General features: G+C 40.6%; 2 protein-coding genes across 3 annotated transcripts; both read right to left on the minus strand.

Moving 5' to 3' along the window:
- Positions 1–978: 978 nt before the first annotated feature.
- Positions 979–43056, minus strand: LOC142106716 (uncharacterized). Of its 2 annotated transcripts, none has more exons than XM_075189710.1 (9): positions 42814–43056; positions 37833–37926; positions 30567–30720; positions 22835–22980; positions 20820–20936; positions 16994–17113; positions 14444–14530; positions 6291–6438; positions 979–4518 (listed from the first exon to the last, which is right to left on the minus strand). In XM_075189710.1, the coding sequence occupies exons 1-9, from the start codon at positions 42825–42827 to the stop codon at positions 4487–4489; spliced, it is 912 nt and encodes a 303-aa protein (XP_075045811.1). In that variant the 5' UTR covers positions 42828–43056; the 3' UTR covers positions 979–4486. The 2 variants fall into 2 exon arrangements, with proteins under 2 accessions (XP_075045811.1, XP_075045810.1); XM_075189709.1 differs by having other exon boundaries at positions 20760–20936.
- Positions 43057–56338: 13282 nt separating this feature from the next.
- Positions 56339–59279, minus strand: B3GALT6 (beta-1,3-galactosyltransferase 6). Its single transcript, XM_075189727.1, has one exon. The coding sequence runs from the start codon at positions 58939–58941 to the stop codon at positions 57898–57900; it is 1044 nt and encodes a 347-aa protein (XP_075045828.1). The 5' UTR covers positions 58942–59279; the 3' UTR covers positions 56339–57897.
- Positions 59280–72089: the final 12810 nt, after the last annotated feature.

The raw sequence follows: 72089 nt of genomic DNA on the forward strand, positions 1-72089 counted from the left end.
CCAGGACTATAGGATGGGGAAGGTGACAAGTGATATGTGGAGTGATGATGATGATTTGGGTGTGGTCACCTCTCCAGCAGACAAATCACAGCTGGGGGTAGATTGTGGTAGTGGTTAAATAGAGACCTTTGGGGCCTCCTCACACTTGGGGCAGTTAGTGAGAGAGACACATATATAAGTTAGGTGCAATGAACTTATGACTTGGTTAGATACACACCTAAAAAAAATACCTTAATGTGTGTGATGACTTTCAGATATCGCTCTATAAGATAGACAAAATGGGCCCGATTCCTTAAGGACTGTAAATAGCAATGGGTGCCGTATTTTGCGTAAAATTGTTGCTTTTTTGTGCCTAGTACACAAGAAAATATTTTTATACTATCTGTACAGATTTTAAACACATTTTGGGAATTGTGTAACATTTTTAAACCTTCATAGACAGTCATCCTCCCACTGATCTCATACCACAACCCGATGACATCATAGCAGCTCTCGACACACCCCAAATGTATTATATTGTGAGATTGTTACATATTATTGTTCATATAGCACCACATCAGTCCCTGCTCCACTGTAGTCTAGATTCTCTATAACACACATGGGTCCATGCATATAAATAAGAGTGACAGGAGGGCTTTGGGAGGAGATCATAGGATAATGGGACAAATAATAATCAGTGGGTTTGATCACCTCTTTATAAATATTAGATTCACATAAATGATATCTTAATATTACAGCAACAAACTCCACAAAGTAGTGGGTAAGAATTAACCATTATTCTGCGGGAACTCTCACAGGCGCCTCGCTGATGTGCGGCTGCCCACACTCCTGGGTATTGTGGTACCCGAAATATCTCAGATGTTTCAAGGTGCGTCCACCCCATGGAGTTTCATTACTCAATGCTCAGACGAGACAGCAAAGAGAATGGAATCGGCCCCATAGACCACTTACAATGACACCAAAACATGACTCAACACCTACAATGTAATAGCAATTTTATTATAAACAAACACGGTATAAAAGATCTCTGCATATATATCCCAATACATCATCTATTTGTCACAGTTCAGGCATCAAGATTTTGTTAAAGCTTTTAAAAGTGTCTTGGCATCCAACCAATAAAGTACTGTATTTACAAAGGTCTGTAATGAGAATGTATCAATGCTGTTTATTAAACCAGCTTGGTAGTGAAGCATAGCACATACTCTGCTACAGGGAGTACAAAGTTAGAATAGATTTAAGGCAGAAAATAACAGGCAAGAGCACAAAATCATCAACATGACAACCCCATTAATATGAAAATTTAGTTTGTAAGCAAAGAATGAATAATAAGCACCTATCTCACACACAGTGGAGGCAGCCATTTTGTTTATTGAACCAATATTCATGAAAATGGACCGGTGGAGGCCCCTCCCTCAAAATGGCTGACTCCACCGTGAGCAGGCTCTGGTGCTCTTTAAGGTGCCCAAACTGTCATTTAAAACTAAAATATAAATATTTTAAAGGAAAAACTGCCTTTATCTCTTAGTGCAGAAGAGCAACAACTAATTTTTATTCTTATATGATTATTAATCAGGATGTGGGAAAGTACATTCTACCTCGTACAGCCTATTCTGTAGCAGACAACCTACTGTCTGCTTCATTGGGCACAAACCTCAATATTAATGGTGCCTTACCCTCATACATTTTACAATGTGGGAAGTCTGCAGTATAGTGGCATAAGCTACAAATGCTTGGAGTTCTTGATATGTTCACACTACACTACATGTAAGCAGCTGCAAAAATATCAAATGAGACCGTACATATTTGCATTCTTATGTGCATTTTAAAATGTGTTGTGAGCCCTATTTCCTCTTTCATTCCATTTTGTTAAACAAGTGTCCGTGCCATTTAAAACGCAGCCGTTTGTAATACATTTTTGTAACGCAAGTAAAAATGCATAAAAACTGCATTGCGCTTATGTATGTTTAAGGTGCATTTACAAATCAATTTGCATTTCAAAACATGCTTGTGACAGAACCAATTTAAGTCGAACACATCTTAACTGAATGTTATAATGTTTGCAGTGCGGTTTCCCACCGTCTGATGACTAATCTGCGCATGTCTTCTGACAACTTTTACTAAATACATTGCTTTATCGGTCCTGCTTGCTGCTTTTTCTGTAATCTCGTTATAGTTTTTCAGCTTTGTTGCTCTTGGTTACAACTGAAAACTGCTCTGTGGATTCAACTGCATTAATGGGCAGAGCTGACCTATATCATATCCAATGGCAATAAAAATAAACACTAATTTCATGATGGGATTAAGACACATAACTAGGCCAGGAAGTTCAAGCACTGTATTCCGTAAAAGTTGCAAGAAACAACAAACAATGACCGCCCCAGTCCTCATCAGAACACCTGAATGAATTATTTGATGTGGAATGAATGAATTAAGTCCACCTGCGCTGACAATTCCTGACTTCACCATCAAATTGTTCAATTCTTTTCCTCCGTGGGCGACTAATCACTTAAAATTAGGAGTAAAAAAATGTGTCTACCAAAATCAATAGTTACGCTTGTGACCGAGGACAATAACATGTATAGTGAACACTCCGTTATATCAGAAAGGTCCCAGGGAATGAGGAACTGGTATCCACATAGTTACCAGTAAGATGAGCTATGTAATTATGTCATTATGGCACTAAAATGAAGACAATGGATAGCTAAAATACAGGGTTATGGTTTAGGAATGCTCAGTGGCCAGTGTTAGAGACAATGCTACCTGTGTGTCACAGTGACAATAATGAACTAATGAGAGGGAGTGGTAAAAGTAACATTTAAAACAGTTACAGAGGTAACAAGCAAGAAACTAAATGTGCAACATGTTATCCTAACAAAATAGCTACCAACTATATGCTTGGAAGAATTGCCGTAACAGATTGAAGGTAGTAGCCTTACTCTCCAGGTAGAAACAAAATATTATATTAGTAGACAAACGCACAATGAAACATTCTAAGTAGTATCATATTAGAGATGTAATCAACTCTAACAGCGCTCAACAAGTCATATATATTTGGGGACTGTGCTTTTACTTATAAGCAGCTCTGGCAACATAAACACTTAGCATTGATTGGTTATTTTTATAAAACAGATCATATCTTCAGCAGCATGAACACACACTCGTCCTGCCAGCCAATGAACAGACGAGACGTTTAGCCAAAGTCTTAGGGCTATATTTACTAAACTGCAGGTTTGAAAAAGTGGTTGCTATAGGCAACATCTCCAATCAGATTCTAGCTGTCATTTTGCAGAATGTACTAAATAAATGATAACTAGAATCTGATTGGTTGCTATAGGCAACCTCTCCACTTTTTCAATTCCGCAGTTTAGCAAATATACTCCTAAGACTTCTGACATGGAAGAAACACTAAGATATGGCAGCATGGATATGGCAATGAGATGAATAAATACTTTCCTGAGTGACAGACCTGGTGTGAATCCAGGCGGTTGTCCTGGGAGCTAATTTCATTCTAGAAGAGTGTTCATAACAAGTATATTTAGAAACGCAATTGAAAATCAAAAGCAGTTTCATAAAATATTCAGGTTCTTCATAGAGGAAAAAAAAGGAATGTTTATTCTTATACTCTGCTTTATGTTATGCTGGATGCTACGGTATAGTTGCCAATTGTCCATGCTTTCTCAGTTTGTACAAATGTGCTCGAGTTATTTGTTTTCATGGAAATGTCCCTACTTTTCAGCATCAATCCAGCTGCACAATACAAATGTTTTTCTCCATGTTACATGTCATTATTCCCAGCTGTTCCTATAAGGAATGCCTGTAAACATGGCATAACATGGGATTGTAGAGCTGTTGTGTCTTGGCTGATGTGTGTAAGGTGTTTGTGTCTTTACTACTAGGACAAGTTCTCAGGACTGGAGTCAGACATATGGGGAGTAAGAGACCCCTAATGTATGACGATCCCCCGGACAAGGTCTGCCGTGGCCTTATGTCAGAAAAAGGAATAACTCAAACAAAGGGGACAAAAATACAGAAGAGCTTTACCTATGACAGCAGTGTCCCATGGGACAGCTGGAGAGTCATAGGGCGCCCAAGCCGATAAAATGGATGGTAAGATAATCTGCCTTTCATACGGTCCAAATAATTGATTCTCCTAACATACTAGTTAAAAAATGTGTCTGTGCAATGGATGGAGTTTTCACATAACAATTTATGTCAAGGAACATGTAAAATCCTAGACTTCATTAGTATATCACAAAGTGCGGGTAGTGGCTGGTATATACTGCAGAAAGATGGGAAAGAAAAATATACAATTTGGCTATTAAAAGCTGAAGTATTCCCTTTTGTTTGCAGATGGCTGTGGAGTACACTGTGCAGTTGTGTTACTGTCCACTGAATACTGGCAATATTATCATCGTCCGTCCTTGTAAATCTTCAAGAAACTATTTAAAGGCTTTAAAAAAAAAAAAAAAAAAAAAAAAGGGTTCTAGGAATCAATCCTTCCGTAGGAAGAAAACACTGTAATAGAATAAGACACATATTACTTAGTATACAGACTTTTAAAGAAACATAAATCTGATAAGTATGTTGATAAGTGAAACATTTACACATTCAATACTTTCAAGGAATAACAGGCAAATGTCAGAAGTTAAAAACCCCCATTCAGAGATGCATTATAACACAGTTCCCTGAGCTTACAATAACATACATCCTTAACACTACACCTGCCCTGAATACACTAAAACACAAGCCATAGGGGGAGATTCAATTGCTGGTGCTGTACCGCGATTTCCAGCTGCGCAGATTACCAGCCTTTACGGTAGGAATCTCCGTTCATGTTTCTAGGACCTCTCTCCATGGGTTGCAATGAAAAATAAGCGGAGATTCCTGCCATAACATCGTCACAACGAGTCTCCGTGGACGTTCCGAAGACACATTCCGCTGAACTGAATCTCCACCATAGAATTCCTCAACCCACAAACACATTAGAAAACATGTCCTCCGACTGCACCAAATCACTACAAACGCTATTATACAACCCTTACAAACACTTTAAGTCAATACCCACACACCAAACCATACTCTTTCCATACAAAAGTTCACTCACACTTCCTATATCAATTGCAAATGCTACATATTCAAGCAAGTAACGAACAGCTTTACCCACTCTATGGAATTCTCTCCCTCACACAATAAGACCCTCCTCTGGTCTACAAACTTCCAAGCGTTCTCTGAAAAACCCACCTCTTCAGACAAGCTTATAATATTCCTCAACCACCCTCTTAACCTCACTACATTACCCTATTACCACCCGTTACACAATTTCACACAAGACAACTACCCCCCTGACCAACATTGTTGTGTGACAGGATCATTTAGCTTATGAGTCACTTTTACCTTTACAGTCTGGCTGGGCCGAAATGCAAAATGTAGACTTAACCTCATGTGTCACACTCCCATTGTCCCATAGAGTGTAAGCTTGCGAGCGGGGCCTTCTCACTTATTTGTCTGATTTACCCAGTTTGTTTATTAGTTTACTATGTTTGTCCCCAATTGTAAAGCGCTACGGAATATGTTGGCGGTATATAAATAAATGATGATGATGAACAGTATTCACAATGGAGCCCAGAGTCCTTCATCTCACAATAATTAGCGATGAGTAGTTATATAATATAGGAGTAGTTTGAGTACTTGTATAAACAGATGTGTGAGGTAACTTATCTTTGTCATGTTCCGACATCACCAGTCATCATAGAGAATATATTTCATTACAGTTATGTAGGACGTCTCTCATCCATGTCAGAGTTACAGCTAAGATAACATACTTTATATTCTTTTCCTATGTAATGTATTTGAACAATACTTACAGCTTCTCTTCTTCATTCCCATTTTCCTATATCTATTTTAGTTCATGCAAACAGGTCATTGTCAGCACAGTTTTCCCTTCTCATTTAAAAAAAGAAAATACATAAACAAACAGTGAAGCTGTAATAAAAGGACTGACAAGTTACTAGCACCCCCCCCGAAAACTAACTCCCTCTGCCTGCTCTTGCAGGATTTAGTTCCTTTGGGTTGTGGGGCTGTATAAGTCTTCTCTATCTCTTGTTACCCACTGCATCAGCCAGAACCTGTTTCATGTACGCATGCATCCACATTCAGTACCACCACCATAACTCATGTGTCGGCCATAATTACACTACAGCAAACACTTCCACGCTTTACAAGTTCCTAAAGTTACTCTTCGCACCAAGAAATTATAATTTATTGCCCCTGAAACCAATGACACTTACTTCTCTCTCTCAGTCCCTGGCCGAAGCTGCGATACACATTGTACAGAGACCAAAACAGCACAGACTTAATGACCACCGAGATGAAGGAGCCGGTCACAGCAGCTGCTTCCAGCGTGTAGGAGTCTCCTATGCCCCATTCCACAGCCACCTAGAGGCAAAACACAACGATGTAAGGTCTGTACTCTGTGGTGAGTTTTGATTGTCCATATTCATCATGTCCAGTCTGTTATTTGATCCTTAAAGTGAATGTAATCTGTGTATTTTTTTTTCTTCCAAAATTATGATGCAATTTGTTTTATCAGCATTTTAACTTGGAGAGAACCTGTTTTTTTGATAGGTCTCCCCTAATGGAGTCTGTGTAAACTGGATCTAACGGAGTCCTTGTGACGTTGCTGCGGTAACATCATAGGATGGAGATGAGAAAGCAGCATACAGTCGGAAACTGGTTAATCAGAGAGCTAGACTACGTGATGTATCCTTCTAGAGGCTTACAGATGTAGTCACAGCTTTATCCCAGAGAGCTAGACTACATGATGTATCCTTCTAGAGGCTTACAGATGTAGTCACAGCTTTATCCCAGAGAGCTAGACTACGTGATGTATCCTTCTAGAGGCTTACAGATGTAGTCACAGCTTTATCCCAGAGAGCTAGACTACGTGATGTATCCTTCTAGAGGCTTACAGATGTAGTCACAGCTTTATCCCAGAGAGCTAGACTATGTGATGTATCCTTCTAGAGGCTTACAGATGTAGTCACAGCTTTATCCCAGAGAGCTAGACTACGTGATGTATCCTTCTAGAGGCTTACAGATGTAGTCACAGCTTTATCCCAGAGAGCTAGACTACGTGATGTATCCTTCTAGAGGCTTACAGATGTAGTCACAGCTTTATCCCAGAGAGCTAGACTACGTGATGTATCCTTCTAGAGGCTTACAGATGTAGTCACAGCTTTATCCCAGAGAGCTAGACTACATGATGTATCCTTCTAAAGGCTTACAGATGTAGTCACAGGTTTATCCCAGAGAGCTAGACTACGTGATGTATCCTTCTAGAGGCTTACAGATGTAGTCACATCTTTATCCCAGAGAGCTAGACTACGTGATGTATCCTTCTAGAGGCTTACAGATGTAGTCACAGCTTTATCCCAGAGAGCTAGACTACGTGATGTATCCTTCTAGAGGCTTACAGATGTAGTCACAGCTTTATCCCAGAGAGCTAGACTACGTGATGTATCCTTCTAGAGGCTTACAGATGTAGTCACAGCTTTATCCCAGAGAGCTAGACTACGTGATGTATCCTTCTAGAGGCTTACAGATGTAGTCACAGGTTTATCCCAGAGAGCTAGACTACGTGATGTATCCTTCTAGAGGCTTACAGATGTAGTCACAGCTTTATCCCAGAGAGCTAGACTACATGATGTATCCTTCTAGAGGCTTACAGATGTAGTCACAGGTTTATCCCAGAGAGCTAGACTACGTGATGTATCCTTCTAAAGGCTTACAGATGTAGTCACAGCTTTATCCCAGAGAGCTAGACTACGTGATGTATCCTTCTAGAGGCTTACAGATGTAGTCACATCTTTATCCCAGAGAGCTAGACTACGTGATGTATCCTTCTAGAGGCTTACAGATGTAGTCACAGCTTTATCCCAGAGAGCTAGACTACGTGATGTATCCTTCTAGAGGCTTACAGATGTAGTCACAGCTTTATCCCAGAGAGCTAGACTACGTGATGTATCCTTCTAGAGGCTTACAGATGTAGTCACAGCTTTATCCCAGAGAGCTAGACTACGTGATGTATCCTTCTAGAGGCTTACAGATGTAGTCACAGGTTTATCCCAGAGAGCTAGACTACGTGATGTATCCTTCTAGAGGCTTACAGATGTAGTCACAGCTTTATCCCAGAGAGCTAGACTACATGATGTATCCTTCTAGAGGCTTACAGATGTAGTCACAGGTTTATCCCAGAGAGCTAGACTACGTGATGTATCCTTCTAAAGGCTTACAGATGTAGTCACAGCTTTATCCCAGAGAGCTAGACTACGTGATGTATCCTTCTAGAGGCTTACAGATGTAGTCACATCTTTATCCCAGAGAGCTAGACTACGTGATGTATCCTTCTAGAGGCTTACAGATGTAGTCACAGCTTTATCCCAGAGAGCTAGACTACGTGATGTATCCTTCTAGAGGCTTACAGATGTAGTCACAGCTTTATCCCAGAGAGCTAGACTACGTGATGTATCCTTCTAGAGGCTTACAGATGTAGTCACAGCTTTATCCCAGAGAGCTAGACTACGTGATGTATCCTTCTAGAGGCTTACAGATGTAGTTACAGCTTTATCCCAGAGAGCTAGACTACGTGATGTATCCTTCTAGAGAATACAGATGTAGTCACAGCTTTATCCCAGAGAGCTAGACTACGTGATGTATCCTTCTAAAGGGCTTACAGATGTAGTCACAGGTTTATCCCAGAGAGCTAGACTACGTGATGTATCCTTCTAGAGGCTTACAGATGTAGTCACAGGTTTATCCCAGAGAGCTAGACTATGTGTTGTATCCTTCTAGAGGTTTACAGATGTAGTCACAGGTTTATCCCAGAGAGCTAGACTACGTGATGTATCTTCTAGAGGCTTACAGATGTAGTCACAGGTTTATCCCAGAGAGCTAGACTATGTGTTGTATCCTTCTAGAGGTTTACAGATGTAGTCACAGCTTGATCCCAGAGAGCTAGACTACGTGATGTATCCTTCTAGAGGCTTACAGATGTAGTCACAGCTTTATCCCAGAGAGCTAGACTACGTGATGTATCCTTCTAGAGAATACAGATGTAGTCACAGCTTTATCCCAGAGAGCTAGACTACGTGATGTATCCTTCTAAAGGGCTTACAGATGTAGTCACAGGTTTATCCCAGAGAGCTAGACTACGTGATGTATCCTTCTAGAGGCTTACAGATGTAGTCACAGCTTTATCCCAGAGAGCTAGACTACATGATGTATCCTTCTAGAGGCTTACAGATGTAGTCACAGCTTTATCCCAGAGAGCTAGACTACGTGATGTATCCTTCTAGAGGCTTACAGATGTAGTCACAGCTTTATCCCAGAGAGCTAGACTACGTGATGTATCCTTCTAGAGGCTTACAGATGTAGTCACAGCTTTATCCCAGAGAGCTAGACTATGTGATGTATCCTTCTAGAGGCTTACAGATGTAGTCACAGCTTTATCCCAGAGAGCTAGACTACGTGATGTATCCTTCTAGAGGCTTACAGATGTAGTCACAGCTTTATCCCAGAGAGCTAGACTACGTGATGTATCCTTCTAGAGGCTTACAGATGTAGTCACAGCTTTATCCCAGAGAGCTAGACTACGTGATGTATCCTTCTAGAGGCTTACAGATGTAGTCACAGCTTTATCCCAGAGAGCTAGACTACATGATGTATCCTTCTAAAGGCTTACAGATGTAGTCACAGGTTTATCCCAGAGAGCTAGACTACGTGATGTATCCTTCTAGAGGCTTACAGATGTAGTCACATCTTTATCCCAGAGAGCTAGACTACGTGATGTATCCTTCTAGAGGCTTACAGATGTAGTCACAGCTTTATCCCAGAGAGCTAGACTACGTGATGTATCCTTCTAGAGGCTTACAGATGTAGTCACAGCTTTATCCCAGAGAGCTAGACTACGTGATGTATCCTTCTAGAGGCTTACAGATGTAGTCACAGCTTTATCCCAGAGAGCTAGACTACGTGATGTATCCTTCTAGAGGCTTACAGATGTAGTCACAGGTTTATCCCAGAGAGCTAGACTACGTGATGTATCCTTCTAGAGGCTTACAGATGTAGTCACAGCTTTATCCCAGAGAGCTAGACTACATGATGTATCCTTCTAGAGGCTTACAGATGTAGTCACAGGTTTATCCCAGAGAGCTAGACTACGTGATGTATCCTTCTAAAGGCTTACAGATGTAGTCACAGCTTTATCCCAGAGAGCTAGACTACGTGATGTATCCTTCTAGAGGCTTACAGATGTAGTCACATCTTTATCCCAGAGAGCTAGACTACGTGATGTATCCTTCTAGAGGCTTACAGATGTAGTCACAGCTTTATCCCAGAGAGCTAGACTACGTGATGTATCCTTCTAGAGGCTTACAGATGTAGTCACAGCTTTATCCCAGAGAGCTAGACTACGTGATGTATCCTTCTAGAGGCTTACAGATGTAGTTACAGCTTTATCCCAGAGAGCTAGACTACGTGATGTATCCTTCTAGAGAATACAGATGTAGTCACAGCTTTATCCCAGAGAGCTAGACTACGTGATGTATCCTTCTAAAGGGCTTACAGATGTAGTCACAGGTTTATCCCAGAGAGCTAGACTACGTGATGTATCCTTCTAGAGGCTTACAGATGTAGTCACAGGTTTATCCCAGAGAGCTAGACTATGTGTTGTATCCTTCTAGAGGTTTACAGATGTAGTCACAGGTTTATCCCAGAGAGCTAGACTACGTGATGTATCTTCTAGAGGCTTACAGATGTAGTCACAGGTTTATCCCAGAGAGCTAGACTACGTGATGTATCCTTCTAGAGGCTTACAGATGTAGTCACAGCTTTATCCCAGAGAGCTAGACTACGTGATGTATCTTCTAGAGGCTTACAGATGTAGTCACAGGTTTATCCCAGAGAGCTAGACTATGTGTTGTATCCTTCTAGAGGTTTACAGATGTAGTCACAGCTTGATCCCAGAGAGCTAGACTACGTGATGTATCCTTCTAGAGGCTTACAGATGTAGTCACAGCTTTATCCCAGATAACTATTATTATTACTAAGAATAAAGGCCTGATGGTTCTCAACTAATTAGAACTAAATCAGCAGGTGTCCTCATGTAAGAAGTATTTGAAATAATCAAAAATATGGACTGCGCTTGACATAGATCAAACAGTATATTAGATAATAAAATGACAATCAACATTTAAAATGCAAAGCACAAAAAAACTATAATCCTTATAAACCCTTTTGTATTCCCAGATCCCTTTTTGGGTGCAGCTTCCTCATTACTACATTTAGCAGCTGTAAATAACAGCCCCAGTAGTTTCTTGGGCCACTGTATGTACAGTGGTGAAATTGAGATTCTAATATGATTTGGGGCTTTTTAGTTCGGTTTACTCTACCTACTACAGAGAATGGTAGATTGTCCAGGTGTTGACCTTAGCGTTAACCCAATTAATAAGAGGCAACACATTCTTCTCTAAAAATTGGTGGGGTGTTTCTGTGACAGTAATGCCAGGGGTATATTAATTTGGTGGGAGAGTGTATTTATATGTAGAAATGTAAATAGATAGCCAATGTTTAAAATGCAATTGCAAATAGATCAGAGATGAGGTCATCCGGGTCAGTTCCTCTTTGAAGCTTAAATATGGGTGTGTAGGTACCATTAATTGAGAAGTATTGAGGGGAAGCATACAAACGTTTTACTCATGATATAAACCTAAGCCTGAAGTTGACTTACTCAGCCTGAAGTCAGTTTGGTCACTGTAAATAACTTTATTCCATCTCAGAGTTATGACTTCGACAAGTACCGGTAGTTTAAAATCAAACTTAGGGAGGGAAATGGGTCTATAAGACCTATTTGTTGTAGGGTCTTCACCAGGTTTCAATAAGACCACAATACAAGCATCATATGTCATGGGGAGACGGACATTTCTAAAAGGCTCTATTGTACATCCGTAGAAGTTGAGGGACTAGCTCATCTCTGTATCTCCTATAGCATCAGTCATTTTCTCTTGTTAGTTTTGATTCTGGGTAGGCTACGTGTTTAGAAGATAATTGAGGGAATGCGAACTGGGATAGGGATTTCATTAACTATGGCTGTGACCTACTGACTTGAAAGGTGATTATAATCTTTTGTAAAAGGCACTGATCTGTGCAGTAATATCCTTAACATTAAGTAAAGTTGACTCACATAAGTCTGTAATTGAAAGCTGACAGGACCAGTTTGATCTCTAACCCTGTAACTAAGTACTTTACTAGACCTGTAATCTAACTAAAATAAACAGTGCAAATCCCTGCAAATTTGGAACACGCACATGAACAATTGCATAGAGGTCTGAATAGGAAGCTACAGTCCATACAAGGTCAATAAAATCCTTTAAAATATTGAGCAGAGATCCAAGGTCAGAGGGAAATACCAAAGCTTGAAGTCAAACCATACACCGGCGGGTTATATCTGTCTACAGATAATAAATGTATCCACAATTATTTGGTGTAGCCCTGAGGTAGATGGAGGTACCTTGTTTCTCATATGATAAAAAGGGATCAGATGCCCTGTAACGGCATATATCTGAATAACTCTGATAAAGAGCCATAGACAGAGGGCAGAATATGCAGATAAGTGGTAAAGAAAAATTGGTGACATATTTAGCCCTGCTAGCATTTAGCAGGTATTCTGCAAAGTATCCATGATACTCATGTATATGTATACTCACTTCCATGTTTCATGTAATCCTATTAGTCAGACCTGTAAGTCATAATGACAATAGGACAATTGCCTTACAACCAGGGTAACACCTACTTGGATGCTGAAATAATTGTATTTTACCATCAGCAACATTTCAAAGGTGACCGGGCTAAGCCATAAACTAGGGGTAGCCCAGATGTTTGAGCTTTGGTTTGACATCTGGAAAAGTAGACCATGTATAGAAGGCCACCACTTTTGAAACTCTATTGAAAAGTCAGAACAACAGGACACGGTGGACCACCAGGCCAGGATGGACGTGCTGATGATCGCTCTACTGTGAAGGTGGCAGAGAACTCCGATCCAGGATTCGGTAAACTGTTTCAGGTACTAGCACTGAGACTTTTGAAGCAGACAGTGAACGCTAAAGTTATTGAAATGGATCTGGTTTTCAAGGTTGCCAGACTTTTTGTGCCAGGGTTCCACTTGCAACTGCAGGGACTCCACGTTAGCAGCCATGGGATTACAACAATCTTCTAGCATGGAGATTCTGCCCTTCAAGTTCATTATTTGTTCCCTCAGCATTTATACATCTGGACGCAGCAGACCTTTACTCGGGAAATAGGTATTGCTAGGCTGTTTGCATGAAGGGAAATAGGTTTATTTATTAAATGTGAATACTATTATTTTAATGTTGGGGCTGGAGGAAGGCCTAATTATTAATCGTGGGTGCTATTGATTTAACGCTGGGTCTGGCTGTAATTTTCTAAATGTAGCCATTTTTTTTTTCCAAATAGGTCCTCCAACATTCCAGGATCCAGACAAGCTGCAACTAAAGAAACCAGCAGCCACAGGTGGTGAAAGTGAGAAGAACAGGTAGGAGAGAGCAGCAGATTGTGTTAAATGTTGTGATTCTAGTAGGGACAATGTAAATTTTTGATGAGTGTTGTGCCCAATGTAAGGTGCAGTCCAAGACTGAACTCTTTCTGTACACACTGCATTCTTTCTATACTACAGTGTTGTGCTAGATGTCCTGAAAGTCAGTAGTGCTGGGACATATGTCACGCTCTGGTGAATTCAGGACCTAGTGATTTTGATGTGCTAGCCACACCCCAGCGGCGCATTGACACGCCCCCAAATGTATGACCACCACCCCCCAAAATTTTGCGCAATTTTTTTTAAGCTTACTCGACTATGAGTTTGTTGTACCGGGGCCCTGAATTCCTCTTGGCAGCCCTGACGTTCAATGCACTGTAACTGTCTGGCTTCTTTGGGGGTTCAAATTATTTGGAAAGCTTTAGGCAAAATGAAGACTCAGCCACTGCGGGTGGTATAACACCCCCTCTGGGTTAACACCATGAAGTGTTAGGAGATAAGGATTAAACCCACCTCTTCTCAAACCAGGTCCCTTCCCCCCACCAAATCCATATTGTAAGATAAAACTTGACATCTGGCTCTGCTCACTGCTTTCCACTACTGTGCACAGAAACAGAAGACGTATGTCTCCGTAGGGATCAATGATCCCTGGATCTGTTTAATATTCACTGTGGTTTCTCTTCATGCAAGTTCCATTCAGAATACAACCAAGGGGGACATTTATATTACATGAGCTCATAACATTCAGAATCTTGTACTTGTTTCCCCCTAAAAAATAAGTATTATTTTAGTATATGCTGTCATGCAATTATTGACAAAGACAATTCATAGTACCTTGTATAGAAGATACACCAGATAGGCCACTTCTGGAAGGTTTTGTAGCACAAATATCCACACAAGAGGCTTCAACTCTTTCAGAATCTGTTAAAAGCAAATAAGAATAGGGTGAAAATACTATTGCCAGATAAAGAACAACTGCTACATGGTGAAATCAAAACCGGTGTTCATGCAAGAAAGAGCATTATGTCCCAACCAGTATCATCATCATTTATTTATATAGTTCCACTAATTCCACAGTGCTGTACATTATATCAAACTAGTGGCCCAAGAGCTAGATAAATTGTATTCCCATGTTTCACATTTTATTTTCTTATACTATGGAATAAAAAAGGCATTGATAAAGGGAATTCTTACCACTGATCAACTTAAATTTTTCTTTGATGTCCTATAAACTCTCTACAGGTTATTCTTAATAAATTAGAGACACAAAACAGATAAACCCATTTTATCATCATCATTATCAGCTATTTATATAGCGATACTAATTACGCAGCGCTGTACAGAAAACTCACGCACATTAGTCACTTCCCCATTGGGGCTTACAGTCTAAATTCCCTAACATACCCACAGACAGACACAGAGAGAGAAAGACTAGGGCCAATTTTGATACCAGCCAATTAACCTACTAGTATGTTTTTGGAGTGTGGGAGGAAACGGGAGCACCCGGAGGAAACCCACGCAAACACAGGGAGAACATACAAACTCCACACAGCTAAGGCCATGGTCTTTTATGAAGATACAACGAAATAAACAAGGAATCAGTTGGTGGTGTAATTTGTTACTTTATAAAATGATGGCTGGCAGCGATAACCATCATGTTCAGTTTTACTGTGGAAAGAGAGAGATTGTGCACACCTGTGATTATTTTGCTCCAAAAAGGGAGCATTTGTGCATGAAGGACACTTGTTAGGAAGACCACCGAGTGGCCTATAGCACTTCTGACAGAGCTACAGTCTTCCATGGCAGAGATAGAAGCAGCAGCCCATGAGCATATATGATTGGTTGTGAGCAGTTAGATCAGATGTCACTGCAGCACTGAGCTCTATAACCACTTCAGTCCCTGACAATAGCTGTCAAACTCTGGGAGTGACATTTAATGCAAATTAAGTATGCAATCCCTTTAAAATATTTAATACCATTATGGGCTTTGTTGGTAAAACACTGCTTTGTCTAGACATGGGTGACCGTCTACCAATTCATTCCACATATGTTCAACAGCAGCATAAAAATGACCTAACATTTACAGTTCTGTACAATTAGACACCCTGTCCCATCTGTATGCAGCTTGGATAATATAACTCAAACTGGCACATGAAATTGTAGTTTAACATGCGGCCAATTATGGTAGCATCCGCAATCATCATCATCATCAATTTATATAGCGCCACTAATTCTGCAGCGCTGTACAGAGAACTCACTCACATCAGTCCCTGCACCATTGGAGCTTACAGTCTAAATTCCCTAACACACACACAGACAGACTAGGGCCAATTTGATAGGAGCCAATTAACCTACCAGTATGCTTTTGGAGTGTGGGAGGAAACCGGAGTACCCAGAGTAAACCCACGCAAACACGAGAAGAACATACAAACTCCACACAATCATCTTGAGCAAGTGAGAAGACTAGCCAGACATTGGCTTGATGTCATGGGGGCATGAGGCATCGAGTACCTTTCAGTAATTAAGGAGTCCCTTCAAGTTGATATCTATGCAAAACAAATATGACTGTTACTTTACAAAGAAGTTCTCACAGTTCTCAAATATGGGGTGGATGGAAATCTCCGCGATGCGCCTCCGAACGGTCGGGGGGCCACTCTGCAGCGATGCAACATTGCAGATTCTGTCTGGCACCCTGCTGTAATGCGCAGGAAAATCAGAAAATGTGCGCAGCCGAATATCACAGCGTTGTTAGGCGGCACATTGCGCAGAATTGAATCTGCACCTCTGAGTTTAAAATACATGGGGGAAGGGGCACTATAAGACTCGAGACACCCTTGTTTGAAAGATGCGACGACTTAGAATTATTGTGTGCATCATGTGTGATCACAAGACAATACAGAAATGATTACGTCCCGGGACGGAGTAAGACCTACATTATCCTGGCTTCAATAAACCGAGGGCTACCCTCATCTGAAAGAGGGGAGTAACTGCTTCCCAATGAAGCACCTTCTTAGTGGTTATTGTCTGGTGATCACAAGACAATAATTCCCTACACAACAACAGAAAGCATTAATAAATGCATCCTGGCTTCATTAAACCAGAAGTACACTCATTTGATGTGGTAGGTTGTCTGTTTTTAAAAAGAGGCACCACATTTAATTCCTACATATATTTTGTACATTTTATTTAAAAAACAATACAAACTAGCAAAAAAACCAAAACAAAGAAAACGATTAAATGAATATGCAAGTGCAGATTTTATCATGAAAACCTAGGTGTAGAATCCTGGTATTTGTGATTTTGGTGGATTGATACCAAAGCAAGAACCACAAAGCATTTCTTTGTTTTGTTTAGGAATAAAGACACACAAACATGAATACTCACAGCCAGAATACCAATGATGAATTTCAGAAAGGCCCAGATCAGGCCAAAGGCGAGTATAATGCTATGAAGAGTGGAGATTTCATATAAGCCAGAAAAGAAGACCAGGACTGTCAGGCAGAGCTGAAAAAGACAAAATAAAATGTATAAATCTGAACTCTATATTACGTTGTCAAATTCCCTTTCACCAATTCTATACCATGTAATAAATTCCACATCATCATTATAAAAGCTGGAAAGTCCACAGCATGTGAACAGGCAACTGTGATCAGAAAAGGCATAAATTAGATTAAACATATTACTGTTTTCTTTTGTAATAATACTCTGGCAAATGTAAAGTCTTAGGGCCCAAGTCATTAAGGAGAGCAAAGCAAAAATAAGAAGTAACTTTGCACCTTGGCAAAACAATGTTGCATTTGAGGGGGGGGGGGGGGATTTAAAATGTGGGGGCAGATTTATAGTTGGGATAGGACATGTCCTAGAATAACTTTAAATTTCAATGTAAAAATAAAGCTAACAAGTATTTGTGTGCTACATGAAAAAGGAGTCAGTATTTTCCTTACATGCAAAATAATCAACTAAATTGCACCCCTGGCATCGTAACATGGTTTGTCCCTGATAGAATTTACTCTTTTTTTTTTTTGCCTTGCTCTCCTTAATGACTCTGGCTCTTAAAGAGCAGCTCATGTCTGCACACGGTGGAGGCAGCCATATTGTGGCCTCAACCAGTATTCATGAGAATGCAGCCTATGAATTCCTGGAAACCAGTGACTACATTGACTATTTTAAGACCGATATACGTTCGACGTGTTAGATATGTACAAAAGGAGTGATGGTGGATCCTTAGGCGCTATAGCTTGTCACACGGAGTAAATCAATGAACTTTAGACCATATCACATTTGATTTATAAAATATATATATATATATATATATATATATATATATATATATAACAAAAATGCATTAAAACATACGCAAATTCAAGTTCTGTGACTGTCAAAGTTCATTCAAAGGTCTTGCAGCAATGTCTCTATCTTCAAAAGGTTATGGGAATAGATTTCAATATCTCACCCCATATGGTGTCATACCTTTAAATAGAATATTCAAATGTGCAATATCCACCAGGGGAATAATAATTACCATGATTGGCACAAGTGATAATATGAACACACTGTTTATTTACATCCATGTGTCACAAACACCCTTTTGTGTTACTAGACACATAATTTCTTCACAATTTGTATTATTTATATATATAATATTTATTATATATATCCCCCTCTGTAATCCTCTTACTTAGATGGAAACTCAAACTCTCTCATGTAGAACATATATCAAAGCATATGCAAAAGAGTGAATAGGCTCCATAAAACAAAACAAACAAAACAAAATGGCTGCCTCCAACCTGTGTCCTAGACAATGGTACTTCGTTGTTTAAAAAAAAAAAAAAAAAGCCCTCACATCTGGTAAAACACAAAGCATTTTGCCTCAGAAGCTTCACATTGAGGTATGAAAACATTTTTCCGTAAGAATTTTTGAACATTAAACAAAATCAAAAGCGTTTTCCTTTAAAGAAATACGTCGGCTGTTCAGAAACAATGACACAATTGTGTGAAATATTTAAAAGACACACATTTCTATTTATGCTGTACAAACCGCATTCAAACGCAAAGTGTAAGAAAAAAAACCTGTACTTTCGTTCAATTTCACACCACAGTCTAAATATCCAAACTTCAAGTGAATTATTTATAACCCAGCAAAGCACATTATTCCATTAAACATTACAGGAAGCGGCTGGGTCCATTTTTAGCAACTTCTTTCCATTTCAGATCTACTAAATCTATGACACCATTTTCTGCTTTGAATTTCAATAATGGTGTTTGTCTAACTTCCTCGCTCTTTAAGATAGGCACTTATAGAACCCCCGTCATTTATGGTACCCCAGAGTTCTCTGCTTCAACAGCGCTGGCAATAAACGCCAACACATATTTCCACAGTTCAGCAGAGGTTAATAAACTTCGATTTTTCTTTTATTGTTAATGTAATATAATGGAGCCTCAAGGAGCAGAAATAAGGATTTCAGCTGTGCAAAATAGAAAAATACTTTTAAGTGTACAATTAGCAAAAGGAACAACTGACCAAAGAAGTATTGTGATAGGGATATACAATACATTTATAAAACTGCCGAATAGTTTTAGAGTTAGGTCACAAACATGATTTTTGCTATTGTGTTATATTTTAGCTGAATACTTAAACCTGCTGAATTCTCTGCAGGGCACACAGATATATTATATAATTATACATATCTCGGGAGGGCTGGCAGATTTTGGCCTGAGGAATAAGCACAACCACTAAACATACCCAGTTTAACAACTCTACCACATGAAATGTCTATACAAACATGCTATTACATATGTACCTTGCAGGGACTTACAAAACCAGACACAAAGGGGTAAATTTATCAAGCTGCGGGTTTGAAAAAGTGGAGATGTTGCCTATAGCAACCAATCAGATTCTAGTTATCATTTGTTTAGTACATTCTACAAAATGACAGCTAGAATCTGATTCACCTTTTCAAACCCACAGCTTGATACATTTACCCCTAAGTCTGTAAGAGGCGTGTACGTCTGATATATGAACTTTCTTTCATATAAAGGTGTGTTTTAATACTGGTGTCAAGGAGCCTCAAATCCCTTCTCTGTTTTTGGGGTCCCTGCTCCTTCCACCACTTAACTCTCAGTCTGTGGCTTCCTGCTTACCTCAATCAGTCTCCTTACAATAAGACACTGCCCCTGTCACATGTAGCTACGTACTCAGCAACACATTATTCCTTCTCCCCCCCCCCTCTAGCAACGCATTTCTACCCCTCTGCCCTTTGAAACAGCGCATTTCTCCCCCTCCACCCCCTGAAGCAGCGCATTTCTCCCCCTCCACCCCCTGAAGCAGCTCATCTCTCCCACTCTGCCCCTTGAAACAGTGCATTTCTCCCCCTGAAGCAGCGCATTTCTCCCCCTCCAGCCCCTGAAGCAGCTCATCTCTCCCCCTCTGCCCCTTGAAACAGCGCATTTCTCTTCCGCCCCCTGAAGCAGCGCACCCTCCTCCCAGCAACAAATTATTCCTTCCCCACCCCACTGCAGGAGCACATTCCTCCCTCTCTGTGCTGTCACAGCACATATCCCTACCCCCTCTCTTCCCTGTGTAGTAACCCCTCATACTCATAGCAACATGGTCCACATGCACAATTCTTACCTGTACCTTTACACCAAGCTCTGCAGTTGTACAGGGACAGTCTGGCAGTGCATCAGAGTAAAGCTCCTTCATTCGGAACCGCTCCCAGATGGACCTCAGTGACAAACAACGGGTCTCACTGCAGCTGCAGAGGTCGGGACAAGGCGGCTCCACACCCCCCGGCCGCAGTGAGACCCAGCACAATGCGGGACAGATACCTAGCGCCGTACGATTTTTGTCCTGGATCTCCCTGTATCTATTTGCTTCCCCTTGCGGCCCACATGCTGTACACTACTGCCCTACATCTACACTGTAAGAACTTACAATAGGTTGAACCTGAATTACTCTTTCACTCTTGCGTACTATGTAACTTAATATAGAACATTTCTAAAACATCTGAAGGATTCCAAGTATCTAACATGTTGTTTTTTCCTTTAGGTAAGAATTGCAGAACACACGTGCAGGTAACGCGATACCAAAAAAATCACATTATTAGTGAACCACTTATCCCTTAGCTACTGTATTTAAGTGGTACAGTACCTGTGCTTGCAGGTCAAAGGTCAGCAACGAGAAGCAAAGGCTTAACATGTTGTACTGAACCTGCAGACTCTCCAGGGCGCCTCCTACCCGGAATGCCATCATATTCTGCCCCAGTACCAGGCTCAGAGCGCACACCACGTGGATGAGACCAACCAGGAGGATCACTATGAACCGCGGCTGAATGGAGAAAAACAGCAATAGATAGCTGTAATAGAAGTGAGTATACAAGAAGCAAGAGACAGTAATGTAGCAGCTTCCGCATCAGGAGTTTAAAGAAACTATCAGCAAAAAATACTAAATAATATTTTACTTATAACACAGTTGTAACTACTGCTTTACTTTTATCTTTGTGTCTGAGAATTGTTAGTTTTCATCAATATTTTCCTCTATGCGGTTTCTCTCTTGGTCAAGCTGTCAATATCTGGATCTAGAAATCAAAATCTCACTTCTGTCGTTGCGTTAATTATATTAATGTCATTCCACTGCATTATAGCTATGGGGAACCCATCCCCGCTGGGCGGACCTCAATTTGCCCGGACAAAAATGTGACACGTTTCTGAAATGATTCTACGTGGACCTACACATCAGAGGAGGAACCATTTTTGACTGAGGGGGGGGGGGGGGTTTAGCACATTAGTAAAAACAGGTGGTACTGTAACTTCATAAACTTGTTTCAGATAGAAATAGAAAGACTTGGCTTCCACACATTGTTGGGTTACAGTTTCCACCATTCCCAATTATGCAAAAAAAAATGTTATCTAATCTGGCATGTTGACATTAGAAAAGAGGTACCTTGAGGGAAGATCATATTACTGTATGGGAAATTGTATTTGTGCAATTTCCTATACCCGGGGAATTACTCGGACAGCCATGTTTTGAGTAAGGAAGTAATTTATCATGTGCTGAACGGTCTGATATCATCCAAATTGGCCATGTGTGTGTGTGTGTGTGACCAAATTGGAAAGTGATTCAGTCATCCAACTGTAGTCAGCATAAGATTTTGGTTGGTCAATTAAATTTATTTGACCGACTTTGTGCACCCATACTAAATAATCAAAATCGATCAGCCAGGATAGCAATGGACCTGCACTGGTATGTGTGCGTCAGCCAAACTTTAAATAACAAGGTAGCGCATACTGCTACCAAGACATTTTCAACTTTTTCCAGATCTACAAAATGGGATGTATTAGAAGGATACCGATGGACTTAAAAGTTTTAACTTTTTGATGGTAGCATCCAAAAACAGCATTGCTTTTAAGAACAAAAAGTAAGATACATATTAAAGTAAAATGACAAAAACATGTAGTAAAAGGTAAATACCATTGTCTACCTGTTGCTTGTTTTATAAGTACATTAACTGACTGTTAGAATCGGTGTATAATACAAAAGATATTTTCACCCTTTCTGCATCGTATAAATATTATCAAAACAGAAAATCAGATCAATCATCTTTGCTCTCAGTATAAACACCACAGTACAGCTCACTTTGGGAGAGAATATCATTGATGTTCAAAGTAACAAAAAAAAAAGACAGATTTAAAAAATAAAAATATATATAAGACGGTATTTTTAAACTCACAAAGAATGCCGCTTATGTGGAGTTTTAATAAACTTTATGGGCCTGATTCATTAAGGAAAGTAAGGCAAAAAAATTTGTAAGTTTTTTTCTGAACAAACCATGTCAAAATGCAAGGGGTGCAAATTTTTTTTATTAATTATTTTTTCATGTAGCACACAAATACTTGATAGCTTTATTTTTACAATGAAACTTAAAGTTGATCCAAGACATGCCCTATCCAAACTATAAATCTGTTATCACATTTTAAATTTACATCCCCCTCCAATGCAACATGGTTTTGCCAAGGTGCAAGGTTGCTTTACTTTCCTTATTGAATGAGGCACTATATGTTTTTGTGGGGGTAAATTCTACTTTGACTACACAGTGACCGTTGATGTATGCATATTTTACCATATGAGCAATAACCATTGTTAATCACCTACATAAAAACCCCTTATAAGCAATGTTATGTCCCAGAGCAGGGGATGATGGCGGGCTGACACACAGCAACACTCACTTGTATATCGGGTTTAACGTCTTTGGAGAGAACACTGAAGTTGACAATTGAGCGAATCATTTCCAGTAGAATGGAGAGTACAAACATGATGAGTTCCTGGCGGTTCTCTTGCAGGATGCCCCGAGTCACGTAATAGATGCAGAACACTGATAAAGAGATGAGGAGCGCTGAGTAACAGGTAAAGTATAAATTTAATTGTTCTCCTATACAGTAATGTTGTGCCAGTTGCAAGTCTGGATTAGATCGTACAAAGGTAGGTAACCAGTGGGGTCTCCAGCTGTTGTAAAACTACAAACCCCAGCATGCTAAAATCGCATTGGGACTACTAGTTGCGCACTAGCTACAGACCCACATGTTGTTCTGACCTGATCCAAAAGGGAGACTTTAACAAAACATCATACAAAGTTACAAATGCAAAAAGTGAGACCTGAAGATTTCTAATAGAAAACAAACAAAGGGGACTTACAGTAAAGAGACTGCATAGCTAGCAATTACTTATTGGGCATCACAGTGGCCTAGTGGTTAGCACTTCTGCCTCACAGCAGAATCTGCCATACAAACTCCACACCTTATCTGTGTGGAGTTTGTATGTTCCCCCTGTGTTTGCGTGGGTTTCCTCTGGGTGCTCCGGTTTCCTCCCACACTCCAAAAACATACTGCTAGGTTAATTGGCTGCTATCAAAATTGACCTAAGTCTCTCCCTCTCTGTCTGTCTGTGTGTGAGTGTGTGTCTATATTAGGGAATTTAGACTGTAAGCCCCAATGAGGTAGGGACTGATGTGAATGAGTTCTCTGTACAGCACTGAGGAATTAGTGGCGCTATATAAATAATAATGATGATGATGATGATGATGTTTACAAGACAAAGACATAACATTTATGCCATCTGCCCAAAAAGGATATGTAGATACAGGTGCTTAGAGTAAAAAATAAAAGATTTTGGGCCTCAGTCATTAAGGAGAGCAAGGCAAAAAAAAAAATGGACTAAATTTGACCCCGGACAAAACCATGTTACAATGCAAGGGGTGAAAATGAGTTTATTATTTTGCACATAATGAAAATACTGGCTTTTTTTTTGTCATGTAGCACACACATACTTGATAGCTTTAATTTGACACTAAAATTTAAAGTTGATCTTAGGACATGCCCTATCCAACTATAAACCTGTCCCCACAATTTAAATTTACCTCCCCCTCGAGTGCAACATGGTTTTGCCCAAGTGCAAAGTTACTCCCTTTTTATGCTTTGCTCTCCTTAACGACTCAGACCCGTTATTTGCACTTAAAGTGCAACATTTGAAAAGCTGAAATATAGTCTGGTCACAAAGAGGTGGAAAACCTCCATTCAACAACAAATGGTTAAACACCTAATATATAGCTTAGCCTTGTACATGTAAATATTGCACAATGGAGGTACACTTACATATTAGTATATTTAATAAACTGGAGAATACATTACAAAAGTCGATATAATATCTAGTTTAATTAATGCTCCACAAACGACAGTATGTATGCTAGTTAGTGGGGAACATTTATGAAAACGGGTGGAAACAAAAAGAGAAAATAACTTGTGGTGCCGGGTAGCGGTGGGAAACACCACCTTTACCCCTTGCACCAGTGTTCATAAATGTCCCTCATTGTCTACTCTTAGGGGATGTCTGTCTTCAGCTCTCTATAAACTATAGCATGAAAACATAACATAAACAGGTGTTTTGATCTGCGTCCTTCTATAGAATGCCTCTGCCCATAGGGTAGACGCAGAACACTGATAAAAAGATTAGGAATCCTAAGTAACAAGTACAAATTTACATATCCACTCCCTAAATTATCTTCTATTACGAAATGTTATTCAGGAAACATTATGTTCAGCACTAGTGGCACGTAACGCCGGATTAATCTGCAAAACAGTTAGGCAACCTAAAGAACTTAGCTGTTGCCAAACTTCCAAGTAACTTCCAAGTCCCGAGATGCCTTGCAGCCTCAGATGATCATAAGAGAAACTTTAAGTACTCAAATATAATGCAAAAACTTTGGATTAAGAATGAGTGATCTATAAATGTATTAGCAAAAGCATAAAAAGTACTTTATTCAGTATAAGAAAAATTACAGGTTAACAGTGGAGCCGGCCATTTCTGTGGCTGAACCAATACTGAGCCAAATATCAATTTGCTAGATGCATCGTTGAAGCATGAAACACTAACAATCTGCATCTACCACGTGCATTTCATGGGTCCACTGTAGCAATATAGACATTTTGGAAACTTTGCTACAGTGGTCAAGAGAGCTTACAATCAACTACACATGTTCAAAGAAAAGAACATAGGCACAGATTGCTGGGCTCTGCCTCAGGAAACCTTCAAAAGTATAGCTGTCAAAAATAGTAGTACACTGTTACACCTATAAAAGGAATACACTATACTACACACTACCATATGCAAAAGAGCCACTTGCTCAAGGTCTGAATGTGACTTTCCCCTGATATATGTTCCCACAATTTTTTTTATACCAATTTCGCCTTTTTACGACATAAAGTTGAAGTCCTTTTACATTCTAAATAAACTGCCAGCTGTGATTTCACCATAACAGCTTCATTTTAATGTTTGTTATTTTATTTGCAGCCCCACTCAAGGTAGCCGAAAATATAAGATCATTTCACAATCCACTCACAAAGTTTAAAAAACCTTAATACCCCCCTTTCCCCCATTGCTTCGATAGTTTGAAGAACATATATTGAGTAAATATCAGACCATAATGCCTTAGGAAGAAAGACGTTTCGAAACACGTAACATCAGGGTTACTTGTTTGCCTTGCTGGTGGAGAACAGTCTGTGCTCATGGTGCCCATATGACTATAGAATATAGGGCAGCACAGTGGCTCAGTGGTTAGCACTTCTGCCTCACAGCACTGGAGTCTTGATTTCGATTCCCAACCATGACCTCATCTGTGTGGAGTTCGTATGCTCTCCCCGTGTTTGCGTGATTTTCCTCCCACACTCCAAAAACATAGTGGTAGGTTAACTGGCTGCTATTAAATTGGCCTTAGTCTTTCTCTGTCTGTGTGTGTGTGTTAGGGAATGTAGACTGTAAGCTCCAATGGGGCAGGGACTGATGTGAGTGAGTTCTCTGTACAGCGCTGCAGAGCTAGTGGCGCTATATAAATAGATATTATTATTCATTTTTATTATTAATTTTTATTTATAGGGCGCCACAAAGTATCCGTAGCGCCGTACAAGGACAAACAATGGCACAGTACAAGGTGAAACAGCACAGTACAAGTAACAGTAAGCACTATAACTCTGGGGGCTCAGGCACAGCATGAAAGAGAGGGAGGGAGGGGAAAAGTGAGTACAGGCAGGTAACTATGGCCCAAGAGGGTGGGCACGGATGACAGGTTGAGAGTCACTGAGGGGAGCGGAGAGAAGCGAGAGGAGACAGAGGGCAGAGGGACTGAGAGGAGGTGAGCTGAGTAGCTGGAGAGCGCAGTTAAAAGTGATGGAAACAGAAGGTAGGAGAGCCCTGCTCAAAGGAGCGAACAATCTAAAGGGAGGGGAAGATAATGATAGATATAGATATATATATCTCTAAGTATATCATTACCACCTCGCTTCATTACAGACAGCTGAAGCCCCTACCACATATTTAGGACAGTGTCCTAATGGAAAGGCGGACATTTAATTTGCTGTCACACCACTGGCACTGCCCCTGTGCATGAATCAAACAATCCACACAAAGCATTTCTGTGAAGAAAGTCTGCAACTTTGTCAGTCACCCATCTGCCTAATTAGAAATATACACCCCCCCCCACAGCCAACAGGGTAAGGTCATAGACCTACTTCCCAGTGGCAGGGACAACTGCTTCATGGTCCCAGTCTTGGCTGTGTTTTACAGTAAAGGAACGTGAGCTCCATTCACTGTGAACTATATTTAAAGCGGATTGACATTTGTAAGAATCTTCACTGTCATTATATTGGTTCCTTCTGAATCGATGTTACATGCGGTTTGTCTGCTTTGCTACCAATTTGCACTTTGCAACCCCAATTCCGCTACCGATTTTCACATTGCTATCAAGTGCTGTTTGTTTGCTTTATGACTGACACTGCTACCTTTGCCATTCGTTGTCACGTTGCCACTGGAGTAGGTGGTTATTTTAATATTGAAAAAATACCTCAATGTAGCTTTAAAAATATTATTATACTAGGGGTTGCTTTTATTTACAAGCAATACATTTTATGTGAAAGACTATTGTAAAACTAAAAAAAATTCAACATTATGAAATACAAAATTCCACGTATAAAGAGATAACGTTCCTTTGAGTACAGTCTTCCCATTGCAGTAAGCACTGTGCAATTTCCTGTGGCCAGCAGGCAGAAGTTGCTCCAAACCATATAACCGCAGAACAATGATATTCGAGAGATAATACATCGTAGTCAGGACAGTGGTGGGGTGTATACAGGGGTACGCCATACCGCCACTTCTCCTACTGCCTTCATTGTAAGACTATCACATCCCATTTACATTTCCCAGACCGCCACTCCTAAATTTCCACTTTGACCACTGAGTCAGGGGCAATCACTGAATTCTGAAAAAAGGGATTTCAAGTTTTCACCAAAATGTTTATACTCTAGTATATAAAGATTTTAGAAATGCTATATACATTATATATAGCAAATGCTATGGACAAGCCTACCAATCACACTGACGTGCAAAAAGGCATCAGTGCAAGCTTTGTATTTTATTTATATATTAAAAGGTAAATCTGGTCTAGACAGGGGCTTCCAGACACCTGTAAACCCCCTGTTTAAGAAAACAAATGTGGTAATCTGGAAGTGATTTATAAAATCCTCTCTGCCCCCAACACATTGAACCAGGCAAACAGATCCTTTTTCGAACATGGGAAATTGTTCTCAGTGGTCCTGGAACATATGGTTATTGCTTCCAATGAGTGCATCTCTTCATTTGAATGTCTGCAATATTTCCTTGGTAGTTTAGACAAACAACAAAGTGTAGGCTTCAAAAACAGGAAACTAAGTTTAGGCGTATCCGCATTGAAATAGAGATGTTGCAATAAACACTTATGTGCAATTTATTCTGGTAGAAAAGAAAACAAAACTATGGACAAATATAGATGCATGTGAAAATACAGCTTAAAGGACCACTAAACCCAAAATGAAAAAGTTTCAGATATAAACCACTGCTACATACATTGATCACATGTAATTCCACCACAATTCAGTTAAAGTATATGATTACCACCCCGACCATATATTTAGGACCGTGTCCTAATGGAAAGGCGGACATTAAATTTGCAGTCACATCAGTGGCACTGCCCTTGTGCATGAACCAAACAATCCACACAAAGCATTTCTGTGAAGCAAGTCGCCAAGTCTGTCAGTCACCATATCTGCTTAATTAGTTAGAAATATACCCCTCAACCAACATGGCCACTTGCTGCAGAGGAGCGAAACGGACACATTTATACAAGTACAAACATTCCAGTTATCCCACATATTTATTATTCAGTTAATACACAGCCTTTCATGTATAATAGTTTCATCCAATGGCTTAATTCCCTTTAATTGTTGATAGCTCTTTGCCAGTATTTAGATTAAAGCTACTTAGTAATTAATACAGAGGGACCTTTAATCAAACTGGTGCAATAGAAAAAGGTGGCATTGCAACCAGATACTGACATTTTAGCACTGCAGTTTAGGAAAGCAAACAACTGACTGGTTGCTATGGGCAACACCACCTTTTCCTGTGCACCAGTTTTCATAAATTACCCATCGCTCAATGTTCAGCAGCCATGAAGAAAGAATTTAGTTTGAACAAAGAACATAAAATAACTAAACTGCAGAGGAATGGCAAAGGCAACAGAACATGACTTAATATGCTAAAGAATTATTTTTCGTTTCCTGCATTTCAGAGGCGTTTTATCTGGAAGTGATGAGAATATGTTAGTTGCATCCAGTCATGAAGGGGTTTTGCCTCTACAATAAAACAAGACACTGGTTCCTATTGAACGCACAAGATGTTTTCTCATATTTTCGCTAACAGTGTCTGCTTTCATTGTATGTAGGTGACAGATGTATTTTAAATCTGTTAAAACATTGTATATTCCAGATGGATTTTCAAAACTGTTCCACTAAATATTTGTCCGATTCCACATAATGCATTGGCTGAATGTGGCCTATATACCCACCAGGGCCGACGAGAGGAATTTTGGGCCCTGGTACAGAAACTTCTTGGGGCCCACTTCCATAGGAGGCGTGGCCACACCAGGTTGGTGGCTCCTCCCACTACACAGGATGGCCGAGGCTCCAGGCAGTCCTGGGCATTTTCGTCACCCCCGACACCCGCTGGAGTTTGCATTCCGTGGCTTACATATGGGCAGCACAGTGGCTCAGTGGTTAGCACTTCTGCCTTACAGCACTGGGGTCATGAGTTCAATTCCCGACCATGGCCTTATCTTTGTGGAGTTAGTATGTTCTCCAAAGTTTTGCGTGGGTTTCCTCCGGGTGCTCCGGTTACCTCCCACACTCCAAAAACATACCGGTAGGTTAATTGGCTGCTAACAAATTGACCCTAGACTCTGTCTGTCTGTGTTTCTGTTAGGGAATTTTGACTGTAAGCCCCAATGGGGCAGGGACTGATGTGAATGAGTTCTCTGTACAGCGCTGCGGAATTAGTGGCGCTATATAAATAAATGGTAATAATAATAGATGCTTTATAATGCATGTAAATAGAAATGACACTAAAAGGAATCGTTCCAAGAGAGTCCATACCCATCTGCTTTTTCTAATGCTACAAATTCTATTTCCATGTTTTTACAATTCAGCGATACAATCTTATTTAATATGCACGTAACAATGCATATCAAACGTACAATGGATGCTTACAATAAAAGAATGCATCTCATAGGCCAGTGTATATGTCCCCAGTCCTAACCCAGCCACACCACACAGCAGAATGAACTGACCATTGTTGTCCCAGCTCGATTCAAACTATAAATTCTGTATAATGAGCTGGCAGAAGCAGCGTGGACCGGCATTCCACAGAATAGAGAAGGAAACGTGAAACTCGTATTGTGTCAAATATTTGGCACGATTTTACTCATCTCTACTGTACATATGAATCAGACAGTCCTGTGGAAAGTACATAGTCCTGAACGTAATCTGTGCTCCGACTCTGTACTGTAAAACAGACCTGACTGTGCACAAAAAGTGTCGCTACCATTAACAGAGCTGAGCCCCGATCTTTTACTATGAGAATTAACAAAAGCCGGAATGTGGGAAATAAACGGAGCACTTTCAGACATACATATTTTGCACTGTCAGTCCGAGTGCCGAACGGACGTCTCTCAGATAATCGGCATAATACACGTGTGTATGGTCAACTCTGACAGAGATCTGGTAGCCCGGCGGTAGCCAAGTGGCTGGATCACACTTTATATCTACACCTTAAGGTTACAGCTTTACTGTTATACCATCTGCTTTACTTTTTGAATGTCGGTCATTTTTGCAATTTATGGCGTTTTAATGGGAAGAAGCATTGCCGGAAAGAACCAGGCGTTTCTGTCCTGAAAGAAAAAGTCACAAATGTGCAAAACATAAAATGCAGAACGCAGTAGATTGACTTGACATTGTTAACTTATAAACAAAGTAATACTTTTTTTTTTTTAACTGCACAAGTGGCTTCCTCCTTGCACCAGACGCCGCAGTCACGTTGTGCACTTACCCACTCCTATCAGTTGTATAAGGGACACTGTTGAATCCTCGTTTCTCTGCTGCACCAAGTTGGAGATGGTTAAGCCAAGTACACACAGAAGAGAGATGATGGCCAGGCAGAAATAGGTTTTTATTGGCCATGGCAACTCTGCCCAGGGCTTGATCTGTGATTTAGAAAAAAAACCAAAAAGGATTAAGAACACGGATCTATAAATTTGTGCTTATACTACTACTGTAATATCTATGCCCACGTGGCTCTGTGTCTCATGTGCACATTTTAGGTGTGTTTGACAGGGTAGGGGGAGAAGGGGAACATTTTAAAAGGAAAAAAAATGCATGTAGCCCAGAGACCCAGACCACAGTCCCATAGTGGGCTATGTTCCTCCTGCCCAGCCAGCTCCTGGATACAAGTGTAAATTTTAACTGTCCTAGCTTTGGATCTTATATCCCTATATTATATCTATGCGTTAGAGTGATTTTTTTTTTATATTGTGTATCAGGTCTCTGGCTTATGCCAGATCTCTATGTTGGATATATCTTATATCTATATTAAATGTTTTATTAATTGTCAAGTGCCTCTTTGAATTTTTCAAGAGATCTCCACTAGTTCCAATCATTAATCTTTGTACTCATTCAGCAGCGCTACCCTTATCTTTTACTTGTTTGTGTTTATCATTATCTCTGGTGGCTGGCAGCAATCCACCACGGGTGTGCAGCAGCTAAAGAGTCCCTGTATGTAGACTTTTTATCTTTTTTTTTTTTTTTTTTATTATATCCTATATTGTCTATTACTTTGTTTGCTGAATCTATTATGAATATATTTTACTCTTAGTGGTTTATTCATTATTAAATTTTAACTGGCCAAAATTAAACTCAGTATGACAATAGTTAAGAGAACATCTGTTAAGATTACAGCTGCCTTGATCACTGAAACTATAGCAATATCCTCTCACCGAGGTCTCCCTTTGCTACCAAACATTATTATATATTATAAAAAAAAACAAAAACATCCCGGAGGCAGAGTTTGTAAATAAGGTCTTTTGGTTGCTACATCTGCATTCGCAAAATACAAATAATGTAATTGTAAATAAATAGAGCCCTCTACTGGAGAAAGAGTAGAATTACATTTATTGTTCCAAGAATAAACCATTTACTAAGTGAAATGGGCAAAGCAGATGGTGTCAGTGCTATCAGCCGCCAACATACTATTTTTATGTTCCAGTAAGACTGTAAAACAGAATATAGGGTAGCTTATAAGTTCCATAAGACCAGACACAAAATTGCAAACAAAGTAAATTTAAAACAAACAAAAAGAAAATCTGGCTTATGCATAGCATATAAATATGTTCTTCACATAGATCATTTCTTCACAAATATTGTCCTGCTTTCCCGTCCTGCACCCCAGCCAACCCAAACCCGTTACTTGAAGCCATACTACACTGTGTCATTCGAGGCAGACGCAGCAGCTGAGCAGAGGAGTCAATCTGTTTATTACTATGCAAAAAAACAAAAGCCAGTATTCCAATGTGGAATGAATCCCTAATACAGACTGTGCCAACAGTGGCTACTGCACATTTACCTCTGAGAAATACACACAATCACAATTACACTGGAGCCTCCGAACAACTGGATGTTGATTACAGAGGAAGATCAATAGGCCCATGGATCTGCTTATTTTTACTCATTAAAAGGGGGAACACCAATTCAAAATCCATTTTTAACTATAATCCCCAGCTGGTGTGCCCATGACTCAGACGGGAGGTGCATACATATTACAATGGCAGCATAATAACCTGCAGAATTATAAATACAAACAGCACTGCGTGAGGTAGTTGAAAACTGGTTTGAAAGAACCGTGGTGTAATTTAACAATTATCCAGGTTGTCAAATCAGGTATCAGTAGGGGTGAGTATGTAGCAAAGCACAGAGAACCAGGCGTGAAATTTCAGTTCTACTTGTTGATTGAGTGCGGATAAGATTCAAAAATATCCAATGCCTGAGGCGCACACAAACAACACTGAACCCTAACATGCAAATAGTTATAAATCAAGAAATATTAAGAGATCTGTGCTCAACTCCCGTAGGTGATGCCGGATTTCCTCCTTGGTTCATATGCTTATTGTCTAAATATACACATAACCAGAGAAAAAATAAGCCCGTGCTCGGTATATCCCACATTATATATGGTACCAGCTGTTTGGCAGTAAGCCTGCGCTCGGTATAGCCCATATTGTATATGGTACCAGCTGCATGGCAATATAAATGCCCATAAATGTATACAAAACAAAAAGACAATTGTCAGCGCTTATCATATTTTGATCAAAATATTTAAGCCTGCATCTCAGCGTCAAGGGTACCTCATTATATGCAGGTCCTACACTGACCTGTTTTGATCAAAATATGAACGAATACCTTGTGTTTTCATTTTGCTAGACACACACAGATATGCAGTATAAAGGATAAGCGCTGACAACTGTCTTTCTGTCTTTTTGTTTTGTCTAAATATACACATCAATAAAGTAGTGGATCATTGAGTAACATAAAAAGTTACATTTAGTTTGTGGAAGCCATTCTGTTTCTGTGCAGATCACACTCCTGAATCCTATAAATTATATATATATATATTTATATTTATTATCTGTGTGGCGCGGGAGGTTGGGACAGACAAATCTCTGTGGAAAGATGTTCATGTCCAAAAGTGTATACAGTTATCACAGATAACCTAATAGATGGACTGCAACTTGCAATATAGTGAAATATAGCAAAACATTTACATTTAGACCTTTTTGGGTAGCAGCGAGTTTAATGGTGTTAAGACCTCTTCAAGTCACACGCAAGCTAGTATCTTTCAAAAGGGACATTATACTGAAACATATTTCTGTCACACAAAGCTCATACATTCATATATGCAGAGAATTTGTGTTGCTTATGCAGAATAGTTTTGTAGTCAAGGGACTTAAAGGGAAAAAGAGAGGGCGAGCGAGGCTCCAGAGACTCATCAGTTAAGTCAGATGCAGTGGACACCCCCAAAGTCTGTCTATTGAACGACATGCAGCCTCTCCTTACTGAGCAAACCCTCTTCCCATACTAGGATTGAATTATGTGTAGTAAGATAGGAGTCTCTTTGGCAGAATTCTATCTGGAAACTCTCAACAACGCTTGTACTGTGCACATTAACAGTAACAATTAACAGGTATTGTATGAGAACACGTTTTCTTCTTGCCGACTGTACTATATTAACTAGAATGAGTTATTCACCTACTAAAGACTGCAATATAGGTGTTAGCAGTGGTCGAAGTGGGGTGGCATGTGCTGGTATGACATACCAAGCTGCTTACATGCTCCCAAGCAGACACCTTGCTGCAGAGCATGTGAGCGTATTAGAGGTACTACTGCCAGCAGTTAAAGGGATCGATGACAGGGAAGGGGGCAGCAGAGCTAGTGCCAGAGTGCTGCGGGGGTCGCCTAGTGACAGAGGGCTGCGGGGGTCGCCTAGTGACAGAGGGCTGCGGGGGTCGCCTAGTGACAGAGGGCTGCGGGGGGTCGCCTAGTGACAGAGGGCTGCGGGGGGTCGCCTAGTGACAGAGGGCTGCGGGGGGTCGCCTAGTGACAGAGGGCTGCGGGGGTCGCCTAGTGACAGAGGGCTGCGGGGGTCGCCTAGTGACAGAGGGCTGCGGGGGGTCGCCTAGTGACAGAGGGCTGCGGGGGGTCGCCTAGTGACAGAGGGCTGCGGGGGGTCGCCTAGTGACAGAGGGCTGCGGGGGGTCGCCTAGTGACAGAGGGCTGCGGGGGGGTTGCTTAGTGCCAGTGGGCTGCGGGGGGGTTGCCTAGTGCCAGTGGGCTGCAGGACATGGGGCCACTGGAAACATAGGGAGAGTCTCTCTGGCACGGGGTGCACAGGTTGATGTCTTCATTAGTGGGGACGGGGCTACAGCGGCACAGCACTGTAACTGACTGCAGCTTCCTGCAGCACAGTGGCTCTTACGCTAGGTACATACTGGAGCGTATTCGTTCAATAGACGGGCAAATCAGCTGATATACTACCGGTCAGAAGTCGGGTTAGTGTGTATAGTGACACAATGGTCGAAAGTCGTTCTAAAGTGTCAATTGTCGGCTCATTTGGTTGGTCGTACTGTTTAATATTTTCCAACCAATCACCGACCGATCATGTAGTGTATATGCCCTCATGCTCACGATCTCCATAGAGTTTACAGAGTCGGGCTCTTTTCAGCCGATGTTAGCAATGAATGTCCCAGTGAATAAATGTAGAGACTGCTGTAGATGGAATGATTCATTTGTTCATTCTGAGACAGAATGTTTCGTTTCAGAGTCATATAAGTTAGCGAAATTCGTCAGGACATGTGGATAGCTATAACAAGGTGGTTTTAGTCAGTGTGACAATAATGAATGAATGAATATTGTGCTATCATTCTCTGAAGACTAGAGGACCAGATGAAGAGCACAGATCTGAAGGTAAATCGTGTCAGTGTGTATGAATGAATCGTCAGACTGATCGGACCTTCAGTCGTAGGTACAAGTGAATGAGATAACTCATCAGTCTGAAAATTCTTCAGTGTGTACCTAGCCTTCCTGTGTGCTTAGTACAGCCCCCTGACCTACAGGTACTGAATGACTGACAACAATGTACATAGTGGAGGACACTAATCTACAGCAGGAAGATGTATAAAAGTGAAAGTAGAAGCATAATAGGGAAACTATGCATGAACATCAGTAAAAATACCTGTGGGATTTCATATCTACTTTTACATTAGCATTTCACAGTCCAAACAATGAAAATATCAAAGTTCAAGCAGATGATTTTCTATTTAAAGTGTCACTTTAAAGGCCATACACTGTCTGAGCCTATGTGATACATTTTTGCGTTCCCCATGGTTACCTTACCTGAGGTTAGAGTTTCAGAGACTTAGATCCTGTATTAGTGCATACACAATGCTCTGCAATGATTGTACAGTGTTCTGTGACATATAATGCATGACTGTGCCTCATCTCTAAAATATAACCCGTGACAAAGCCAAGACTGTTGAATTCAGCATAGAGACACACTGTGATTAGTGATACTGTATATATAAACAGCCCCACTCCGACGCCCTCAGCAGCATGTTACAGAGCATGTGATTTACTTTGCAGACATTACTTATTTGTTTTGTTAGCATTTATACATCTTGTTTTCGTTATAGATAGAGATATGATCAGGAAACGGGTGATGCATCCACAGACACTTCCTCTACTCACATCACTAGTGAGAGGGAAAAACAGAAGTAGATAGACAGGAGCAGAGGTAAGGGAGGGAGAGAGGGATGAGACGCAGATGGGGAATTAGAGAGGGGGTTACCTGGGTTGAAGATAAGGGTACATGGGGATTGGGGACAAAGGAAACAGATAAGGGAAAGGAGACTGGACACATGGAAGACATAAGGAAGAGCTGAACAAACACTGGGGAGACATTAAGGAAGGTTGAAGTAACAAGAGGCATGGAGAAGGGGGGGGCAGGGGAGGTGGGAGACACAGGTCAGAGAGCCTTAGATCATGTAATACATTTTATATGTAACTATTCTATATGGTGTTAAAAATTATCTAAAATTAATGTCACACTATCAAAATCACTAAAACTTCTAGGAGCCAAGACGGCCCCCAGGACACCAGCCAGTCTCTTAAATTCTCCATACCAACACTTCTAAATTCCCACTTCGACCACTGGGTGTTAATCTAAAGTGATAACGACTGGGAACGTTAAATACTAAAATTATAATTTCGGGCGAATTATAGACTGAAGGAATTTTAGACTGTGGTGGAAGTTTCTCAAACTCAGATTGTATTCTTCAATGTTTATTGTACTGGAAAGTTTGCGGTGATGTTGGGTATGTGTCACGGAGGAGGATACAAGGCGTATGCAAAGCACCTGGCACTTCATACACCTGGCCCCCCAAAGATACCAACGACATTAGGCTTGAACTGACCCGATAGTCAGTTCAAGCCAAATGACGTTGTGTGTATATAATGATGTGGTGGGGGTAACATGTATGTAGAGAAATGCATACACGCAACCCCCAGGAGCGGTACGTGTTAAGGGCTCATCCTACCGCTCCACCCAAGAGTGTAGCATGTACCTATCAAATGATGAGATATAGGCAGTGCTAGAAGCTAGGCGGTACATGCCAATATGACATACTGGCACTTCTTCCCACTTCCTTGCAGACAGGCAGGACCAGCAGAACACTTGCCCACCGGCCCTGCAAATTGTTCTTTGGTGCCGGTTGCACCCAGCGCTCTTCTCCCCCTCCCTGTCGGCTGTGATGTCATAATGTCCCAATACCATCAATGAGATGTGGTGCAGAGAGGAGCACACTGAAGTAAAGAAGATAGAAGAGGAAGAGAAGAAAATAGAAGAAAAGAAAGTCATAGAAGGGTAATGATGGAGGGGGCACACGAGCGACACAGGAGGGGCCACACGAGCAACAAAGGAGGATGCAGTGGGACGAAGGAGGGGGCGCACGTGTGAATTCACTAGTGAGAGTGAATAATAGATGCAGGAACAGGGATAGAGAGGATCAAGGAGTAAGGGAGGAGCGAGAGAAGAAGGATGTGAGGCACAGGGGTAGAGCAGGTAAGAAGGGAGAGAGGGGGATACCTGCAATGAAGATAGGGACACAAAAGAACAGAAAGGAACGGAGAAAGGAAACCGATAAGGGAAAGATAAATGGTAAAGAGGAAAGGTAATTGGACACAGGAGAGGTGGGGGACACAGGGTGCATAGCCTTGCATCATGTTAATATGTTCTGCAATATAGTGTTAAAATGCATCTAAAATGAATTTCACTCTATTAAAACCCCTAAAACTTCAGGCCGTTCATTTCACAGTGAAAGTTCCATACCAGCACTTTTAAATTTCCACTTGGACCACTGGATATAGGATAGTGTGCCATTTAGACTATAAAACACAAATTACGTTTAAGAGGACCTGTTACTAGAGGGAGATTTTGGTTCAGTAGACTATTCAGAGAAGAATTTTCTCATGTCATTCCAAAAACATTGTTGGCAACACTGCTTCTGGATCTACTGTCCACACAGGCATTTGGATCGCACCAGAGCTTTACCCTGTAGATTATGTGCGGCGGAAAGTAAGGTTAACACTAAACAATATATTTTTACCTTCATGGTTCATTATAAACATGATCCAATGACGCATGGCTTGAAGGCCAACACATAAGCAGTTTAATTCTGTCCGGAATAGTTGCTTGTTGCTATTTACTACTTACCGGGCCACAGGGTGTAGGAATTAGCTCCTGATGCCGCGGTTGCAGGTTTGGCAGAGGCAAGTCACAGGCATCACTGTTTTGTGAAACAATAGACCTATGGAGGTGAAAATAACCAATTACCTAAAACGACACCACAAAAACACAGCAAGCTCGGCCCATGTCCACTATAATGATACATTACTTATAAATAACAAGGTTATGATTGTCTAGCACTGGTATCACACACTATGAAAGATACAGAGGAGCTAATGTATATAAAAAGTTCAAAAGAATGCAATATAGTCCTTTAGGAGGTAAAGTTATTCCACCTTGTTTCACTAAACTTTCACAAAATCCACATGAATAGGGATGAGTCTCCAGAGATCGCATTATAAATGAAACATAAAATGTATTATAGTGTAATAGTTCTTGACAAAAACGATTCACCTCCTGTGTAAAATGCAATGGAATACATCAATTTAAAAGGAAAATTAATTTTTCACTTTTTTTTTTTTTATTGAAAGCCTGTAAAATCAGTGCTCTCGTGCCCAAGTGCTCGAAAAAATAAGTGAAAACACAAAAAACGGGCACAAGGGATGCAGAAGTGGCCCTTCTCAAAAAAGGAAGGGCCCTAGTCCCCTACCCCTGGATCCGTAAGGACCCTTAGGGGGCAAGGGTCTTCACACCCCCTTCACCGCAAGGCTAGGGGGGTCCCTTTAGCCCCTGGGATCCGCCGAAGCTTCACCCAGGGCTCGGCAACTGTCCACCCCCTGAAGGGAGGACCCACAATGTTTTTCAGGGGGGCCGGAACCTCAGGGCCACACAGCCCCCCCTAGATCTTCGGGGGGAGAGCCCATAAGGACCTATCCACACACTACAATCCGTGAATAAAACATAAAAAAAAGTGGAGTGACAAACAGGTGAGAAAAATAAATAGTGCCGTGCAAAACGGTCCCAGCCTTTCGGCCGAGATGGTAAAAATGAATCCTGCCTAGCCAAAAGGCCGGGGCAAGGAAGAGTGTGTGACTAGAAAGTGAGGTCGTGCTAAGTGCCATATTTCAAGTGAGGGTCCCACACCCCAAGTGATTATGGCACCCCTGGGTCACCACTCCAGGGGCACTGCTCAGGCTTTCTAAGCCACCGGACTTCTGGCCAGACCAAGCTTTCGCATCGCCTTTTTGGGGCGGGCAGAAACCCCTACTCAGACAGGTACTCACTTAGGTACTTAGCCAAAAGGCCGAATAGCAAATTTTTCACTATTGGTAAACCCAATGAAAATATCAGGAAGCAAGGAATCACGGAACACCGGAAATTCACAATGCCCACTATGGGATTGCACTTACAACATCAAGTGAAATTCAAACACCTTTTATAAATGTAGGTTGTGCTAGTGATCTTCCTGATCAATAGCCAAAGCCATGTAGAGGGATAAAAAAAAGCAAAAACAAAAAACAATCTTGCATAATATCTTCTTTTTAATAGAACAATAAACAAATTGTAATCCAAACACACCATATTTAAAGTGATAAAAACAAGCACATAAACATATGCAGTTGAATCAAAACAATAAGAATCTCCAAGATGTGGATATGTGATTCTTCCGACCAGAAATATAGCAGAGCAGGGGCCTGCATTTTTTTCTCTTTAAATGATCCTGATAGGCTGCTGAGTCAAGTCTCATCCCCCACCCCCCCCGGACTAAAATTTGCCAGAAAGCCCCAGCAGTAGAGTCTCTAGACTAGGCACCTGTGGTACTCCAGGTATTGTGAAACTACAAGCCCCAGCATGCTTTGCCAATATATGGCAGCTTATTGCTGGAAGGGTATGCAGCGACTTGTAGTTTCACAACACCTGGAGTGTCACAGGTTAGCCAAGCCTGCTCTAGACCATCATGAAGTAAGGGTGCCGGGTCTTTTTAGGCTATTTTCCATGTTGGTAATTTGTGGGGTACCTCGCAAGACCTGGAGTGACCAACGTGTTTCGACTTTAGGTTAAGTCTGTTTCAAGGCATCCAATGGGTGTCCACATGACGTATAACATTGCAGGCGAGCACTGAGATTAATTATATTTGTCAATAACTATAACACTATAATATCTTCATTTATAATCATCTCTGTGGATTCTCATCCTTATTTACGTGAATTTTATGAAAGACCAGTGAAATAAAAGTGGAATAACTACAAGTAAGGAATATATTGCTTTCATTTGATCTTTTTTTTTTTTTTTTTTTAATACATTTTACAATAGATCCTCTTTACCTTTCATAGTGTGTGATACCAGTGCTAGACAATTATTACTATGTTCTTTATTTGTTTTCTTCTGGTTTGTAGACCTTACGGTCTTGACTTCAGGCTGCAGGTATAGGAGAGCTAGAGACTGTTGTATTGTTGTTACCAGATCATGCATTACTTACGCCACAAAGGACAATGGAGCATATTTAATTAGCCACGAAGTTCGGATGAACATTGTTCCAGAGGCACTCCGCTCTTATTTGAATATGCCCCAATAGGTTTATTGCAAAGTTCTTGCTAAAGCACATGACCTTCCGTATAAAACAGTGTTGGCTAACCTGTGACACTACAGGTGTTGTGAAACTACAAGTCCCAGCATACCCTTCAAGCAACAAGCTGCTATATATTGGCAAAGCATGCTGGGACTTGTAGTTTCACAACACCTGAAGTGTCAAAGGTTAGCCAACACCGGTATAGGATCTGCAATGGATGTCAACCCAAGCTCTTAGTAATTAACTTAATTTTATTTTAGGTTTTAATACAACTTGGAGTGAAATCAATTATTAAAATGACTAGTGTTGTTGAAGTAAACCAGAACTACATGGGAGACAAGATCGGTTTACTGTGAGCTCTGATATGTAGAAGGGGTGATTTACAGGGCAACAAAAAGTCTTATGGAACAGAACAATTTGTTATTACAGTTCAATAGTTTCACATATCAAAGAAAAATATTTTGCTTGGCCTTTCCATATTCTCAGCGCAAACTACTATATCTTTTATTTTTTCTGAATACCCCTGGTGTGCAGATATGTTTTTCTGTGTCTGAAAACAATTGTAAAAATGCATGTTAAAAAAACCACAAAAAAAAACAACAACAAAAAAACCCACTTGATTTGTTTATTTACTAGTGTTTTAGAGCTCGCTTTAGGCTCCCAAATGGTTTTACAAGTGGTAATCGCAAAAAATAGAATGAGCGGTGTTCCACAAAACCCAACTCACATAAAAGCACTGGTGAGTATAACTAACAACGAAGCATTGTATACCATCACATCTAGGGGTAAATGTATCAAGCTGAGAGTTTTACGGTGGGTTTGAAAAGTGGAGATGTTGCCTATAGCAACCAATCAGAGCTGTCATTTTGTTGAATGTATTAAATAAATGATAACTAGAATCTGATTGGTTTTTCAAACCCGCTAGAAAACTCTCAGCTTGATACATTTACCCCTTAGACCTACCGGATTAAATGGTTTGCCTTTTGCCTAATGTACAGCTCACCACTAATTTAGCCATTTCAAAACTTAATAAAGTATGGAGATATGCCTGCCTTTATTTCATGTGTATATTTGTATATATATTTTGTTGTGCACTGAAACCAGCGTTATGAAAGGGCACTTTTACTGCGCAATAAAAATACGAAGACAAAATAATTCACCAGGCATAGAGCATTTTCGCTGTGTTAACAAAGGATAGTTTAAATATTTACTCCACTTGTTGAACAGGAACAAAGTATTCAAGAACTTATGCCATTTTATGCAAATTAACCTATTTATCCACCTATTATGTCTGTAACAGAATGCTGCTTCTGATTTGCATGACTGCAGTTCCATATGGAAAAATAAAAACAAACTAGATAGAGAAAAAAAATGTTTCCTCTTCTGTGTATGGTGCAGCCTGTTTGGAAAATTGTTTATAAGAGGATGGTCCCTTTCCTTTATGATAGAAGTAATGAAAAGGTCCAATTCCCAGGAGCAATATCAATGTATGGATATACTTTAAAATTTATGTGTGGGCTTATATATATATAGCCGCCATCCATCAGGGGGGTACAGGGAGTACAGCAATATGGGGCCCAACAACAGAGTGGGGCCCCACCAGCCCTGGGCCAAAACAAATTTATTAGGGGTGGGAGGTAGCAGGAGCGATTTCTAGGCAGCAGCTGTACCTGATATGCGGGAGGTGGTGTGGGGAGGGACCTCTATATATAAATAAGGATGTGTCAGCGGGCCCCCTTGTAGGCAGCATGTCTGCCTCCACTTCCAAGATGTGGGGCCCCACAAATGCCACTATTTGCTCCAGTCCCAGATTAATTAACAACATCAGAGCGCTGTCAATATAGAGGAGCCGAAAGGAGACAGCAAGAAGACGCAGAGTGGTAAGTAAACTAGTGCTGGGGTTAGATGAAATCGGGGATGGGGGGCAACTGTAGAGAATGGGGGGGGGGGGGGAGGAGAATGTTGGGTAGAGAAAAATTTAAAAATGAAGGTGGGGTGAGAGTAGATAGAAGGGGGGCCCTGCCAGTTACACTTGTACTGGGTTTCGCAATTTCTGGTAGCAGCCCTGTATGTATGTATATATATATATATATATATATATATATATATATATATATATATATATATATGTGTGTGTGTGTATTTAAGAGGTGACAACCCATTAGGTAGGTGCACAGTACATAGGGAGGCAACCAGTGGCTCTACAGAAGTTGTGGTACTACAGGCTGTGGCTAGCAGAGCATGCACGCTGGGACTTGTGGTTCCACAGAAGCTGGCTAGTTACACTTTGCATATTTTTACCTGACCTACAACAAAGCATCAACAGTAATTATGTCAGGTGTATATAAAAGGTCAGCTTGTATCTATGCTGGGAAGAGGAAGTGAAGTGAACCGATATTCCTTGCTACAGTGACTACAATATACAGCACTGGTCTATGTGCCAGGGGTGGTAATGACCCTGCTGAGCCTTGGATGGGGGACACTACATAACGGTGTCACCTGTGATCTTCCATGCTGGAGGCGATCCGTCCTGCGTGGGTCTCTCCGGGGGGAACCAGCCACTGCGCCCAGACACTGCCGGAAAATATAAACTCCAAAGAAATCACTGGCAGACGTAGCTCAGCCCCACGCACGTCACTTCCACGAGCGAGCACCGCAGCATGCACACCCTATAGCCCCTGCCGCCCGCACTGGTAGCAGCACTTGGGTGCACAGTGGCCTGGTGGGTGGCTGGGCGCCCGGTGCATCATGGGACTGGCAGCCTGCTGCTTGTAATAATATGTTACCTCACTCAGCACCACTTGTGGTGTCCAAATACTGCTTGTATTCCCGGATCTGTTGTAATTGTTGGTTAACTCGGTTACTGTAATTTAGATAATAAATGATACTTCATTGTTGCCGGCCTTCATGTCTATCAGGTGTGCTGCCCTGATAAAAACATTGGTATATATAAGTCCCTTATTTTACTGGGTCTTCCATCAGTGAGAACAGTTACATCGAATGTAAGACCTAATGGGAAACTTCAGATCTGGAAACAGAAAAATACACAAGTTGGGATTTCCTGTGATTTACAATATATGTAGTAAGGATCATTTATTAATTCCTTAATCCACATTTGTCCAGCTTCCACCTATACAAGTGTACACTCGTAGGCCCAGTTGCGGCGATGATCATCATCATAGCTGGTGCTAGCATGTCTGGCACCCCCCTGCAAAAAAATAAATTTGCGCCCTCCATCACACTGTGCCTTCCTTTATCACACTTTTGCCCATCATCACACTGTACCCCCCCCCTTCATCACATTGTGGCCCACCTTATCATACTGTGCCCCCCTTCACCATACTGTGCCCCCCTCACCATACTGTGCCCCTTCATCATTACACTATTGCCCCTCCCATCAGCAAACTGTGTACCTCCTTCATCACATCGTGCTACTCCTTCATCACACTTGTGCCCCTTCATCACACTATACCCCCCTTCATCACACTGCGCCCCCTTCATCATCACACTTTTGCTCCTCCATCACAGTATTTACTTTATTACAGTGTGCCAACATTATCAAACTGAACCTTTCATCACACTCTTGCCTCTCCATCCCACTGTGCCCCCTCCTTCATCACACTGTGCCCCCTCCTTCATCACACTGTGCCCTCTCCATCAGACTGTGCCCCTTCTTCATCACGCCATGCCCTCTTTCATCACACTTTTGCCACTTCATCACACTGTGCTCCCTTCATCATCCCGCTTTGCTCCTTCATCACAGTGTTTCCCATTTATTACAGTGTGCCACCGATATCAAACTGCTCCTTTCATCACACTCTTGCCTCTCCATCACACTACCCCCCTCCATCACACTACCCCTCTCCATCACACTACCCCCCTCCATCACACTATGAACCCCTTCATCATTACACTTTGCTCCTCCATCACACTGTTACCCTTTCATGCCACCTTTATCAAACTGTCCTCTCCATCACCCTGTGCCCCCTCCATTCTTTTCTTCTGTCTTCTCTTCCTCTCCTGTCTCCTTCTCTTCTGTATTCTTTTTGGGCTGCACCTCATTGGCTGTGTCAGGACGTGACGGCGTCACACCCGACAGTCAGTGAGGAGGGCGCCGCTGCCGGTGGTGAATGCAGAGGTCAGTACTTTATTTTACTGGGCAAGCAAGGAAGGCAGGCGAAGCGGATTGCCTCTCAGGAATGGTGCCCCCCCATCCCGCATTGCTCACCCCACATTTTGCCGGCCCTTGCCTGGGGAAAGCCCTCAAGAAGTGACCACACCAGGGCCCATGGTTGCTCTCATCGCCTTGTGTACACATCCTTCCCAATTTGGGACACTCTGCGCATCTATTTTTGGGATTGCAGGCCTCTATGGAAATGCATATGGTTGAAAAAGTTAAAATGCCACTTCAAAGTCACATTTGGAAGTTTAAATATTACTCCTAAAAAACCGTTTGTGCTTTATTTATGTCTTAAGTCATGAGAGTGAGTGCATGTTGTAACTGTGTTAATAATGTGTTACATATGTGGGTTTGAATGTTTTTATGCACTGTTGCCTAATTTACTGAAATGTCTGAGACACTCGCAGATTAGGGTGACAAATGCCAGGAGAGTAGCTGTACAGAAAGGGTGCTTACCTGCCTGCAAGGAGGGAGGGGCTTAGCCTCCCTGCCGGTTATAGCATCCTTTGCCTTGCAATTGCTATGCCTGCTGTGAATCTGTACTGTGCTCTCTGACCACCTGTTACCTGACATTTTGGCTTGTTACCTGGACCATTCTCGTTTGCTGCCTGCCATTGACCCTTTGGCTCTGTTACTTGGACTATCCTTGTTCACTGCCAGCCCCTGACCCTCTGGCACAAATTGATTCTCCCCCGTCTTCTTCTGACCTTTTGACCCCTGGCCTGACTCTGGTTGCTTCTCGCGTTCACCCCTGAGTAGCGATCCAGCCTCCTACTTCTCGCTACCCGTTCCTTGATATAAGGTTTTACAACTCTGAGTGTAAGTCCTGCGGGCATCTGAGTACCTGTGAGAATATCCATCTCTACGGGAAAGGCGGCTGCTATTGGTGAAGACCTCTGTTACAGTACCGGTTCTAAAAGCTTATATGGGATTCGAGGGAGCCGTAACACCTATCAATACTGTCGACATTTCAATTGTCGGCTTTCTGAATGTCGACATAATTAATGTTTAGCCATTGACTGCATACCATTTCAGGGTATACTCTTTCCTGTTTTCACCAGATATAATGTATCAACAAATTTTCCTACACATTGCATTTAAACAAAGCCAGCCAGCAATCCAGCTATGTGGTTATTTCACAACAGGATCTGAGATCTTTGTATGTTACAACACTCAATGTATCTGTGATTTATGCAGTGTTAACACTTCCTTGTAACAATTATTCCAGCGATAACAAGAACTTATAACATGTCATCTTATTTGGGCACTTCCCGCTTCTTAAGACTTTCAACTATAATTTGACAGTAAATGATTTTACTGATTTTGTGTCTTTGTTCTTAGCCCGCACGGACCATTTCACATTTATTTGAGGCCCTGGGATCTTTACTGTTTATCCTGCTTTATAACATATGTCACTGTCTCCGGCTCAAAGCCATGTTTAATGAGTTTCACTCTCTCACATTTTCCTTTCTATATCTATATCTATAGTGTCCAGAATATAGCGTCGGCCTGGCACACCTAGGTAATGGGAAAATCTCCAATGGGTCCCACAATCGGAAGTTGCTGAGCGGAGACTCAAGGTGAGTTAAGGGAAGGGAAGAAGAGAGTTTGGGGAGAGTGGGGCATAGTGGAGAGACTGGGCCGGGGGGGGGGGGGGGGATTGGAGAGCGGGGCCTATCCCCCTCAGTCAGAACTTTGTTCTTACTGCAAGGACAGTTGGGAGGTATAGGACGTGCACCTAACAGTGCAAACACCACTGGAGACTGAACACGCACTGTTCCGGGGGTATCTACCATTGCATACCCCCCCCCCCCCCATTGGGCCCTTCATGTCCCAGTCCGACACTGCCAGAGTATTATGTTTTATGGCTTTTTTATTACCTTTATTGCGTTATTGTTTATTGTATTCTTTCTCTGTAATACCTGTGATATGTACAGTAATTATTTATTGGATTTGTTAAATGTACTATCCAGCATTAAGGGCACTACAAGTGTCAGCTCACTTCCGACTGATAACATAGGAAGCAATTTGATAATTTTGGATTCTGGGCTTTCCGTGTGCTCTAGGATGCTCAGGACACCGTAGAATGCAGTTCGGAGAAACTATACATTACACTTCAGAAGGTGCATGTGGTATCTGAGCAGTCACTTATATTGAAGATACTTATAATAGAGTGTATAGATTCTCTAGCCACCCTTCTATGCTACTCTGGTATGATAAAGCACAAAGTCTTCTGAAGTATTAGTGCGTAATTAATGGAACTATATAATCAACTGGTGATGATGATGATGAAGTCTTTATTGCATTCACTTCAGATGTGACACTTCTCAGTGTGTCCTTGTGCAGACCAGTATATGCTTTTATACTTTTTAAGAACTTCTGTTATAGAGTATAATGATCTTTAGTCTTATTTACAGTTTCCTAATATGGTAAAAAAAAGTTTCTAATTCACATTGGCTACCTTAAGATAACGAAACAACATACGCCAACATTGTTTAAAGTATATGTGGTCAGGGGCAAACACAGGATTTGTAGAGGGAGGTTTCCACACCACGCCGCCAGTGGGTGTGACCAGCATGCATGGGGGTGTGGCTATAATTTTAGACCGTGCTTGTCTGCTCTCCAACTCTTCCTATCCCCATAATATACATGGGCAATGCTGCGTGCACTACTGTTAGGTGCATGCAGCTCTCCCTTTTGAAGCAGAGCTGTGTGAAGCGGGAGCAGGGTCCAGCCACCTCAATTATGCAGTGCACCAGGCTTGGAGGGGGGGGGGGGGGGTTCCAGGCACTAGAAAACCCCCTCTCGGTTTGCCTATGGTGGTGGCATTGTAAATCTCACTACACCTTTCATAAACCTAAAAGGTAAATAAGCTTTCCCTTGTGTCACTTAGTTACACACTACAGGGTTTTCAGCTGATTATCGAGTCAATAACAGGATACACGACTGGTCAGCCCGATATCCAATTAGTGTGTACGCTGCATCATGAACTATTGTCATTCCAAAGCTCATTGTATCATTTTGTTTCATTTTTAAACCAAACTAAAAATCTTGTTTAACGATGGAACGATGTTGTTCCAATTCTGCAGTGTATATGCACTCGGGAGCGGCAGTGTCCATAGATCTCTATGAAGTGTGCAGTCATGGTCTATTCAGCCCATGGTTATGACAGATGAAGAGCACAGATCTGTTATAAAATGTGTTTAGTGTGTACACATGAATGGGCAGACTGATCGGGACTTTTTTTTTTTTTTTTTTAGTCATTGGTAAGATTGTTAATGATAGTGCATCAGGAGAAATTTTTCTATAATGTATACCCAGGCTAAGGAATACATCAGTTCAGACTATGTCAACTTTTGACCCATTCCAGCAGAATTCTGAAGAAAACAGAATTGGACAATTATTTACCCCATCAAATATAAGTATATTGTACTACTTAATTGATAGAATATTAACCATAAACAGTCAATATTGTGTCAATCAGGTTGGCTTCCACATCAGGTATAATTATTATTAGCTGGTAGAAAGTGTTGAAGAATCTTCTCCTATGATATGATTCCCAAGCCATTTCATTCATTGTTCAAAGTATCTCCCCTCCTCCCGGCCACATGGCAACATTACCGTATTTTGCATTGGTCTGTAAAATCCCACACCCAACTTAGGTATCACAGCTAGCTGTTACCTGAAACTGACCAAACAGAGACAAAGGATGGTGTTTGGATACTGGAAGTAGGGGCCGCCTTCAGGGGGGTGTACAGGGGTGTACTGTTGTACCGGGCCCGGGTTCACCAGGTGGGCCCGGTACAACAGCGCAACACAAACTTACCTGGGGGCCTGCTGTCTTGCAGTCTGCTGGTCTCCGCTACGCTGCGCTGATGTCTTCAGCCTGGCTGTCACCGTGTACAGCCAGGCACCAGAATGCGATTGCAGGGGTGGAGAATAATAATTTTAGCTGTATATGTATTTGTGATTTCTGCATAGCTGGACTGTTTCCCCTCCGAACATTAGATAGTAATGTTCAGGACAGGGCTGTTCTTTTCTCTTATGTTATAGAGTTTATTTAGAATTTTAGTCTGTAAACTGTGGAAGGCCACTATCTGTATTACACTTGTTATCCTCCTCATTGGGCTCTCTGCCCATTGCCTCCACTCCTCCATTGTCTTAGCACCTCTTTCAGTGGCTCCAAGTCTGTTAGTTGCAAAAAATCCAATAACAAAAATACAATATTAGTGTCAGCTACTGTTAGATGCAGGCTTCACTGTATTTATTAGTAATGACAGCTCCTTGCAGCAGCCGTGTCCATGGCTGCAGAGTGCTCCTAGAATTTCTGACCCTGAACATTCTATGCTTCTTTAGCTTCACTGGCTTCATGAAATTTTCTGGACTTCTGTTTATAAATTGTCTAGTAACCCGAGCACTGCTTGAAACATAGTAAAGTATATTTGTGTAAGAATAAGCTGTTCTCATGTATGCCTTTGTGGGGACATTTTCTTTCTGAGCTACAAGAGACGGGTGTTGACTATGTCACCGACCACTGTTTCCTCTAGTACTTACAGCTTCACTGTGTCCTCTGTACTCTGATGCCATTCTATAGTTTCCTTTCCGAGACATATTGGGCCTAATTCATTAAGGAGAGCAAAGCAAGAAAAGGAGTAAATTTAAAAGTAAAAGGACAAAACCATGTTACAATACAAGGGGTGCAAATTAGTTTATTATTTTGCACATAAGGAAAATACTGGCTGTTTTTTCATCTAGCACACACATACTTGATAGCTTCATTTATACACTGAAATTTTAAGTTGTTCTAGGACATGACCTGCCCAACTATAAATCTGTCCCCACATTTTAAATTTGCCACCCTCCTCCAATGCAACATGGTTTAGCCAAGGTGCAAAGTTACTCATTTTTTCTGCTTTACTGAATCGGGTCTATTAAGTTCAGTGAAACACAGGAAGCCCTGTAACAAATCTGCACTCTAGTTTGCAGTCCACAAAAACGTTTTGAGTTGAAATAGCCAAGCAAATAGTTGTGTGATGCTGGTGTACTCAATGACGATTGTGAGGCAACATTAGCAAACCCCATAGCTTGTCTCACCACACTTTCCAGATGCATTGTAACAAAGTTTTGTCCTACATACAGCATATTAGTCTCAGGGCTAGTACACATACTCTGTTGTTGGAGACACTATGCCAGGCTAGAAAACCAATAACTAAGCACTAGATCTCCCCTGAACCCATCGCTGAGGCAATGGCTTGCCCTTGTAAACTCAACCTCAGCCTATAAAAAGATGTTACTGTCCAGATACATTTGTAAAAGTGTGGCAGGTAAATGAAATTGCCAGAAACTGCCAGACACCCTAGCTCCATGCTGGACTGACGGTAATCTAGGGCCTGATTCATTAAGGATCTTAACTTGAGAAACTTCTTATTTCAGTCACCTGGACAAAACCATGTTACAATGCAAGGGGTGCAAATTAGATTTTGTTTTGCACATAAGTTAAATACTGACTGTTTTTTCATGTAGCTCACAAATACTTGATAGCTTATTTGTACACTGAAATTTAAAGTTGATATTTGTGTGCTACATGGAAAAACAGTCAGTATTTAACTTATGTGCAAAACAAAATCTAATTTGCACCCCTTGCATTGTAACATGGTTTTGTCCAGGAGACTGAAATAAGAAGTTTCTCAAGTTACATGAATCAGGCCCATAGTTATAACTGCATGATTGATTATAGAATAGAACCATCAACCAAGGTAAGATTGTTGCACCAATTGTGATAGCTTTTTTAACATCTCTGATGTTTTGTGCCAATACCAATCCTATATTAGTTTCTCCCCTAAGTTGTAGAACATATGTTAAAACACGCTCCATGACTATAACTGCTACAAATGAAATCATGGCACTGAATAAATGAATACCTTATGAATTAAAGATGGGCTACAAATTAACCGAAGGGCAATTCACAAACTAATACACAGCACACTTGTTTTTACCAACTCTGTCCTAGCTTGGTCAGCTGCCTGCCTGCCTGCCTCCCAGCTAATTCCGGGAGCACGACTCCTTCCTTGCTAGAGGAAGCAGGTATAGCGAGCCCCAATCAAGGTCAAACATGCAGAAAATTATTTATGCGCTTTTTTTTCTTTTTACTGAATTTTTATACACACAGCAAAAATAAATCCTGTAAATTAGAGTGCTGTACGTCAGGTTTAAAGGTACATAAAGGGTTTGAAGAAGTGATAGGACTTCTTATATCCGTCAGTAATTAAAGGTGGTACACACATCTAGTTCAGGATCTCAACTTTAAAATAAAGATCAACATAGGGCAAATTTGATTACTTATATGGCAAGGTGACATTCTGTTCCAGCGTGCAGGGGGTGAACAGGATCTATTAAGGGAATCGAGTATTACACCAACTGCTGGAGGATTTGCAGAGCTCATAATTAAGCTGGGCACACACTATAGAAAATTTATTCCGATGCGATATCTTTAACGATTTTACCAAGGATTGACAGTCCTGATCAGCATGCCGATTCATGTGTACACACTATACACGTTTTACAAGATTTACCTTCAGATCTGTGCTCTTCATCTGTCATAACCATCGGCTGAAAAGATTCTGTAAACTCTATGGAGATCTGCCGGTCGTGAGTGCATACACACTGCAGAATTTGCCCGTCATCGTTCCATCTTATACTCATTTTTAGTCAATTTATAAACTGAAATCAAACAATACAATGTGCATTGGTACAATAAGACATGATAATGAGAGAGTACACACTAATGCGATATTGGACCTATCAGTCATTTATTGTGTGATTGGCACGGTGAAAAACCTGTAGTGTGTTCTAAGGTTTAGGGCGGCGCAAGACCTGAAACATCTTCGAAAGACCCCCCAAGAAGATACGGTAGATAAGTGCATTGTTTATTTAGTTGCTAACACGTGTCTTTACGAAGTGATTATTTAATCAGACCTCTGTGTGTTCGGAACGATTGTGGCTGTTTTACATATGCCGATATAGCTAGATGCCGTTTAGAGGATAATATACCTGTTGCCAAAAAGACAACTTATGAAGAGTGTAAAAAATGTTAAATCTACAGATATTCATATGGGTTTAACATGCAGGAGGGAGACTTTTGCTGGAGTTCAGTAACGGACAGCCACTCGCCATGTTTACAAAAGTCGTAAGGTGATTTAAGGTCCACTTGGAGCCAGCTAGTTACCTTAGTTGCAGAAGTCCCTGGTGGAAATGCTGGATTATGCCAAATAGGAGTCATGGGGGGATATAGGAGTGGTGATGTTCAGCTACACCGACTAGGCATCAGAAAGTTGGGTTAGAAATTTTTATGTTGATAGTAAATTGGAAGGCTGTGGTCTATGTTTTCTGTAGAGACCCCAATTCAAATGATTAGATTCAATTTCAAGTCAGGAAGATGTGCCTGTAAGATGGTACAATGCTGGCACTTGGGAGAAATGTGGAGCCAAATAATATAGTTTAATTTTGGGGTTACCTTTTCCCCCTAAGAATAGGCTTTTACAAGATATTAGACAAAAGTCCCGTGGATCGATTATTCCAGGTGAAGCGAGTAAGGGACATCACTTAACATTGAGAGGGGGACTGCTACCAGAAGGGTCTGGAAAAGAAATGACAATTTAGGAATATTATTCATTTTGACTGCTATGATCCTACCCAGCCAGTAGTTGAAGAGGCGGTTAGCTCAATCAGCCTGTAATATAGAAAACAGTGAGGGGAAGTGAGAGTTTTCTTGGAATAATAGATTATATTGTGATGTAAGAAAACTACCGGATTAAATTTTTTAGGCTGCTGCTTAAAGTTAAAATGTGATTTAAGGGAATCGGCGTTCTGGTGGGGGAATATGAAGAAGCATGGCCTTCAATTTTCAAGTAATCTATTACATAGCCAGATAAGTTACCATATCTTTGCGTGAGGCTGTAGAGGTTGCGCAAGGAGAATCTCATCTGGGATAGTGAGAGCAAAATGTCGTCTGAATAGAGAAATCTTATTGATATCTGTGACCTGCACCCCCTGGATGTTGGAATAAGATCTAATGTGAGAATCAGATTGGCCAGATCAATAGAAATTAGGGCATAATCAGACCATATTAATGGGTCAGTCTGGGCTGATTTCAGGTTTACGGCTAGGTCATGGCTGACTAGGATCATATCTATGCGAGAGTATGACTTGTGGATCAAGGAATAAAACTAATTTTAAGTGTGCACAAGATACAGTAGCCAGCACAAACAGAATCATCCACAAGTATTGAATATCCTTAGGAAGGACTCTGTTTTAGGTCCTAATAATTCTGTCAAACTTAGGTTCGTTTATAGGAAAGCCAAGAACCTAAAAGAGAAAGTTAAGGAGTACCCTACCCTAAGAGAAAAACGATGAGTTAAAATATTTTTTAAACTGCTGATTTTTTGAGTTGATTTAAATTTTTGATTTGTATGTTATGTCTTGTTTGTCTCGCAAGACTCAATAAAAACTACTTGATTTTTTTTTTCTAAAAAAATGTTTTTTAAACTAAATTTCTTGAGTTCTGGATATATGCGGAGGTAAATGCACATCTAATTATGCAATAAGCTCTAGCATTCTAATTGGGATATACAAAATGAAGGTTTCGGTTTTTGTGGCTTTTAAATGATGGTTCGTCCTTGTTTATAGAATTTTACAATTCCATCTAGGGATCTTTATGCTTCACCAATTAATATTCCCCTTTGTAAGCAGAACTATATTAAACACTTGTCCGGTTTTATAATATTTCTTATGAGATAGGTTATATTGCATGTGCAGGTTATTTTATTCTGATTTATTCTGTGTAAGACTCTCAAGCCTAGTCATCCTAGTTTTAGATGTCAATATATTCTATTTTGGTCTAGTAGTAGTGATGTATATTTAAACTATGTTCTTTTGAATCCCTGGCAACAGAATCCACTGAGCTATCTAGTGATTTACCTGCCTACTGATTTATTTTGTTGCATACCTACTTTTCTTGTATACTCTTATCCTTCTGTTCATATCTACCTACTTACATGACCTATTTCCCTATCTGTCCACTGTTTTACTGATCAATAGATCTAATGCACTACTGAGTTCACACCTGTAACATCCCTCGCCTTATTCCAAGCCACTACATATACTAACTGCAGGCTCAACTAGTATCTCACCTTGTCCTTTAATAATTACACTCCTTAAATCCTATTTTATCCTCCCTATCTAATACCACACTTTTCCCTAACCCACTTTTTCCATTCTGCCTCTTTAGAACGTCTCTCCCCCACTCACACTACCTACCCCAGTAACCATTTCAAACTAAATACCTCTCCCCTATTAGCCAAGACTCAATAAAATACCCCCACACTGTATTCCTCCCCTTCACCTCCTCCTAAACTCTAAGCACAACTGACAACATATTGAGTTACATTGTTTCTTTGAACCCTGATAACCTATACATAAACTCACAATATTACACCTCTTACCCATAGCTCCTGAAAACAAGGAATGAACCAAAACTACAGACCACGCTCCCACCTCCTACGGACCACAGCCCGATACACCATGGCAACCTACAACAATTAGCACTCCACAGCTAAGAAAATATAAGTATAACAGTTTTCTAGATCTTCTAGGTGGAGGATCCAAATCTGCAGCACACAAACATCACCTCTGACACTAGGCAAGTACAATAGTGTACTGTCATCTGTTCTTTTCAGTCTACACTGGTCAATCCTCATATCTGCTTTTCCAGTCTCATTTTTAAGTTATAACGTTCTTTGTGAATTTCACTCAAATACGTTTCATTGAGTTAGTAGTCATCTCTTTGTTTGATAGACAATATTGTGATTTGAATATTACCTTGTTTAATAGATGGAGCACTTTAGTTGTGATGAGACCATCAACGTAACAAGGTAGTATGGTACACGAAGTTCCGTGCAAATGTCCATTGCAGGTTTACTATCAAACTACAAAGATACTGTGGTAAAGGAAGCCCTAACTTTAGTTTTTAAGTGGCCTATATATGAATCTCCAAGAGGTTTTCATCTCAGTAAATTACGAAATCTTAAAATACCATGTCTATTTATTATTAGACAATCGCAAGATATCTGTCACGGTCCCAGCATCTTCTATTGCATATGCAATATTCGCAGTTCCCATAGGTATCTATGGGAACCGCGAATATGCCCTATTTATCAAGCTTTACCCCGACAACTAACGCTAGATGGCATTAGCCGTTCTATCCTATGGAAAGAGCATCGTATGGGTGAGAACTTCGGATCTTCCTTCCCATCACAAGCTGTATTCCCAGCATGCACAGCTTCATGGCGATTATTTTACTAGACTATTTGCCGGGACAGGTTCCTGTTGAGGCTGCTGTCCCAGCTCAACAATTTAAAAACATAGGCATATTCATTGCGTTAAGAAATGATAATTAACATAAAGAAAGGGTGATGGGTCAAAAATAGACTCAGTTCTTTAGAAGCCAGCTTGCTTCACATCAAACAGAATTTAAATGGCCACTGTCAAATTAGTAAGGCTAATCTTGTTTGTTGTTTCTACTGATGAGCACACTTACTCACAGCACAAGTTATATTTCATAATTTAGTTTCTTGCATGTATATGTAAAGGGTATGCATTTTACAGTGGCGCTGTTGGAGTTCCTAAGATATGAAAACCATCATGTTGTATTTGGTAATTGATGTGTCTATACTCCATGGAGAGGGGGCGTGGTCTAAATTGTTACTTCGTAATGGATTGAATTATACAATTAACATGATACACGTATATACTGTACATTCTAGTGAGAAAGGACTGTATATAATTTATGTATGTTTTAAATGTTAATGTAAGTGGGAGGCATGCCACTTAGGGACTTCACACCCGATACAGACGATTAGCCTGTTCTAGTCACACACTATAATAAGCCTCCTGGTAGATGACCTTTTAAACCTTGAAAATGACCCCAGTCTTAAGGGTCGAATCAAGATGGAGGTCAGCTGAAAATAGACCTCTGAGAAATCAACACTGCCAGATAGCACACAGAATTTGAGGCACTCTTTTTCCCAGGATAAGAGACACTTTATTTTCTCTGCACTCAAAACATCTTCATACTGGTAGGAAATCTCACTTCCGCTGGGGATTGTCTAAATTTCCATTTAAAAAAAAGGAGATCTCAAAGCGAAGACTGACCTGGTCATAAGGGAGCAAAACTTATGTCTTAAACTAGTTAGCAGCACTGGAATTTTAAAATGAACATATCTAGCACTTGTCATATAGAACTACAGATACTGTAATTGGGTGGTGTTATGCTGCTGCACACGAATATTGACTTAATAACAAAATTACAGCTATAATACTTTGTACAATTATGGGACCCGTCTGCAGTAAAAAAAAACCGCTAAAAACCAGACCAAATATTGTCAGATTATAAGCACATAATGCCAGCCTGTGGCATCCCAGAACACTTGTTTACTAATCAGTGAAAATATCCCCCCCATCCTCCATACAAATTTATGTCAATCCTGTGCATCCAGTGTGCTGGGTAGGTTTATTCCAGATCACCTGCACAGGTGCTATGACTGCAGACAGAGACATATTTTCCCCCAGATAATCTCAGGTTAGGTTATCGGGGGATCTGATAATTTGCTTTGCCCGCAGTCAGAGGGTGTATGCAATTGCACAGTGCATGGGATCCATAAATACTGAGTGACCACTGTGATACAGTCAGCGGAAGCTGGAGGATAGCGGTGAAAGGAACAGGATTCAGTTGCCAGGGTGCAATGCTGTCATAATGGTGATGTGTCAAGCGTTGTTTTTCCAGCAGCATTTTCAGCAGTGTAATAACCTGGTTTTATTGCTTGATTTGGAGCAATACATACAATTATTTCTCTTTTGTAGCCATTATATTGATACTGATAATGGCAATTGCTATATTCCTCAAACACAAGTGAACACATACAAGTTACTATTTACCATTTATTGAACATACGACATGTCTGATGGAATGGAAAAGTAAATAAACTGAGTTATGACTGAAGACATCACCCAAAAGCCCAATTTTTAAGTATTCATATAACTATTGGACTAATTAAAATAATGTTTTATTCCATCCCCCAGTTTCTGTATAAGAACCAGAGGTCAAATTTCTTTTACAAGTCTGGCGAATACTTTTCAATAAAATTAAACTAGTTGGTCGCAGCAGGATTTTGATTAGATCTACTAGTTGCTTTGGTCGCAAACGGAGGAATGCCAGGGAAAGTATCTTTAAAATGTTGAAAATGCCTAGTCTGATGTCTGACTTTACAGCCAACATTATATTTAATTCATGTAAAGCTTAAATAATCTGTCATAGCATTTCTTTTATATTACAAATACAATTAGACAATTTAAAATTAAAAAATATAAATAAAAAAAACCTTTTGGAGGTACAGTATGAAAAGCTGCTCAAAATAAATAAGGTTATTTAAATGGAAAACTAACTAACCTGATTGCTAAATATAAAGTTGTTCAAGTAGCAGCTTTTGCTCTAGGAAATATATAGTTGTTCACGACACTACTACACAATGAATACATTAACAATATGATAACATGCCCTAAACATGTTCAGTAATATAGCAGTTTCAGTTAGCTGTACGAAATGTACCAATTACAGCCCTAAGGGTCTGTTTACAGTAATCAGGTGTAAATGTGTTTTAATGTACAAAATGATCACATGAAATAGGCATTAACAACGGCTTTCGTTGGTCTCACAGGTGCCTTTCACATAGATGTATTCTAAAATCTTACCATTACATTTAAGATTTTAGAATGCTTCCCAAACTATTTTAAAAAGAGAAATCTTATGCATAAATTAAAAAAAAAAAAAAAAAATCATGCAAAACTGCAACATATACAGTTATTTGGATAAAAGTGCATGGAAGATGCACACAAAATACCTGCAAGCCACATGTAAATTAAAACTTGTCATAGTGTGAATGAACCCTAAGGGTACATTAACAGAAGTTTTGAGATCAGTCCATTGGATCACTGAAAATCCAATGTGTAGCTTCACCCCTAAAATTCTCTTATTTATTGAACTCCATATAAATATTTTTTTAAGCTCACAACTGGGAGGACTTTCTGCACACCAAATATAAGCATTAATATCAATGCAAACATTTTAGAGCCTCGTTTTCTTTAAAATAAGTAGATGTCATTAAAGCAGCTTTGAGATGAGCTCTTGCTAAACGGAACACGAAATGTTCAGGTGTCCAAAGTGCATGGTGCGGATAAACCTATGGTAAAATAAAGTAGTTTTTGTTTGGAAAGCTAAAGGTCAGTGCTTGCACTGAGATCAAGATATATGCTCCAGTGGCAAATAAGACATTAAGCAGCAGGGGGGACGTTCACGGGATCCCATCTTTCCTCTGGCAGCATTGGGATGGGGGCACACCCCAGTCATAGATATAAGATAACCTCAGTTTGATCTCCTCTTTGCACAGCTTCCCTTCCTTGGCCAAGGTCTGGTGCTTCTCCAACATGTCCTCAATGCTCTGCTTGTGGGTGACTATATATTTGTTGTTACAGCCCCTGGACTTGTACTCTGTGTCAAATCGTGGGTCGTGGACCCTATTGACATCCAGGGGGGCTAACCAGGCCCCCAGAGACACGTCTTCACTCTGCCAGTGAGCCAGGTAGTCTCTGGTGAGGCTCAGGTAGTGCACCAGGTCCCAGGACAGCACATACCCCCCTCCCAGGGCATAGGGCAGGTAATAATCACACAGCACCCAGGAGCTCTCCTTCCACTTCCCCGCAGATTTGACTCTCCCACGGCCGGAGAAGAAGCCCCAGAAGAGCCTCTTGGCTTCCTTGCCCTTCAGCTCCTCCACCAGCACGTCCAGCCGGGCGAACGTGTCGTCGTCGGCCTTGAGCACGAACTTGTAGTCCAGGTGGCCGTCCAGCCAGACGTACATGAGCAGCAGCTTGGCCGTCAGGTTCTCGTACGAGTCCCTCAGCTCGGGCAGGAGCAGCAGGTCCCCGTGTCTGCGCTGCTCCATCTCCAGCGAGGCGGCCTCCTCCTCCCCCAGCCCCGCCGTCCCCACCACGAAGCGGCACCACAGCTCCCCGTCCTCCCCGCGGGAGGCGGAGGACAGCCAGGTGCTGCGGATGATGCTGCGCCGCTCGGTGTACTTGGGCCCGCTGGCGATGAGCACGGCCAGGAAGGCGGAGGCGCTGCTCTTCTCCGGCGGGGCGGGCTGCGGTTCGCCGGGAGCCCGGGGGTGATGGTGGGGATGGTGGCGGGGCTGCTGATGGGGGAGGCCCCGGGGACCCGACGGCTTGAGGCTCTCCGAGGTGCACTTGGCCAGGTACAGCAGGACCATGGCGAAGAAGAAGAGCACGCCCAGGCCCAGCGCCGTCTTATGGCGACACACCAGCCGCAGCACGTTCATGGCGACGGGCAACTTACGAGCCAGGTACCAGTCAGTCAGTCAGTTGTCCGCCATCCTCTCTCCGGTGACTGTTATTAGATTTCCCGCGCTCATGCGCGAGCTGTCTGACACTAGGTCACGTGTCCAGAGCTGCTGGCGACCAGAGGGTAGCTCCGGGCTTCATCCGGCCAGTGACCGCAAGGCGCGACTACGCGGTGCCGGCTCGGTGTCACCGGCTTGGTAGCCTCCTCGTCTTACGGGTTAGATAGAGGGTAGACACGTCAGACATCACCGCGGCAGCGGGCCTCTACGTCACCGGCAGCCATCAACCGCCTTATCCGGGTCGTGGCCGCGTTGCATTGTGGGAGATGTAGTTCCACAATCTACATGACACCATCACTCGCATCCAAAGTGCTGAAATGACAGACACAGTGTAAGACTTAGAGAAAATATTTAATGTTTACTGTAAATTGTTCAGTTTGATCACTCCATAATAGACAGGGGATGCAGACTCAACTCAGCAGCCTATTAGGAACAATTTAAATGGAAAAAAAATGCAAGTGGTTCAGTAACCCAGCCATAGGCAGCCCATTATGGGACCGGCTTGGGTGGGGGGGGGGGGGGGTTGTCGGCAGATTCCCCCAGCCCAGCCTGCCCCTGATAATATACAATTAACAACGTGCACAAATAATATACAGTTATGCAATTTTTGCAAAATAATATTTTACTTCACCAGATAATGAGACATTCGGCTTTATACACACTGGAGTTATAAATTACAACTGTTTTACTAGCATTTATTTACACATATAAAAGGATAGTGTCACCATACCCACCACTGATGCTACTAATTGATGTAACGTTCCATTTGCATTTAGTTTCTCGGAATGCATCTTGTTCTATAAAAATGCATTTATCGTAGGTACATGCATTTTGGAAGCCAAATGGAGGCATGGATTAATATCAAGAGTAATTGATAACATTCTCTGTGGGCCAAGGTATATTGCTGCATTTATTAATACACTGTCTGTCACGATAACCCATACAGGGTGCTGTTAATTACTGTGATCAACTAATTCCGTTCAGCAAGTTAGAAGTACCCACCTGTGATTAATTTTCCTTAGCAAACAGTGTCGGACTGGTACACCATGGTTACTGGGGAAATCCCTGGTGGTTCCCACTGGGGGGGGGAGGAACCCTAGCCCTAGCCCTAACCCTAACCCTAACCCTAACCCTAACCCTAACCCTAACCTATCAAACTCTTCTTGATCTTCTCCTTTGCTCCACTACGAATCTAGACTACTGTGCCTAACCAAATGCTGGTGCGAATTGCGTACATAGATATAATACATGAGGAGACTTGGGTGGAGGGAGGATGGACTAGTCACCCCTCTTTAGACTAGCAATGCCCCCCCCCCCAGCTTAACATTTTTCTAGCACCCTGCTTTCCCCTGTGAGCTCTTCATTCTGTTCTATGACAGTATTTTCAACCTTATGTTATAGGGTCTATTCAATGCTGGAACACTGCACCACTCTGCAACATAACAAAATTTGGGTAATGGGCCAGCAATGGAGTTCCAGCACATGCTCAGGAAAGACTCGGCTCTGCTCTTCTGAACATTGTGGCCCCCTGCCCTCCAGTCCCTGTACCAGCTTCACTCCCTGCAGTGATGGTAGTTCCGCCACTGCGTCTATGCCACCTTAACACAATATGGATGATCAGTGAACTGTGCAGCATATCACCCAGTGAAATGCAGAAGTGATGTAGCTTTTACATTTAAGATCCCCATCTCCAGTATTAGTTTTGTGCATACAGAGCCTAGAATAGCAAATGATTAGAACTGTTATACTTAAACATTTCACAAGATGTATCATATGCCTCTTAGTTAGTCCTGACCCAATTCAACAATTGAGCATATCATGAAATAGACACTCTGTCATTTATGCATTTATAAGTTGCGCAAAAATGGGGGCCAACAGAGAAAGTGACATTTTGTAATGTCATTCTCAGATTTCTGCGCTATTTCCCCACATTATATGCATGAGTGCAAGGTGTAGTATTTGAACAGGTTGTTGACCAGGGACACAAAATGTTGCTTCTAATGGGATGAGTCGAGTAGATAAGGATATTATTACTTGATGAATGTAGCTAACCTCAGATATGTGACTTTCTCTGCTACGATCCCTGGGACCCCCATCACTCTCTGTATTTCACAGGTCCCGTCACTTATAAGCAGGACTACTGCCCTTGTCATTCTTTCCTTATAGAGGGCCTGACACCTCTGTGTCTCTTTTGTTTTGTGCAAGCTATTAAAAGTCTATACCAGAATAAAGTCTTCCCTCCCTCCCCCTAGCTTGATTTGGCTAATAGTATACTGAGCAAACGGTCTGTCCCCTGTCTGCTGTAACTCAGTGGATTCCCAATTGCAAAGCACTGCAGACTATGCTAGTGCTATATAAATAAATGTTAATAATGTGTATAATATTAGGGTGACAGTAATGGCTGACATCAGCATCCAGAGCGGTCTGTTTAGCATGCTAGCTGAGCTTGATTATCATGCTAGTCACTGGAACATTGGAGCTTTAGTCTGTCGAACGTACAGTACGATGTTACAGGTCCTCTTTAATGCCCTAATTAAAGGGATTGTCCAGTATGTGAATAGTGACTGCGGCTTCTGACTGACAAGGAGTGATGGCCACTGCAATCTGGAAACTCTTTTACTACACTCCCCCCTGTGCAACTAGGACAGGTCTCTATCCTCTTATGGCTGTCAGTTCTACCTGACTTGTCATAGTCCAGATCCAGGAGAACTCCATAAATCCGTCCCTTTGATGACTTTGTTCTCCCAATTTTCTATATGTGTAGGGTATATAATTTAGTGTTGAAATGGTTGAGATTTTCTCTGCTACTTACAGTAGGCAAGTCCAACTCACAGTTCTACATTCCTTTTTGTATGTTTTAGATTGCTTGAGAAATTCAATTGACCGTTGGTGACTTCTCCCATTCATGGATACCGTATGCATTTACATTTGATTGCTTTGTTATCCCATTACACTTAGCATTACTTTTGCCTACTAAGGGGTATATTTACTAAACTGCGGGTTTGAAAAAAGTGGAGATGTTGCCTATAGCAACCAATCAGATTTTAGCTGGTATTTTGTAGAATGCACTAAATAAATAAATAAAAGCTAGAAACTAATTGGTTGCTATAGGCAACATCTCCATTTTTCAAACCCGCAGTTTAGTAAATATACCCTAAATGTCCATATGTTTTTAATTACATAGACATACTGCTGCATCTACATATGAGTATAACAATATTTCTAAAGCCAACTTTTTAAACTCTTTCCCACTTTGTCTTTCTCAGAGCCCCAAATACATGAATCACGGATTTGTCTGCACTAAGGTAGGATACTGTGTCTTTGATCAATATACAAAAGTTGGCTTCAGTCAGCAGACTAATTTCCTCAGAAAAACAGTTGCACGTCTTTTCTTTTGCCAAAATGTCTCTAAGTAACAGTTTTGTATCTATTTTATCTCACAACAGTCAGCGAAATCATGAACAAATCAATTATTTTTCCTGCTTTAATTGTGTTTGAGGATGCCAAAGGACATGATAAATTATGCAGCACTATTTAATTATTTTTCTATCATAGAATATGCATTGTGGGTAATTTTTGGCAACTGAAGTAACAAGTACAGTATCAGATGTATCTTAAACCTCATTACTTTTTTACTTTTTTTTTTATAATAACATATTAATCAAAAGCAAATGGCCCAATTTTGGTAAATTTGACTAAAAATGCACCAAGTGCAATACCTGAGTATGCACTGATGAAATGATTTTCACATATTTATACTACATAAAATGTATATTGCTGATAGTGGACAAAGTGCACATTTTAAAGCGTCACTGGTGTTATTTTTCTTGTATTACCACAAGCTTCACTGTGTTTGACAGTCCTAGTACTATTTTTATTGAAATGTCTTTATTTAATGTTTAACAACGAGTAGGAGAGTGATCATTGCCATGTTAAACAGTTACAATTTACACAGTTATGAATAGAATACAGATGTCAAACCCCAAAGAACAGTTCACATAGTTTTCTATTGGTTGTAACTTTGTAGTAGTAATTTGTAATAATCCAAGTACGTCTGGTGTGGCATTGACACAATACAGAAGGGAGGTTGTGCTAATTTTCTTGGTATAAGAATGATGATGGGGCTGGGAAGGGAGATAAGGGGAGAGGGGAAGGGGGTAAACAATTCAAGAGAAGAATGAACAACTATGTCATGGGTGCTGGCCTTATTCATAAGGTACCTAGACCCCAAATTATGTGACAGTATTGTTCTGTATGCTAATAATATACTCCATATTAGGCATTAATCACACACGATTAATTACCTCCTGGGGGTAAATTTATCAAGCTGCAGGTTTGAAAAAGTTGAGATGTTGCCTATAGCAACCGATCAGAATTCTAGCTGTCATTGTGTAGAATGTACTAAATAAATGATAACTAGAATCTGATTAGTTGCTATAGGCAACATCTCAACTTTCTTAAACCCGCAGCTTGATAAATTTCCCCCCTGGAGTTTATGTGGGTTGTTTTTTTCCCCCAATTGCTATTTGGAGTTAGGCAGCACAGTATATATGCATGACAAGCTTGTAATATGTTTATCTATGTGGGCTATGGGAGTGCACAGACAGTAGGAGATTGGAGAGGGTATGATTTAAGAGTCCCATAATGTCGATAATAAGTGTTTTGATATCATTGCATTTTTTTATTCTGGGTCCCTGGGGTAAATTATTTTATTTTTGTTTTTTAAACTGTGTAATATGATCTGTGAGTTCAGTATGAAGTTCAGGTGCTTTAGATATGGTTATTCAATGTAATAAACATTATTTTTAAATCCCATAGTCCAGATACAATAGATTGTTTATATGGATTATCTTGTTAGCCTAGCCTTTTTATTTATAATGTAGTAGCTTGCAAGTAATTGATAATCGCAATGTTTACAGCATGGATTTTAGAACCAAAATGTAATCACTGGGGATCATTTATAAAGATAATATATGTGGTGGAGCAGGCAGCATTTGAATGATCCATCTAAGCAGATGCTTTGCAGAATTTGTATTACTACTGAATTGTGCATGGTCCGTAAAGGTTAAAATGTCATCAGGAAGGATTGTCTACTGTCATATTTGGAGCCATCTTAAAGATCCAGTTAATCCTGGGAAGATTTGTTCATCTCCCCTATCATAATGAATACAAACCTGTCCCCTCCCTCTCTGTTGTGCATGGCTTCTGCAATGAGGGGGCTTATCTTCAAGCTGGGCTGACCTGGTTGGAATGCTGGTCCATCATCTGGTGTTTAGACTAGAACCAGACACAGCAACCACTATGCTGCAGGACTCTTCTGACAGAATCCTGTAGAGTTTAATATCAGCTGCATGATGAACACTGTGGGCCTGAGTCATTAAGTCAGGCAAGGCAAAAAAAGGAGTAACTTTGCACCTGGGCAAAACCATTGGAGGGAGGGTAAATTTAAAATGTGGTGACAGATTAATAGTTGGGGTAAGACATGTCCTAGATCAACTTTAAATTTCAGTGTAAAAATAAAGCTAGAAAGTATTTGTGTGTTACATGAAAAAGCAGCCAGTATTTTCCTTACGTGCAACATAATAAACTAATTTGTACCCCTTGCATGGTAACATGGTTTGTCCAGGGTCAAATTTACTCTTTTTTTTTTTTTTTTTTGCTTTGCTCTCGTTAATGACTCAGGCCCTTTGAATTTAGCATGTGGCTGATCTTATACACTACCTATGTCCTGCAGTATAACGCTAGTGATCTCTGCTGCCGCCCTTCTGGTCTATAGACCAGTCGAGGGATGGGAATTACCACCAGAGTTTACTAGTCTTTTTATTAATGCAAACCATTTAATGAGTTTGACGCCTTTTCGGGACGTCCTCTTCAGCATTCAAGAGACAGCGATGTGTACATGAAGTATTGGGGTCTGCACTGTGTCACCACCAGATGTCTGGGGTCTGCACTGTGTCAAATCATGGTCTCCAAAAAAGCTTTGTATTATATTGCAGTCGGAAATAGGGAAATAGGGGCCTATTCAATATGTTATTATACTCTTGCTATTTTCATACACTGTTGCTAGATAGTCTCACTAATTACACACACCTTTTTAACACTCCTACTCCAGTCCTCTCCACCACTTACATAACATACAACACTCACAATCTTTTGTAATAATTACTGTACAAAAATTGTACTTTACAGTTACACATATACCTGTTATAAATAGCCCAAAGTTAGACTAGTGTTATCAAAATGACACTGCTATAAAAACACAAATAATATATATATACACACTATACTGCTCAATTCAGCCCTTAGAAGTGACATCAATCTGGTTGTCGAGCTGCGTGTTTCTCTGAATTCTGGTATGTCAGTATTTCAAGACGTGTAATTTTATCCTTGTCAGAAATTACATCAGTCGCTATTAACATATCGTTATAATTGTTGTAGGCATTTAGGTGGTCGGTATAACAACTATTACCGAGTAAAACAATTGAAAATACATTTTAGTGTATAAAACATTGTTTGCCATTCAGCCTTATTTCAGGTGCTGGTCTAGGTTCCGTTATGTTCCTTCCCTCCCCTGCTGTTAATTACTGCTAGGGTAATGGCTAGTTCTCCTTTGTGCTAAGGACATTCTGATGTCACCGTGCTACCACACACCTACCAGAGGAACAGTGCATCTGCTTATGGCCTAATCATCACTGCTAATTGCTGACTGGTATCATTGCCCTACAGGGGATCCAGGGTAAATGCCAAGGGCATCCCCAAACAGGTTCAGACCCCCCCACCCTGCAGCACCAACGCCACTGCAATTAACAGTACAGATGGAACACCTATCGGGGGCGGCCTGGCAATCCCCTCTGGTGCATACACAATTAAGTTCCATTTGCACTTTCATTTCCGGAACAGAAAACTGAAACAGGTCTTCACTGCACATGCACTGGCCTCCGCAATTACTATAAAGCACAGAGCGGAGAGTGAACGGACTACTGAGACCAGCATGATGCACCATCATATCCTGCAAGCTGCTCAGGTAGTAGATTCACCACTGCTTTATGGACTCTCTCATAACTGAGTCAGTGCCACAAGGTTGACAAAAAGCTCATGTGGTGCCAATCTTCAAAAAGGACACAAAATCAAAGCCAGGAAATGATAGATTTATGAGTTTCACTTCAGTTGTGGGTAAATTATTTGAAGCAACTCTGAGGGATTCAATTCTGAAATATATTATAGAAATAATTTAGCAGCCAAAGGGTATATTTACTAAACTGTGGGTTTGCAAAAAGTGGAGATGTTGCCTATAGCAACCAAGCTGTAGCATTTTTTTTTACTAGATGATAATAGATGAGATTCTTATAGCAAATTTACTAACACAGGGCCTGTTTCATTAAGGCATGCAAAGTGAATGCAATGGTAAAATTGAAGCAGGTACGCCTGTATTCAACAAGGACAGGATCTCAAGAAACATGTCTAGTGTACATAAAATGCATTTTTATAGTTGATTTTGTTTGCAAACACATGTTCTAGCATGTATACGCAACCGTCATCACTGTCATGCAGCACTTACACTTTCACTGTAGCTGGTGCAAGTGATACGACAGAAAATCACGTACCTGAGAGATGGCTACAGTTTGAATTGGACAGATGTGCTTGCAGTAAACCTTGGCACGACCTTACTGTTCATTGCCTACACACATACGCCCCTTTCCTCCCCCGGTCTGCCCATAAAAACGTAGGCTGTTGGAAGTGTCCTTTACGTTCCAAGATGAATTGGATGTACTTGTGTTCACTGGTGAATAGTCCTTTCTGAGCATGTGCAGTGTAGTTTTACACAAAACATGGCATTTACGTTTCTTAATGACTGAGGCCCATTTAAAATGGACTGTATGCTTTTCTTACAAGATGTCGTATCTGTAGATATAAACAGTAAACAATATTATGGGTGTGAATGATTTAAGTAATTTATTGTGGGGGTGTGGAAATGTTTTGTTTCCCTGTAAGGCTAAATTGGCAACTGCCACACTGGGGATTTTGTTTTGCCTTCCTCTGGACAATTAGATTTTATAAAAAGTCGAATTTGATGGTCTTGTGTCTTTTTAACCTTGCTGTGTTACTATGTGACATCCTATTTTGATGTCAGGAATTGAAACTCTTAGTAAATGCACTTTGATAAGTGATCTGTGCAATACCTTCTTTTAGCCTGCAGATGTCACTGTTGCCATTGATGGCTAGATCTTCCCATCTACAGCAGTGAGACCGTGATACCTGCAGGCTGTAAGATAGCTGTCTTTAGTCAGAGGGATAGCTCTACAGCATATGCGTATGTGCCCTTGTTTGTGAAGACTGTAAGGGACGGCCATAGTTATGTTGAGTACACACTACAGTTTTTTCCCCAGATTATTGGGCCAATCACACGATAGACGATTGTTCGACCTGATATCGCATTAGTCTGTACACTCCAATGATGAACGATTATCGTTCCAAAGCTCATCGTACCCTTTGATTTGATTTTATAAACAGTCTAAAAATCTTGATCAAAGATGAAACAATGATGTTCCAATCCCGCCGTGTGTCATGATCTCCATAGAACTTAGAGTCACAATTTTTTCTGCCGATTGTTATGATAGATGAAAAGCAAAGATATGAAGGTAAATCTTGTAACATATGTACAGTGTGTACACATGAATCGGCATCCTGATCGGGAGTGTCAGTCGTTGGTGAAATAGTTAATGTTATCGCATCTTTAAAACTTTCAGTACTGTGTTCCCAGCCTTAGTGCCATGAGTGCCGAAACACCTTGTCCCCCTACTGCCACTAACTGAACACTGTGACTATTGGTGGTTTGGTTAACAAAATAAAGAAGTTCCAGGACACAGTGTATTAGAGCTTCTAAAGGTTTCACCCAGGCTCTTTGCTATAGAAAAAGTGTTTTATGCGCTACAAACATGATATCCTCCACTTAGGTGTTTTGGGAACCGGTAGTAGTGATGAGTAAATATAGAACATTTAATAATAGATATAAGTACATAAACAAAATAAAGATTAATACATAAATTAATTAAATGGTAAATAACATAAACAAATTGGTAGATGAAATAAACTAAGGGGCAGATAAAAGAACATAGTAATTAGTGAAATCTAAAATTAAGGATTGTAATACCATCAAATTTAAATAAAAGCTGGAAAACAAGAAGGTGAATTATGTAATATAGTGCAAGAGTAAAAGAGGTGATAGAATAGTAAATAGTGTAAAAGGTTTAGGAAGACAATGCTTTGACTCCATGTGGTGAGATAAACACTTGTTTACATCCCAGTATGTTGCATAGGAGGTGGTGATGGTAGAATGTGTAGTGGTGAATAGGGTAATATGGATGAAAATTATTATTATTTATTTATTTATAGGGCGCCACAGATTCCATAGCACTGGGCAATCACACAAATATAGATAAGCCATAAATAATACAGTGAGCAAGACACAAATATGACATATATGAAATAAAACAATATAACTAGTGCAAGAAATAAATAAATTGTGTTAAATGTGCTGTAAAGGTACTGTTATTAGTATTGTTATTATATATAATGTGTGTGTATGTATATGTATGTCAATACACACACACTTGCACATACATGCATGCAGTGTCCTTAACAGTCTTGTTACATTGCTTCTGCTATTAAATATAGTTAGGCTCTTCACGTTTCATGTTTCTTTTTTTCATTTGTGCTATGGCCAGCAGAGGGCATCCTTGCCCCATGTCAAAAACTTGACAAAACAGATTGACGTTACCCATGGAAAAAATATAAGGTATTTCATGTTGTATACACCATAAATCTATAAACAGGTGATATTTGGAGGTTATGTTTGTATTTTCTTCAATTGTAAATATATAATTACTGAATAAAAGTAGTAAGATCACGAAGGCTTGTTTCTATAAATGGTAGGACATAATTAAAATGTTACTATTGTGAGAGCTTTGTAAACTGACTGATTTTGTGATGGTTGTTTCTGTATTTGTTTATATCTCCAATTACTTTGGAAACAGCTTTGTATTCTTACAGTTATTTACTATACTCTCATATATGTTTAATTGGTAAAGTGCCACCATGTTTGCTTGCCTTACCCCCCGCACATCTATAGACACACTGCAGCATATAAAATACATGAGCATATATATGCCTGTACCAAAGAGATGACTATTGTGTTCCTACAAAACAGCTAACTATCCCGGACATAACCATTTTTAGTGTGGAAAATCATTTTGTGGACGTATTTATTTTGTGTATGGAAAACCATTTTTTGAACATAAGCATTTTATGGACATTATCATTGTGCGAGTTCTGGACAAATCCTGCTGGGGGTCATAAAAGTATAATTATTATGTGCCTTTTACATCTAATTTATATATGCATCTCTTTTTTTAAGAAACATATATTTGATTGCTTTACAAACCCTAACCATTGTCATCTTTCTGTCGTTGGTACGTAATGCTTTTGATGATGTGTTTATTGATCATGTTTTGGTTTAGTCCTAATTTAATATTCATTTTTGGTCAAATCTGTGAACAGGAGGGTGTAGCTGAGTAGGTTCACTATTCACAACATCCAGTTACTGGTTTCCTCTCCTCCCCCCCCCTCCCTCATTGTCATTCAGATTATCCATGTCACTCTACCTGCTGCTCATGAGCTCATCTTGCCCATACTGGCCTCTCCTATTGGCTTACTACTATGTCCTACTGTCCAGCCCCTATGCCAATGTGATTTTCAGAGATTCTCAGTAGTTGACAACTATTAATTTTAGCACAAGTGCTACCACTGGTGGACATGACACTCTTACAAAGGTAGTAACTGGATACTATTGTATACAGCAAAACATTACTGAACTAAATATCATACATAAAATAACTGCAGTGCTGCCAATCATGTTACTTGTTCCATCCTTTTCTGATAACAATATAATTTTTAATATCTGCTTAGGACAGTAATGCCTCTATTGCGTAGACTTCTGAGGCAAAGCAGACGTTTGATAGGCTTGCTCTTTGCTGTGCAGACTGGTAGATGATCAATGGAGTAAAATGAAATTGCTGGGCCCTTTAACAAATTGTGTGTGTGTGTGTGTGTGTGGGGTGGGGGTTGTTGGCGATATATGACCCCTTCATGTCTTTATGTTTGCAAGCCTGCATTGGGTCTGCTCATGGGGCAAACGCTTCCCTATACATGCTTTGGCTATGGAGTAACTTTGGCGTGTGAGTAGTTCACAATTAATATCTACCTTATGCAGGTGTAAGTACATGTCTGAGGACAGTCAGGTGTAGTCAGATATTAAACTAATGCACATTCTAAACCATGTCCAAACTTGTTTTCTGAGTAGACAAATCCACTCTTTACTGACCATGGAAGCATGTAAAGTAACAGCTGTCATAGTACATTATAATATAATTTAATAAGCTCCAACAGTGAGTAATCAGTGTTGCAATAGCTAGAATGGTCATGGTTTGACACATACTTATAACTGTTCTGCCCTAGCAGTTGGGTAATTAATAATCACTTTCTTGATGACTAAAATAAAGGACCTCCCATAGCTGATAGACAGATATTACACCTCAAAAATACAGTTTCCGGAAAGTTTAGCATCTTCTTGGTTTACAGTCGACTGTATAATTTCATAGAACGCCATCATTAGTCTTAAAGATATATGCGACCTCTGTACATAATCCACTATGTTGTAAGAAATGTATATCCCACTTATACTATATTATTTTTAACATTTGTTTGGGACATTGATTTATTTTGTAATAGAAAATGTTGCTGCACAAAACTAACTGTAAGAGGTGAAAAAACTTTGCAGTCCTTTAACACGTCTGTCAAATGCATAAAGATGACTTCACATGTTCCGTAAATATGACATATTTCATGCCTCTGACACAAATTCCACAGTCAGATGATTGCTATGCGGGTTAGGCCAAAAACAGTTCATCCTTCAAGTTTTCTCCCACAAACAGTAATCCCAGTAATACCTTAATTTTTAGTTGTTTTTTTTTAAGTGCATTTTTGTTATAATGTAATGAGCACTGTATACACCTATTTAATTATGAGATTTAAAGAGAATTGTGCCACAGTTTAAAATGTTACAGATCTGAATGAGTACAAATAATTCAACCTTTATTTGGTAAGCATTTTATAAAGTATATCCTGTGTAAGCTGGTTTAAGTAGTAAAGACAGCTGGCAAAGTCACTGCTTATTTAGTGATCATTTAATGAAAATACATAAACAAACGCTACATACTTTATTGTTAGCATCAAAACGCCTCCTGTTGGCACTGAAATAGAGAGAATTGGGCCGATTGGAGGCGACAACGAGTCTTCTCACAATGCCCGCAGGGTATTATTTGGGAGTTGGCGCAGTTTAATGGTGAGAGCATAATGTTCTTTACCCTGGGGTCATTATACATGCTTCTTCCTATTTCCTGAAATATATCTGGTCACTGGGACAAAAAAACTAAAATTCAAGGAAGATAATCAGTTTATTACAATTTATGTTAAGTATTTTAGAATTGTTGCCAACGTTCCCTGATTTCCAGGGATAGTCCTAGATTTTGAAGATGAAAACTTTTGTTTCTTAAGTTGATTCTGTTTTGTGATATTGTGTAATTGTGTGGTACTACTTTACTTTTAGTGGTTGTTAGCTCCAGTTTTAAATATTAGCTCTTATACTGTATGCTTAATGTGTGTACTAACAATTGAGTATGTAAAACATAATAATACTAGTATGTTTGTTTATTTTGTTTTATTTATAGTATTATGGTCATGTTAACTGGTCATGTTATATTGTGTATGTGTGGAGTCCCGTTTATACAAAATGCAATAGATATTATTATTATGTCCAGCGGTCAGGTCATGTTGGGAGTTGTAGTGTTCTATGTCTGTATAGGGTATAATATAATTGTATTATTATTATTATTATTATGTTCTGTGGTCAGGTCATGTTGGGAGGTGTAGCGTTATATATTTGTGTGTAATGTAATAATACTGTATTATCATAATACCTAGTGGTTATTTAATGTTGGGAAGGGTTTAGT

The sequence above is a fragment of the Mixophyes fleayi genome, chromosome 11, assembly GCF_038048845.1.
Source record: "Mixophyes fleayi isolate aMixFle1 chromosome 11, aMixFle1.hap1, whole genome shotgun sequence".
NCBI classification, from domain to species: Eukaryota; Metazoa; Chordata; class Amphibia; order Anura; family Limnodynastidae; genus Mixophyes; species Mixophyes fleayi.

Coding starts and splice junctions, on each gene's coding strand:
- B3GALT6 (XM_075189727.1), bottom strand. CDS start 58,941: ATGAACGTGCTGCGGCTGGTGTGTCGCCATAAGACGGCGCTGGGCCTG.
- LOC142106716 (XM_075189709.1), bottom strand. Junction 20,937..22,834: donor ACGTTAAACCCGATATACAA/GTGAGTGTTGCT, acceptor TTCTCCATTCAG/CCGCGGTTCATAGTGATCCT. Junction 4,519..6,290: donor CCAGGGACTGAGAGAGAGAA/GTAAGTGTCATT, acceptor ATTCTATTACAG/TGTTTTCTTCCTACGGAAGG.